The 61,169-nt window shown below is 38.3% G+C and overlaps 3 protein-coding genes across 3 annotated transcripts in view; 1 reads left to right on the forward strand and 2 right to left on the reverse strand.

The window, feature by feature from the left end:
- LOC121378851 overlaps nt 1-4,017 on the reverse strand; it is an 11,974-nt gene extending 7,957 nt beyond the window's left edge. Inside the window, exon 1 of the mRNA XM_041507197.1 lies at nt 3,730-4,017. The gene's annotated coding sequence lies outside the window, so the exon portion shown is untranslated. The remainder of the gene's footprint in view (nt 1-3,729) is intronic.
- A 5,535-nt stretch (nt 4,018-9,552) lies between these two features.
- Nucleotides 9,553-36,512, forward strand: LOC121386611 (arrestin domain-containing protein 3-like). Its single transcript, XM_041517571.1, has 7 exons — nt 9,553-9,706; nt 17,762-17,908; nt 23,313-23,539; nt 26,596-26,778; nt 27,786-27,974; nt 28,783-29,050; nt 34,064-36,512. The coding sequence occupies exons 1-7, from the start codon at nt 9,589-9,591 to the stop codon at nt 34,222-34,224; spliced, it is 1,293 nt and encodes a 430-aa protein (XP_041373505.1). The 5' UTR covers nt 9,553-9,588; the 3' UTR covers nt 34,225-36,512.
- An 11,420-nt stretch (nt 36,513-47,932) lies between these two features.
- On the reverse strand, nt 47,933-52,644 carry LOC121378860 (5-formyltetrahydrofolate cyclo-ligase-like). The gene is made up of 3 exons (XM_041507210.1): nt 52,516-52,644; nt 49,418-49,673; nt 47,933-48,262 (listed from the first exon to the last, which is right to left on the reverse strand). The coding sequence occupies exons 1-3, from the start codon at nt 52,627-52,629 to the stop codon at nt 48,015-48,017; spliced, it is 618 nt and encodes a 205-aa protein (XP_041363144.1). The 5' UTR covers nt 52,630-52,644; the 3' UTR covers nt 47,933-48,014.
- Nucleotides 52,645-61,169: the final 8,525 nt, after the last annotated feature.

Genomic DNA, 61,169 nt, shown 5'->3' on the forward strand with positions numbered 1-61,169 from the left:
CCGACCAGTGATCCATAACTGGTTCAACAAAGGCCATGGTTTGTGCTATCCTGCCTGTGGGAAGCGCAAATAAAAGATCCCTTGCTGCCTGTCGTAAAAGAGTAGCCTATGTGGCGACAGCGGGTTTCCTCTCCAAATCTGTGTGGTCCTTAACCATATGTCTGACGCCATATAACCGTAAATAAAATGTGTTGAGTGCGTCGTTAAATAAAACATTTCTTTCTTTTTTGTATGGGGCCAGTTAAAAAAGAAACGCAAAGAAACTGATTCGAATGTAACAAAACACACAGCGTCTGTGCTGGCACGAACTACAGATCTGGCAGCAGAAGATATAGAACATGAAATAAGAAGAGCAGATCTGAAGTCTTGACACCAAGACTTACATGATCACATAACGTCCAAAGATTACTGTAATATGATACAAAAGTACATAGTATATTTTGGTAAAATGTTTCTTTTGATTTTTTTGCAGATTAATTTTTCTTTCGATATTTAATAGCCTACTTCTGTAGCATGTACAATATCCAAATAAAACGCACATGTGTACGTGTACGTGCACTAACACACACACACTCACACACACACACGCACATTATATTTTACTGAGGCAGAAAATATTAATTTTGAGACTATTGTCCATTTGCATCAAATACATGTAGGAACCGATAAATTGGCATGTAACTTCATAATGAATAAAGACAAAATTTATATAAAAATACATTAATTTATTAAATTTTAAACCCATACCATCTCAAACAAAACTTTTGTGGGAACTTCTTTACATATTACCATCAAACTGCATAGGTTAAATCTTCGTTTTTGATACATGTTTTACGGCAACTGATGGAAAATCTATGGTAATCTGAACGACAAGACAAGACAAGAATTTGTTACACTCAGGCCGTATTCTACAGCATAGGAGGACATGTGTTCAATGGTTGGGCATGATGTTACCGTAATACATGATCAGGGCCGTATCTCTGCACAATGCAGTCCAATGAGTATTTGGCAAAATAGTGGATAATTCCATCAATCTAGTGCATCGTCTATAGGACAGCCACTACTGAGGAAATCCTTTACTGGAAATTCCATCAATATCTATCTAGTGCATCGTCTATAGGACAGCCACTACTGAGGAAATCCTTTGCTAATAATTCCATCAATATCTATCTAGTGCATCGTCTATAGGACAGCCACTACTGAGGAAATCCTTTACTGGAAATTCCATCAATCTAGTGCATCGTCTATAGGACAGCCACTACTGAGGAAATCCTTTGCTGATAATTCCATCAATATCTATCTAGTGCATCGTCTATAGGACAGCCACTACTGAGGAAATCCTTTACTGGAAATTCCATCAATATCTATCTAGTGCATCGTCTATAGGACAGCCACTACTGAGGAAATCCTTTACTGGAAATTCCATCCCTCTTGCATCACCATAAAGATGACTGAAACTCTCATACTAGTTTACTAAAACACGCACAGTTCTACCTTTAGTCTTTTTGTACTGCGTTATATTTTACTTCAGAGACAATGATGCAAGTTAAGCTGTATACCATGGCTGTTCTAGCATTTTGTCTTCACCCCTGTATTAAAAATGAGATTTAATCTATATATAATTTAATTGTAATTTGTAAAAACAACCAACCTATTTTATTTATAATGGATTTCTTTGTCATTTTTTGTAATTTCAGTTGGTATGGGTTTAAAACTTAATATCATGTTTTTATATGAAATTTAGCTTTATTCATTTATTTATTAAGTTAAGATTTTGACACAAATGGTCAGCACATGGTTATTATTATTTTTTTAAACATTCTAGTTTTGAATTTGGCTGCACAGTTAAATTTCAATGTGATAATTGGAGGACTAATTGAATTTGAGAAGGGCCAGTAAGATTTTTCTTCAACTGTTCATTTTCAACCCTGTATATATTTATTGTGTACGAAGCCAAAACAAAACTGTCTATGAGTTGTGCTATGGATCGAGCAAGAGGCAAATACTCTGTTGGCAATGAAGAGAGATGTGTGTGTGTGTGTGTGCGTGTGTGTGTGTGTCATGATCATGTGCCTTCCTCCCCAGCTATTCTATAGTGGACTTATCTGAACAGCATTGGGTGACTGTTATATCTTATCACCAGCCTCGGTGGCGTCGTGATTGCGCCATTGGACATACGGCTGGTAGGTACAGGGTTCGCAACCCGGTACCGGCTCCCACCCAAAGTGAGTTTTATTGACTCAGTGGGTAGATGTCCAGGACAGCGTGCTTGAACCTTAATTGGATATAAGCACGAAAATAAGTTGAAATGAAATAAAAAATTGCTGATCATGAGAATGTTTGGGGGTTTTCAGTGCTTTGTCTATTTATGTAACCGGAACATTTTGTTCAATATCACGTCGAGATTCGCTACACGCAAGTTTTAGAGATCGCTACATAATTGTAAGACATTAAACAGTAGTTGTTAATTAATTTTCAAATGACTAGAAATATCGCTAATGAACATTTTGAAATGTTCCCTAGTAAACAATTCAAACTGACTGTATTACAAGTTGGTCAACCCCTAGATTATTTTTCTATACTTTTTCTTTTACTACTCAAATTTTAAAAAGTTAGTTTTCTTTAAAGTGATTGACCCTAGTTTTTAAACACTAAGACATATTGTTCTACATTAAAGTAGTTTTTGATAATTTAAATTAGATAGAAGTACTTACATTTTATTATTTAGAATATTCATTTTTGTACACCTGAAGTGGTTCTGGTCATCCAGGTTTTTGTAATACCCAAAATGCATTTTTCATAATTTTCAAAAACACATGCAGGTCTGTCTGAGAAGTAATGGTTATATTGAGAATAGCTCTAGTTATTTTTAGACAATATTTCTCCATTTAAATATCACAAATTTTAGCTTAATTCTCTCGGTTATAAGTTTATCCAAATGTGTTGTAGGTTTGTTGATTAACTAAACGGGCTGAAACTTGGGTTTGCGCCTTTAACATCTCCACTAAAGCACATTGATTAATTTTACCATTGGTTACTGAATGTCAACATTTGATAATTCTGACATAGTTTTTTTTTTGATGTTTTGTTTGTTTTTCATTTGCAGCTAGGGATCCAGACAGAACAGCACATACCATGGTCTACTAATAAATGAAATTATTTGGCTGTAACTTTTTATGGACATTAGCTGAGTCACCTTCAGCCCTACCCCTTATTGATATTGACATGTGGGGTACACCACATATCAGTATCAACATGGGGTGATATGTGGGGTACACCACATATCAATATCAACATGGGATAGGGCTGGAGGGGACTCGACCTACATGGACACATAATTAAAAAAATAATTATTACATTTTAAAACAAACACTAATAATCTAGTCCGAACGGACGTACAGTGTGGTTCTTTTAAAAGCAAAGCATCGATTTTAATGTGCGTCCTGTCCTGCACTACTTTAAATGTTAATCAAAATTTTAATTTAAAAAAAATTATGAAATGTGAATTTTGATAAATATGTTTTAAAATGAAAGTGCCATTAAGTGTGAATGTTGTTTAAATGCACTCCTCGTAATATCAACGTACTGTAAATAACCTGCTTCAAAGGACAGAGGTCAAGGACGAATTCTACATGAAAGGCGTTTGCAGTCGCCGAAACTAGACTTGCGAGTCGCACTAAAGCTCCTACAACAGCGATTTTTACGAATTTTTATTCTATTAGTACGTACCTTTTTAATGAAACTCTTATTATCCAACAATCACATAAAATAGTGACGGTAATCTGTACACAACTCTGTGAAATAGAGTGTGATCTACCATCCCTTTCGAGTCGTGTTTCTCGGCCAACAGGATCTAGATTTAGGTCAAGGAACTTTGCAATGAGTTAAGCCAAAGTTCATGGGTCAAAGGTTAAGGATGTTGAAACAAGTACATATTGATTTTCAGGAGAGGTACGTAAGCATGACTTTATGCGGTTTATGTTTAATATTTCAGTTTACAAACATAATAATAATTAATATTGGCGTTAGGTCCGTACGCGGGGGAGGTGGGTGACGGGTGCAAACGCACCACCCCCCCCACCCCCCACCCCATTTTTTTTTTTTTTTTTTTTTTTTGTAAATATAATTTCAGTTTGGTTTGATGTTAGAAGAAAACTAAAAGTTTTTGGAAATAACACAAAAAATACTATTTTTGTGTGCAGTTTAGAAAACAATCGGCTTAGAAATAAATAGCTTACATAGTAAATTCCATAGCCTAGTATATAAAAAAAGGCATTCATAAATTGCATACAAAAATAGTTTGGTATTTTTAAAATTAATTTTCTTCCCCCAAAAAAAACCTTTTACTTTTTTTCTCTTATATCAAACCAACCTGAAATTATTTAAAAAATAAAAAAAAATGTAGGATAGGACGAACTATTTTTCCCTTTATTCGTTTTTTCTTTTCTTGATTTTTTTTGTTTTTTTTTTTTTTTTTTTTTTTTGCCATTGTGCCATCACAAGTAATTCGCACTCACCCACATTTATACTACATGTATAATCATAAACAACTTTACTCACTGCATCTGCACAAGCAGGATCCTAGTTTTGCATAATAAATATAAATATTTCATGCATAGACATAATTTTAAATGTGTTAATAATATTATGTAAAGATAAATATTCATATATAGAGTTTCACACACAATATGATGTGCTGGTATTCATCTTTGGACAATCAGATTGCACTGATTACACAATCGTTCTTCTACTGGAGTAAAGGTATTTGTGTATCGTCCAGTCTCAGCTTTCAGTTTGTGGTTGCTGAGACGTAGTTCACTAAATTGTTTGCGATGTTTTGGATGTATGCAATGTAGCTGTATATTCTCTTTATATGATCTATACGTTCTCAACCTGTTACTAGATCCATCTCTTTTGGCTGGAGCAATAATATTTCCCCTAAAAAGGTCTAAATGTTTAGCTTCAGTCGCACTTATAAGACGAGTTAGATCATTTACAATATTTCTTTCGGGATTCAAATTATCAATACAGCAATAAAGTTTATGTAGCCAACCAGTGTTTCTCTGTAGACCTACACAGTTAGTGCATTCAGAAAAAAACATATTGTAATATTACATTGTCACGGGGATCCTATAATACCCGTAACTGAATAAAACACGATTATCCAAATCTCTCTCCTAACTGTATATCTATTAGATCTCTCTGTAACAGGCAATTATACCCGCTGGCTCGTCTAGGTATGATCAGAGATAAGATCTTATATAAAGTATATATTATTATAGCATGTTTAGTTCACTAGAAAACACAACAAAAACACAATACACTTTGGAATCTGTATTAACCTACGCTGACAAATGTACTGCCGCAGTAGTTAATTAACAACAACAAATAATAACAACCCAGAACCGATCACTTAATTAGTTAATCTCTAGGTGTCTAGTTTACACAATATGCTAATCACTTCACCGTGACACAACACCCACACGTGTGATAATTGAGAAACGCTTCCAGAAGAACTTAATTAATAAAGGAATTACAACTCTATTCCTAATTGGTTAATTTTTAATTAACCCTTACTACTCATTCAATAACGTGTGATAATTGAGAAACGCTGCCAGGGGAACTTAATTAATAAAGGAATTACAACTCTATTCCTAACTGGTTAATTTTTAATTAACCCTTAACTACTCATTCAATAACGTGTGATAATTGAGAAACGCTGCCAGGGGAACTTAATTAATAAAGGAATTACAACTCTATTCCTAACTGGTTAATTTTTAATTAACCCTTACTACTCACTCAATAACGTGTGATAACTGAGAAACGCTACCAGGGGAACTTAATTAATAAAGGAATTACAACTCTATTCCTAACTGGTTAATTTTTAATTAACCCTTAACTAGTCATTCAATAACCTTGTAACACAGAATTAATACTGGTACCTATCACAATAAAGACAATAACCTACAGTTTACCTAGGTCCTCTAGGATGACTGGCTAAGCCTTCCTATGTTTCTCCCCGATATCTCTAAAACCCTAGCTATTTATTTTAAAAAGCCGAATATCGCCTGGGGGTACATCGCGGCACCTCACGTATCATGTAAATTTTCCACAGCCACCACGCCGGCATATTTTTCTTAGATCGCCCAGACTGGATGTCGCCATTCCGCGAGCAATCCCCTGGTCATAAACAGCACTACCGGAGTTATTACGTAACTACTGGCCACATGGCCTCCACACCTGCGCTGGGTGTGTATTAGAAAAGCTCGACGACCGTCGCGCAAAGGTATGACGTAACAAGTTGCACATCTGGGCTTAAGTGCATAATGGAACTGCACACGGCCCTCTAAAACAATTAATATCGCCACAGGCGAAAACAAATTAAGAGCATGTTCCGTCACATACACAGTTAGTCGTTTGCATGTGAGAGTTAAAATATACCATTCTTTTTAATACAGATAATAAAAGTGGGTATAGATCAAGCTCAGCTTTAGATGCCCAGTTATGGGCACGATTGCTTAATTATTGTAGTGGTAACTTGCGGAATTCTAATAGCACTCTCTCTGGCAAAAAGGTTTCCAGGACATTTTAATGATATGAACTGGGCACCCCAGACACCACTGGCATATGAAAGGACAGTTTCAATAAGATAATTAAATAATTGATATGAAATATCTACTGATATATTGGTGTCCAAGAGTTCGTTCTGTAGTTTATAAAAACAGCCCAGTCCTTTTTTTCAAAGAGATTTGGAGCATTCTTTAAAATTACCATTTTGAATGAAGTCCACTCCTAGATATGTATATTTTGATACTATTAGTACTTTATTGCCAGAAAGATGCCATATATGATTATTTGTTGTGTTTTGGCCACCCAAAATAAAAATAAATAGTTTTTGTCTGGATTAGTGGTAAGTATGTTATTTTTGCAGTATGCATCCAGTTGCATGGTTAAGGCGTAACTGTAATCCTTGCGGTGTTTACGATAGAAGCAGGAGGTCATCTGCAAATGACTTAGGTGCACTGTGTATAATGATACCGTATCACCAATATATATTCTTCAAAATCATTAATGAACATGTTGAACAATGTTGGGGATAAAATACAACCCTGTCGAATACCAGTATTTGACTGGAATGGTTGTGGTGTTCCTTTATTAGTTTAAACAATGTGTGGCATTGGCACACAGAGATTTTATAATTTTCAGAACATTACCTGTAATTTCCATACGAGCAATCTTATGAAATAGGCTAGTTTACTTATATCCACGGAATCAAATGCTCGTTGCATGCATATACTTGTTTCTTTTTACACTTATCTTTATCAATAGTGGTTTTTAATGTAAATATATATGATCTGTTGTTCTGAATGCCTGTCTGAATCCAGCTTGACAGATATCAACTTGGTCATTTATTTATTTATTTTTGTTGTATTTTACAATTCGTTTATCTATTAGTTTGCACCAATACAACTACTGAGAGCAATACCACGGTAGTTACTTGGGTCTGTTTTGTCACCTTTTTATGGAACAATTATTGAAAGGGCCCACTGTGCAGGAAAATAGCCCCATTGAAACGTTTGACCTCATGATCCAATATTAAAGGAAAGAGGCACTTAATAAGCTCATTACTTATAATATTGTCCTCCCCTTGTGACATTTTTAGTTTTAAATCTTCAACCAGGCTAGGATTCCAGGTACTGTTATTGGTGAATTAATCACTTGGTTATCTTGGAAATTAGTGGCCATGTAAACTGCATCATTAGAGGTGTTTTGTTGTTGTTGTTATTTGTAAAACACTTTTACTTTTCATCTTACATCAAACAAAACTGAAAATATTTACAAAAAACATTTTTGTAGGATGGAATGGACTATAAGTTACCGGAGTGGAGGGGGAGGGGCGCACGGGGGCAATGCCTCCCCTATCGGACCTTTTATCTTTCTTTTTTTTCTTTACTGTATTAAATTTGATAAAATCCTCGCTGTATGGATTTTGGTGCGGATAAGCAACGATCTCGCACTAACTGCAGCCAGTGAACGTTTCGCTAACGTTCGCGAACTAATTGATTGGTTCCCGACGTTGCCATTTGGTTTAACGTGAAGCTCATAAACCAGTCCAGCTGTCTATTTTGGCTTCAGATCTCAGACGTAAGTTCTAAATTTGGATTTCAAATTCTGCCCACCTCAAACTCAAAACCCCACCTTTTCGCACATGCGTTGTTAGTCATTTTCAATATTTATTAAAAGCCTGTACATGCACACAAAAAATATGTTTCTGAATAGGGCCTCCACGAGTCCAAAATATGGGACTCGAGTACTCGAGGGTCAAACTCGACCCGGACCCGAGTACCCGAAACTTAGGGTAGATGATGATGAGATTAAAGAATAAAGTTAAATAGAATTATGCATTTTAATTCCAGGGCTGAACATGGATGCCAAATCATGTCATTGTATTGCATTTAGAAACCGGTTGATGTATTTAGTGTTATGATGGATGGACGGCCAGTTTAAAAAAAGAAACTAGCGCATGATCTTATAATTATTGTGTCACTTATATCGTTGATTATCTAATCCTGAAATTATTGTCCTACATTGTCCAGTGTATTATAGTTGATTCCACCGTGTACGGGTACTCCAGTCCTGTGAACGAACTCGAGTCTTGCTAGACTCGACCCGTGCCCAAGTACTCAAGTACTTGTGGAGACCCTATTTCTAAAATATGAACAGGGACGAACACTTTGATTAATATATTTATAAAAGGAAAAAAAATCACTTTGTCAATAGAAGGAACCCAAGAGAAGTCACTTCACTTCTTTTCCCCATGATCGCTAAAAACAACTAATGTCAACACAGATAGGCAATGTAAGATAAAAGATATAAGATAAACTTTACTGAATCTAAACATTCCACATTTGGAACGGGATGCAAAACTGTAATACTTGTACAAGCATGGCACCAGACAAACAGTGAATAGTTTGTGAAATATCTATTTTCTAATGAGCTAGGGTCTATAATTCATTAAACTTATTTACAATTCTTTCGTCTACTATTCAATACAGTCGGGGCACAACAATGCAGCATATACCTTTTACAAATCTAATATAATACCTGAAAAAGAATTAAACAGGAGGGGACAAAAATCATTTTTAAAAATGTAATGCTTTGACACGTACCGAATATTAATTCATCGTGAGTCAAGTGGATTCGATAATTTTAAGGAATAAACAAAAACGACTGGTAAAATTAATGGTTTTATGGGTTTTAAAATTTTTGTCCGATCTTTATTGTTAATGAACATGTTCCCAAACTGTGAAGCAAAACCTCACTAAGATATAGCTAATGAACGACAAGCAGGCGACAACAAATCGGACTGCACAATCAAACCATATACATCATCATAATAATATGTAAGCACGGTAAAAAAACACATTTTGTATTGTATGATACCGGAGAATCGGCCGAAATGTTCCGAATGGAAATTAAACCCCTAATCGAGATATCTCGCATATTTCCGGAAAGAGGCGAAAATATAAAAACTTCCGCTTTGATGTTCAGTGTTCTTGTTCTATTTTGTGCTATTTTATTTAAAACATGGGCAAGTTAAACATATTTGTAATAGTTTTAGCTAATCCTCAAGCGGTATATTTGGCTGGTCAGGTTGTGCAGGGACATGTCACGGTCGAACTTAATGAGGAAATGAAAATGAGAGGTGAAGCTTCAAAACATGATAGAGCGCACTGCTGCCCTGTGATGAACTTGTACTTCGTTATTTTTTGTAAATAATTTCAGTTTGGTTTGACATAAGAAGAAAGGTAAAAGTGTTTTGGAAATCACAAAAATACTATTTATATGTGCAATTTACAAAGCAATCGGCTAAGAAATAAGTTGTAGTAAATTTGGGTACAGGCTAAAACGGAACCGTGCCAAAACGGAACCATTTTTGTTGGCGAAAACGGAACCGATCATGGCTAAAACGGCACCATATATAAATATATATAACTTATCTTATTTTTAATTTCAGTATTAGGGTTAGGGTTCAGAGCGATGAATAGGGGTTGGGGGGGGGGGGGGGGGGGGGGAATTCGGAAGTCTTTCCATGTAAATACGTAAATTAAGAGCGCCAAGTGCATTACTACCCCATCCCCCCTCCCCTGCCCCCTCTATGTCTGAATTTCTTTTGATTTTTGTTTTACATTGGTACACTTCACTCTTTGTACATACTTTGATGCCTAATATAATATTATATACCGACCTCAGTAGCGCTGTGGTTAAGTCATCAGTCTCCAGGCTGGTAGGTACTGGGTTCGGATTCCAGGCGAGACATGTGATTTTTAATTCAAGTAAAGACTCCAAATCTGAATGAGTGCTCAGTCGAGACATGGGTAGGTTTAAATCACTTGCTCCGACCAGTGATCCATAACTAGTTCAACAAAGGCCATGGTTTGTGCTATCCTCCCTGTGGGAATCGCAAATGAAAGATCTCTTGCTGCCTATCATAAAAGAGTTGCATATGTGGCAACAGCAGGTTTTCTCTAAAAACTGTGTCAGAATGACCATATGTTTGACGTCTAATAGCCAATAACACACAAACAACAAATTCATCAGTTAAGTCTGTTTCATTCCCAAACAAATTTTAATAAGACTATAAGACTTAAGTGTTAAACATTCTTTACAAACTTGTCAGAATGTGATTACTCAATCACGACAGTGGATTACGCAATGCCACGTTGATATTTAATCTTCACTCAATTTTATTACAAAGCAGGCATACATGGGCTCCCATTTTTATGTGTGTGGGGTTAAAGGGGGAGGCTGATTTTTTGCATGAATTAAATGAAAATGGGGGCATTCTGTGTCAAATGAATCATTTCTAGGACTCACACTCAGATTTCAAACAAATTTGGTACACGTACGGTTGTCAGTGAGAAAACATCTGAACTAAAATTTTAGAAATGTAGATCAAAAGGCTGTAACATTTTTACTAATCAAGATAGATGAAAAAAAATTCAAATGATTTTTTAAAGGGACAGACCCTAGTTTTTAAACAGTTAGGCATATTTTCCACCTAGACCCTAGTTTTAACCCGTAAAATTGGACACTACATAACCATGGATTCCATAACCATTACTTATCACATGCACATGCATTTTTAAAAACACCATGATGACCAGAAATGCTTCGGTTGTACGGAAGTGGATAATCTAAAAAATAAAATATACGTAATGTTTGATTTCAGTGAAAATAAACGGCTCTAATAGTGAAAAATATGCCTTAGTGTTTAAAAACTAGGGTCGTCCATTTAAAGGTACTTTCACATTATTTCTCTAAATATGGATTATAAATGGAAATTAAATTAATTTGGAATACCAAGCCTCGCAACTGGATCACTCAAAATGTTTAATTGAACCATGATTGAGGGAATCCCATGACAACCATTGAGCAGCTTCATTTTAAAAAATTGGAACTCTTTTATGAGGAGTCTAAAACATACGACAAAATAGAGTATTGATAAGAGTTTTTAGACTATATATATATATATATACAGTGGACTCTGTGTAATCTGGATCTCTGCGTAAACCGGTCCATTTTTAAAGGGACACACCCTAGTTACGTTTATTTGTTAACCATTACGGCATTGTTTTTCGCTATTAACCCCCATTTTTCACAAATAAAATTGCACTTTACTTACATTTTATTATTTAGAATACACATTTCCATTCACCTGAAGTGCTTTTTGGTAATCCTGATGTTTGTAAAACCACGAAATGCATTTTTTTGCATTTTTTCACAAGACGTGTTGTCGAGAAAAAACCGTTAAGCAAGCGAGGTCCAATCTATTTTTAGAGGGGATATTTCCATTTCAATGTCACAGACGTTGGTATATCACGTGATCGTTATCATTTTGGTTCAGTTTGTTTTCTCGTGCACGGTTCGCGCAATCAACATCCGATTTGTTGTTGTTCATTTGTGAGATTTTTCTTCACAGTTCGTGAACATTTTCAGTAACAATAAAGTTCAGACAAGTAAGTGTCTCAATACAAAATGTTACAAACCCTTAAAACCAATAATTTTGCTAAGTCTTACGACATCTGGAGAGGGGATACAACCAGGACAGAACAGTTGGAACATGTCCAGGAGAGGTGAAACGAACGCACCCCAAGTCTGTGAAATTTGTCGTGACGTAGGCATTGTTGTGCTTCGAGCGACATCTACCGGTGACATCAGAATACTAACTTTCAAAATTATTTCAAGCAACTGGGACATGGGGATTCCCATGGTATTTATCGATATAAAACCTGCATTTTCACTCCATTTGATAAAAACGTGATCTAAGTGTGTTACAGGTTTGTAGATTAACCAAATTATAATTTATTTTCGCTGGATGGAACTAGGGTGTGCGGCTTTAAAGCCCCGTCCAGCTACCGTTTATCTCTTAGGTATAAATCTCTGCCTAATCCGTACTCTGTCTATTCCGGACTCCGGATCAAAAATCAAGAACGAAAGAACCGTTCATGCATTAATTACCCTGTCTACACCGGATTGGGATTTGGCTGAACGATGGGCTGCTTAATTAGTTGAACAATGATCGTCACTTGCCGAATAATCAGGACGCCATCGCAAGATCAAATACAAAATGTAATCACACTCGTGTGAAGTTTACTCTTATTGCGGTAGGCCGTTAGATCTGGATTTTGTATTCAAATAATTTTGTACATATGAATAAATAATGTTTTAGGAAATAAAATGAAATTTAACCTAGTGCAAATATTAGAACTACCAGAAACACGTTTAATATGCAGCCACTACTATTTTATGCAGAAAAATATATTTGATATGTAATTACAATCGTTAAAAAGTCTTTTTTAGTGGATAACATCTTAAAAATTGCAGCAAACTCAGGAATGTCCCTTTAGGTATATTTTTTATGTCTGTGAAATAATCGATTGCAAATCTGGCTTGTATGACTGTATTTCCTAACCATCCATTGGGTTCAAATGTCATTGTTGATCGCGAGTTGTTGATCATTCAAGAACCATAACTCTGGATGAACTCTTTCTAAACCGGTTCTCTATGTAAACTGGACTATTTCAACGGTGCGAAGTGAGTCCGGTTTAGACAGAGACCACTGTATATATATATACGACAGCCATGTAATGTACCCTTGAATTTTATATAGCTACCGTACACATAACCATTGCAGGCATATGTGCAGGCATTTTAGCAAGAGGGTTCTAGACTGAGGCGAGCAAAGTTTACAGGGGAAGGGGAGTGTGTCGAGACACGCTTGCCCGGAAAATTATTTAAAAAGAGTAAGGAAAATTTGCTTAAACAGGGTGTTGAGCAAGTGATTTTTTTTTCTCTTATACATTTATATATTTTTTTTTTTGGGAGGGGGGGAGGAGGGGGAGCGAAGGTTATTTTGTTTTTTAATGTGTTTGTTGTTGTTTTTAGTTTGTGTATTGTCCGTAGTTAGGTTAGTGTGTATTTATGCTCTCTTTCAGATAATCTCAGTAGCTGATAATTTGTGATTTTTATTTATTTTTATTCCTTATCAATATTACGCTATTCATATACGGTAGATGTCTATGAAAAATGTACTAGTACACAAAAGGGTCTGCAAGATTCATATTCAATCCCTCCTCCCCTGTACAGACCACACAATGTTCGTACTAAGTATGTATATTCCTCCTGTGGTTCTGTAATATGGATCAATCAAATATTTGTTTACCGCCTATATATATATTTCTGCTGTATATTTAGTCATCCCTCATTAGCGGAGGCCATATACACGGCCGTTGTATATATAGCCACTTCGTATATAAACACTCTAGTTTACAGTATTCTTTAAAGGTCCACAATCATGGCACATTATTAATACACAGTATATAAAACAAATACATAAACATTACAGTATTAAAAATAAAAAACAAAAACACCATCCCAGTTATTAATAAAGTGACTTTTTTAAAACGCTTGGGGGAAAAAACCCACTGCTCAGTCGATTTGACCCACATCAGACCTGTGACATGGCATCAGGTGTTCTGTTAGTAGGTTAACATGCCGACAGCAGAGAATGATTGTTCAGAAAACAGCTGATTCTTAACACACTAGTTTGGACATTTTGGTCTTAACACATTTGTACATCTTCTCTAATGGTACCTCGATTGGTGAGGAAGTGGTATATAAGCACGTTAACCTAGTTATCTACCTACCTGTGAAAAGCAGGACACAAATTCAGTCCCGACTTTTGAAAGTGGGATATTAACATTTGACTGATAAAAATATGTGTTCAGATCAGAACGCATTTAAAACAACAAGCAGAATAAATAACATTATTTTATTGATTACTATCACATAAAATAGGGATTTGAATTTATTGTCTTAAACAGATCAGTATGATGCAATGCAGGTATGAACACATACAAATAATAATATGATTTATCTTGCTACCTATACACCCATTACTACAATATTTGTTAAGTATTCAAAGCGGCGCGATTATTTCATAACACTTTCTGCAGTGTCCTAATTAGTCCCGTCATTGTTAAAGGGTGACCACTAGCAGACAGTAGGTATGATCGCATGCCGGTGTAGACAGTATAGGGGCAAGATCGTGCGCCGGTGTAGACAGAGCTAATTACTACATGAAAGGTTCTTTTGTTCTTGAATTTGCATCTGAAGTCCGGAATAGAAGGCATCCAGTGTCGACAGATTTTTTGGTTCCTAATAAATGAACGGTAGCTGAACGGGACTTTAAAACGATGCCGGTTTACACATACCCAATAATTTACGTGAACGGGCGATTGGCATGCTTGATGCTGGCATGTCGACAGAAGACGTTGCAAGGCATGTTGGGAGTTCTAGTCGAGCGATACAAAATCTTCGCGTAAGATATCGAACAACAGGAAGCACCAACGACCTGTGGACGTCTGCGTGTTACAACGCGTGGTCAAGACCGCTATATTATGAACACGCATTTGCGCAATCGATTCCAAACTGCCATTGCCACTGCTACTGCTGCTAACACACCTGGGCTTCATAATAACCGAATCAGTGGGCAAACTGTTCGTAATCGTCTGCGGGATAACGGTTTACATGCACGACGTCCTTACGTCGGATGCATTTTAACGCAACGTCATCGTCTTAATTGGGCACGTGTACACACTCGTTGGATACGGTGACGCTGGAATACCGTTCTTTTTTCGGATGAATCCAGATTTTCTTTACAACGTGGTGATGGCAGGGTGCGCGTCTACCGTAGGAGAAATGAACGCTATGCTGACTTGTGTTCTTGAACGAGATCGTTTCGGGGGTGGGGGTTGTGTCATGGTCTGGGCAGCCATTGCCCATGGTTATCGTTCACCACTAGTCGTCATTGATGGCAATTTAAATGCTCAACGTTACTGCGATGACATTCTCGCTCATCATGTCATTCCTGTGTTCCATAACAACGCCAACATCTCGATTTTTCAGCATGATAATGCCACCTCTCATACAGCTAGAGACACTGTAAATTTTCTTAGGACAAATAACACTGATTTTATTGATGACTGGCCCGCTAAAAGTCCTGATCTCAACCCCATCGAGCATGTCTGGGATAGTCTGGACAGACGATTGAGGCGTCGTCCCAACCCACCCGCTAACGTCAACGAACTTCATCAAGCGCTCATTCAGGAATGGAACAATATTCCACAGGCAGATATCAACACTTTAGTCAATTCTATGCACCTGCGATGCACTGCAGTAGTAAATTCAAGAGGTGGTCATACCCGTTATTAAGTGGGTGGGGTTTTTTTTTAACCCCTACCACACTTGGTCAAAATTTCTCCCAGTTTCTGTTAACCTATGGCCATGATTTTTGCACCAAACGATGCATCATGGAACACTTTTTAAACGCATATATAACAATTATTCCCCCGTTTTGTTTTCATCAAGTTATGTTCAAGCAAAGTTAGCGGAAGTTTCTTATTTTGTTTAGTATATTTGTTGTATCTGTGAAAATGTCCTCTTGAAATTGAATTTGAAAGAAGAGTCGTACCACTATATTATACACTGCCACCCATGCTCTGGTACCCTCCCCGCCTCCTCCCCCCTCACCCTTTTGAGCTCTAAAACAGAACAAAACAAAACAGATGTCATATTTATCGACCACCGTAAATAATTTTAGTAATTCCCAGGGATGAAGTGGTCACTGCAGATCTTATCCCATCGTGATGATTCTTTCCATTACACACGGGTTCTGCTTAAGAAACACTTCCATGCAAATCCTGTGATTGCCGGTTTGTTTAAAGTTAGGAAAAACTGCTGCGTTGATACATCCAAACACTAAACAATTGTTCACCATATTTTACATTTGAAAACTATCACCAAAAGAATATACCATCCATACAATTCAATTCAATATAATAAAATTTCCGCGTTTTAAAAATACACGTGTTCCACCTTCCCAGTAAAACGTTACTTGGCTGTTCAAGTTGACAGGCGTTTTGGCAAGTGACGGGGGGGAAATGCGACTTTGTATTGCGAATATATTAAAAACAGGTAAATGTTTTAAAATTTATTTTATTGATACTTCATATATATTGTAAAAGGTATATGTTCCTATCCTAAGCCAGCTGTAATAATTACCAATGGGATTATGGCATATTTTGCATAATAATGAATTTGACAAAGTGAAAAATTAAGGCAGTGTTTAGTTTATTCTGTGTACGACTAACAATAATTTTACCTGTACATGCACATGCAGGCCTAACTAGTTGGGATTGTCACTGTTTAAAATGCTTCTGTTGCTAAAATAAATTAATGTATCAGCTTATTAGGCCTATCATTTAGTACATGTTTTTATGATTTTTAATAATTTATTTTCATTGTTTTTGTTTTGATTTACCATTCTTCGCAGAGGTTGGTCAAGCATTCTCATTACACATGCAAGCTTGGCAAATTGTTTTAACACTGGTTATTCGGGGGGTGCCTGTCACGTGACTCGATGAATAATGTCTTGTACACCTCTTCGCTCCAAATATTTTTTCCTGCATTATGGACCGTCGATATAATTCAATTATTTTTACAAAATATCAATAAGTGGGTCATGGTTGTTATGTAGATGGTTAAATAAAGTACTTTTAGCGACAAATCAAGTATATTTTCAGATAATACTTTGTTAGGTGATTAATTAAGTCAACCATCTGTGACTGAGTGCCTTTAAAGGTCTTGAATAGACAAAATATATTGTACACCAAACTATGGAAGGTAACCCCCAAAAGGTTAGTTTGACATGACCGTTGACCGTGACCCCCAAAATATATTGTCACCTATTTTAAAAAACCCCAACTTTACTGGATGTACATGTACCTAGTATATATACTATACATGTATTGTAGAAGATTGCTTGAAAATAGCATTTAAGAGATAATATTTGAAGAAAGTTTTTGTTTGCAACCCTTATTTTTGCAAAAAATCGGTTACATTTTATTTTTTAGTAGAAATGTTATATAAATTAAGCATGCAGACAATTTCATTTTTGTATCATCCTGAGCACCAGCGATTCAAAACAGAATGATGTCAAATAATGGTATTATATTGCGAGTCACAGTGGTAGGACCCACCTGTCTTGTACCAAGGAATTGTACCTAGCTTTGTGATGTTCAATGCCATGAAGATGCGAGGACATGTTAGACAAGTCAAGATCTATTAAGAGCTTCTTATGGACTGTTTTGGGGATTGCATGTAGATGTAATAATATCACATTTTTGGTTTGTTACAGGGATTCGTCTCAAGTTTAAAGGACATGCTCGTGTTCATTGGTCGGAAACGCACAGTACAGGGTCTGGAAAGAATAGACGTACCCACACAAAACATTACAGTGCATCTGAGGACTATTTTGACAGCGAAATTCTCCTCTTTGGCAGATGTAAGGCTTAGTTTAGAATTTGATTACTTAATAATTATAAAGATATGAAAATTCTGTATTCTCGCTGGGTGAAAATTAAACAAGGGCTTGCTGCACGACCCCCCCCACCCCACCCCTCACCCCACCCCTCCCACATCCTTACCCCAGAAAAAAAATAGAAGAGAAAAAGAAGAAAAGAAAAAGTAAAGGAAAACCAAAACCCCTTATTTTAAAGTTATCCTCTAAAGTGGGATAACATTTCTCTGTTTTTATTTCTTCAGCAGTGTTTATATTATTTGGCACCCAAGATAACTGATTTTAATGATGAGTACCACCACTTCCGTTGTTTTTATAAGCAGTGAAAGAAATTTTTATAAAAAATTGCTGAATAAACTAATGACAATAAGTAAAAATCATCAGTTATGACCAATTAAATCTGCACTTGAGGACAAAATATCAGACGAGATTGGTGGACATAAATTACAGAATTACCATTTTGATCACATGACTAATTTCGTGCCAAATAAGTGGTTTTTCTGTAGGAAATTGCCAAAACTATAAAAATAAATTGTTTTCATTGCTCAAATGAAATATAACTTTTATTGTTTGTATCAAACATACAAATGGATACAGGTATGAGACACAATAGAGGCTGTTAAAAATTATGTTAAATTAAAAACTGTTGTAAGCTACTGAAGTTTTTTGTCAGTTAATTTTTCGTACACACCACAGCTTGTTTCCTTTGATGTCCAGAGTGCAGACTAATCAATTTTTTCAGTGGGTGAAAAAAGTGTTCATTTTGAAATAATGGAGCTGGTTGCTGTCAAATATAGTCGGATTCTGGAAATTAAAGATGGACGGATAAAAATAGGGGTTGGAGGAGGGGGATAAAAAAATGTAATAGCGGGCAACGGGCAACTCTATTAATGTGCCCCTATCCACGAAGGTTCAGGCACACCCACTACGGATTTAGCCTCTGACTTCGCCAGTGACCAACTCCGGAGCAGGAGGGGGGGATTGAGTTTGAGGTGGGCGGAATTTGGAAAAAAGGCATTTAGTAAAGTCAAACGCAAGCGCGGACCGAAAAGCAGACACTAAGCAAACTTCAAGTAACACCGAGTGGGAGCCGTGCTCTGATTGGCTAAAGTTGGATTCCTCGGTAAAAGTTGGCAAGTACTTGAGTCTACCTATGTTAACTGCGTATAAACATGTCTGGACTACAAAGTTAAGTCGAAAAGTAGTTTTGACTGCTCGACCGAAAAGGTTTTAAGGTGATTTGAGCAATTTAGACGGACTGCCGAAAATAAAAGGTTACCGACTGTTTACAAAAAAAATAAACAAAGTTTTTTGAGATGACGGCCTAAAAATTAAAGTCTAGTAAAGTCCATACTCACGGAGGCGAAGGAGGTTGGCAAAGGGGAGGACGTCATGGAGAGCCTATGAAGTTCGACGCGTCGAAATGCGGGATGGCTGGCCGGCATGAGGATGCTGCTATCGCCTTGGCTAGTGAGCGATACTCTTCCCCTGCTATGATCTTGATGATTCGATGGAGGGTCGGGTTATCCATTTCAGGGAGTAGCAGTCCTTGGTTGTATGTCCCTTTCCGGCGAACAGTGAAACAGAGTCCACGACCATCCCGCATTGTGACGCTGTGGACGCAGAAGTCTCCCTCTGTCGGGCTTGCTGGTAATGGTCTAAAAGCCGCGTGCTTCGGTTGCGTGAAGAGCTGCCTGACGTCCTCAATGTTGATCTTAATTAACTGGGAGTAGCGAGTTGACAGTTTGCCGGCCTTGAGTGACCATTCCCCAGTGTCCGTAGCAGGATTCGGCGGTTGTGTCGGAGGGCCTGGCTTGGCTGGTTGGTCGCCTGGTGAGGTGATTGCCTTCCGCTTGGCAACGACCACAGGTCGGGCCTGGGTCTCGACTGCGGCACTCTTCCGAGGTGGAGGTGGCATCGTAGGAGTCCCGGGAGCTGAAGTCTCTGGAGTTAAGGGGGGCGATTCCATCACCGCTTGGTTAAGTTCCGCCCCTGGCGAGTCGACGGCTGGGTCCGGCTGAGCTGGATCCGCTGGTCTCACTGGTGTTGATCAGTGCTGGGGGTGCACAACGGGAAAGGTCGCCTCCGGCAGTTGAGCTGCCGGTTTTGTCCTCTCCCAGTCCGCCGCCGGCAGTTGAGCTGCCGGTTTTGTCCTCCCCCGGTCCGCCCCTGGTGCGTCCGTCTTCCTCCTCCTTCTCTTCCTGGTTGGCTTCCATGGCCCGGTGTACGTGACGCGGTATTCCATTAATATTCCGTAGCTAGCAATGAGCCCCCCCAGGTGGGGGGGGGGGGTAACTCAAGAGAGCAGGCACACACGTCTAGCTTCATCGCTTGCGAACTCGGAGCAAAATGTAATAGCGGGGCACTGAGAGGACTGTAATTGATGAATGTTTTAGAAGTTAGTGCTAATGCTTCATTAGGGAACTTATGTAACTTGTTTGCTTTCAGGTGCACTTTTAAGGAAGTAAGTTCCAGTTACTTAAAAATAGTCAACAATGTATCTCACTAAGAAATTTAGCTATTTTCACTCATAGTAGAACAAAGTACATGTATCTTAAAAAATATTGTTGAAAAACCTGTATTGAAACAAATTTTGCTGCACATCGAATTAATTTTTTTAATATTTTGCTTTTTTATTGTCTCGAATATTTTGGCAGCTACATGTATAACTTATGAATTACATCAATAGTCTCCCACCATTTTTGCATGGATCAAATTTAGATATTTAAATTTTGTCGCCATTTTTCCTTTTAATTGAAAGGTTGATGTGGCCATTTTAAGAGAATGTTAATTTTTAAAAAAAGAAGGTAATTTATGGGAAGGGAATGATTAATAGTATAATAATACATTTAGGCTATTTGTTTAACAACACTCAGCACATTTTAAACTACGGCTATTTTGTGTCAAATTAACATGCTTATTTAGACCTTTCTGGCCTATAGGACAGTGACAGAGGAAAGATGCTGCCATCATATGGGCTACTTCTAATGGAAGTAAATGTTTTAACGACACACTCAACACATTTTATTTATGGTTATATGGTGTCAAACATATGGTTAAGGACCACACAGATATTGAGAGAAGAAACCTGCTGTCGCCACTTCATGGGCTACTCTTTTTCGATTAGCAGCAAGGGATCTTTTATATGCACCATCCCATAGACAGGATAGCACATACCACTGCCTTTGATGTACCAGTCGTGGTGCACTGGTTGGAGCGAGAAATAGCCCAATGGGTCCACTGATGGGGATCGACCCCAAACCGACTGCACATCGAGTGAGCACTTTACCACTGGCCTACGTTCCACCCCTTTCTTCTAATGAGTAGCAACAAGAGATCTTTTATATACACACATTATATACTCTTCAAAAAAAGAAACGCAAAAGGGTACAAATGGGTTATAACTCCGATTTTATGTTTCCTACCGGTTCATGCTTTGTGAATACAAGGTCATTGCATGTCCCAAACACATTCCCACGATTACATTCGATAAAACGCAGCTACTGTACAATAAAGTTCCAAAATGTGAATATTCGCAAAAATGCAGCCACGTGCAAACCATGTCACCACTGCATGTGCGTTGTCTGCACGTGCAACATGAACACCGACAGTATAAAAGTGCAGGGTGTTCGCTTGCCTGGCCTCTGTATCTGGCCGACAGTTGACAATCCAGGACATGCCACGTCTCAGTGAACCGCAGAGAAACAATGCCATCGGCCGACTAGACGCAGGCGAATCCAGAACGGCCGTTGCCAGGGCATTCCATGTGTCCCCAAGCACCATCTCCAGACTGTGGGACCGTTACCAGCAACATGGATCAACACGTGACCTCCCTAGATCCGGTCGACCACGGGTCACTACCCCCGGGCAGGACCGCTACATCCGGGTACGCCACCTTCGGGAACGATTGACTACTGCCACCTCCACAGCCGCAGCAATACCAGGTTTGAGCAGGATATCCGACCAGACCGTACGGAACCGCCTACGTGAGGTAGGAATTCGTGCCAGACGTCCAGTTCGAGGTGTCATCTTAACACTACAACACCGTCGACTCCGACTGCAGTGGTGCCAGATTCATCGACAATGGCCTCAACTGCGATGGAGACAGGTGTGGTTCAGTGAGGAGTCCCGATTTCTGCTCCGACGTCATAATGGAAGATGTCGCGTGTATAGGCGTCGTGGTGAACGTTATGCGGCAAACTGCGTGCAGGAAGTGGACAGATTCGGCGGGGGTAGTGTCATGGTGTGGGCAGCCATCTCACACACTGGCAGAACTGACCTGGTCCACGTGCAGGGCAACCTGAATGCACAGGGCTACATTGACCAGATCCTCCGGCCACACATCGTTCCAGTTATGGCCAACGCCAACGCAGTGTTCCAACATGACAACGCCAGGCCTCACACAGCACGTCTCACAACGGCTTTCCTACAGAACAACAACATTAATGTCCTTCCTTGGCCATCGATATCACCGGATTTGAACCCAATTGAGCATCTATGGGACGAGTTGGACCGACGCCTCCGACAGCGACAACCACAGCCCCAGACCCTGCCCGAGCTGGCAGCAGCCTTGCAGGCCGAGTGGGCCACCATCCTCCGGGACGTCATCCGTACTCTGGTTGCTTCAATGGGCAGGCGGTGCCAGGCAGTTGTCAACACACGCGGAGGCCACACCCGGTATTGACTCCAGATGACCTTGACCTTGGTGGTGTGTCCTATCATTTACTCACAATGGACTAGAGTGAATTGTGAACAATCCTGCAACATTTGGTAATTATCGGACTCACCATTCAATAATTAAATCAATTCTCCAAATGTTACTACAATGTGGTTTTGCGTTTCTTCTTTTGAAGAGTATATATATATTTTGCCAAGGGCTTTAGATTGCATCAAAGTCAAGGGGATAAATGTTGTTGCTAAAATAATGATGCCCAAATTAAGTACAAACATGCTGACCTCAAAACCACTGAAATGTTAAGTTTAATTACATTAAAATAACATCAGGGCTTCTAGATATGGTAGCCCCACTCCCATGACTAGTGATATTCAAATGGGTCAAATGTTACAGTTAAGTCTATGTTGTACAGATGAATAATCCTGCCCCCACCCCAACCCCCCAAAGTTCTGTCTCCCTCTTTAGGTGGTATATCTGATTATTACTATTATTTAGTAAAATTGTATTAATAAAGTAAAGTAGGGCTAGTAAATTTTTTAAATCACTGATTCCATGGCTAGTGGATTTTATAAAAATTCTAGAAGCCCTGTAACGTGAAATGCATTTCAGAATATTGACAACTCTCCAGCAGTTGCTTAGATACCAAATAAAATGTGCTGTCTTGTATGTGTACGTGGTCTCTTCATCAATGACATGTAATATATATTCCAACAGGGCCAAAACAAGAGGGTCAAGATTTTTTGCATCCTGTTGGACGACACAGTTATCCATTTGCTTTCCAGCTGCCACCTAATCTCCCATCATCATTTGAAGGTGCACATGGTTTTGTCCGATACCACTTCGATGGAGTAATTGATAAACCATGGAAGTTTGACCACAAGACTAAAGCAGCATTCACAGTAATAAGTCACCTGGATTTGAACCAAGATCCTTCTGCTTTGGTAAGGAGAGTTGCATACTACCAAATCAAATCCCAGACGACAATAGTAACATATGTGGCTAAAACTCTATGTTGGAGGTCAAGCTGCTCAATTCTGAGATAACAGGCACACATGTAGCGTCTATGACTACCTAGTTCCGCACAAAATTCGAAAACTTTTTTTTTTTACATGTTTCAAGCACAAGGATAGTTGACACATTGGAACTAGATGAAATAGAATTGCATATATTTTTTGCCCAGATTAAACCTTTTTTTTTACAACCAACACCTTCACATTTATCACCAATCACAGGACTTGTGGGGTTCATTTCTCTATCAAAAGTTGGGTGTACCTCGAACTTTGACCCAGCCGGAAGTTATTTGGTTTAGTACTACCTATAGGGCATCAAAATAAGTCTTTAATGGTCATTCATGTTAATAGGAGGTTACCACATGTCAACAAATTCAATTAAACAATCGTATTCAGCTAAAACTACACCTAAGTTTCAATCAACTGAATGTTATTTAGATACACATACATGTACCATGTCAAAATTACCAAATGTGTGACATCCAATCAATGTGCTCTAGTGGTATCATTAAACAAAACAAACTTTAACTTTTCCTTTCATGTGACATAAAAATTGTATTTGACAAAAATCCTATGTTCATTAATTAATTTCAGTGTTGTCATTAAGAATAAAAATAGCAGGTGAAAATTAAATTATAGACGCCCATTAATCACGATGCGGAAAAAGACCCGATGGAGAATAATTAATGTTTAGGTAATTTTTATGTGGGTGGAGTGACAAGGGTACTGATTAGGGTCCTTCCCAGAACATTTAAATATCATGTTATTTGCTCAGAGATTCATTTTTAATCATGTTTCACGAATAAATTTCCATTACAGTTGTGTACTATGACCCATCAATGTACAAAATATTTTACAATCTTGATTTATTATTTTTGATTCATTGTATCAAGAATATCAATAAAAGGCCCATGGGCCTAAACGATCACCTGAGTAAATTTTTGACCCCCACCTACCACTCCCATGGAATGCACCATACCCATTTTCCAGGGGAAGGGTGTGTGTGTGTGTGTTTAGGTTTGTGCATGCGTGTTGTGTTGTGTGCGTGTGTGTGTGTGTGTGTCAAAATGACCAAATTCATGATTTTGTTGTTGGAAATGGTCTAGTAGTTGTCCAAGAAATTACAGTATAAATGCATTTTTAAAATATAACACTCTAGTAAACTTCACCCTTCCTCAGGCACAAACAGGCAGGACTTAAGATTGCACCAAAACTGAGGCGGTTAGGGTGTGCCCGAATTAAGTACAATCATTCTAACCTCAAAATCATGGAACGTTAAGCTGAATATGTACTAGCTAATATTAATAACATAATTATTTCGCTAAAAAGATCTTAGTGTGCTCAGAACAGACAAAAAGCCTGTGGTGCCCAAATTAGTGAGATGTAAAGCCTTGACGGGGGACACAGCACCGTGTTCTAGCTGAGTGGAAATAAAAAGAAATACCCCAAAAATGAAAAAACTCCAGAAAAGCAACAACAAAAAAGAGAAGGAAAAAGACTTTGTGAAAAAATCTACCCCTTATTTTGTATCTGGTAAAAAAAAAAAAGGTGGTACAATAAACAAGCTGACAAGCTGACACATCTTTTATGTTGTTAAAACGGAGATATTGTCAGTCTGACATTTATTGAATCACCGGCATTTGTTTTGGTGAACCAATCAGTTTTAAAACTTTTTCAATAAAGATTTCAATATATCTGAAAAATAATAAAGATTTTTTGTAAGTGGTCCCGTAATGTGGGATAACATATTTCTGTTCTTTTTATTTCTATCTTCTTCGAATGAATCGATAGCATGATATCGTTAGCCAATAAAAGTAGTTTTGTTTTGTAAGGACGGCGTATATATTATTTACATGTAGCACCCAGGATAAATTATTTTAATGATGAACACTACCACTCATCTTCTTTTTTTCAGTGTGTAAAAAAAAAGTGTGCATTTTGAAATAGTGGAGCTGGGTGCTGTAAAATATAGTAGGATGCAGGAAAATAAAGAAGGGGTAAAAAATGAAAGCTGAGTGTTAAACACAATAGCGGAGCAGCAAGAACACCGACTGACAACATTCATAAAATAAACAATTTAAAAAAATGATAAAATCATCTTCTGACTTTTACATATATATGAAGACTGTTCAATTATAAATATCATTTCTGGAAGTAGAGGAGAGGATTTTTAAACATGGCTTTGTGCCAAATGGCTGACTGTACTCAATGAAAGGCCAGGAACCATTGTTTATTGGAAGCACGATACCCGGCACCAAATGATTTGATAGCTGGCGACAAATTGACAGGTGCCGTCTATTGATGACATTCCTGAATATGATTTTGGTTAGAAGGCTACATGTGTGAAGTAAGCAAGTAATATAATAAGCACGCATGTATAAACCAAAATAATCTAATCAATCTGAAATGTCGAAATAAATTATTTTTATCCTATATCTTACCCATGATATCCATGTCATAAACCCATGTGATAATTTACTTTATTAACCCGGTTAATAATGGTATGCAAATTTTCAAGGTCTCTAGGTAATGTGTTGCTGTGGATGGGTCATTTGCTTACAAGCCAACGAGACCAGTGTACTTGAGCGTAACGTTTTCAAAGATTTGTTTAAAATGTGTGACGTCAAACTAATCTGTGCTAATCGTGATGACGTCATATTATCGATGGTGGCGACTTTAGTACTGTGATTTACTAAAACATTAATTAAAATGTTATTTTAGAAGTGTTATAGGATAAATAGAATTCGCTACTTGTGTTTTTTAATATGTAAAATATCAACCTCGTCTAGTTAATCAGTATTTATCTCGGCAGAGCCTCAACAAATACCGATTAACATAGACTCGGTTGATATTATAATAAAAATTAAATAATTACATATTAAAAAATACTTGTGACGAATCCCCTGTGTAAAATGGCCAAATGTGCATGTTACAATAACCAATGAAATGCTGGTTTGTTATGACAGAACTGCTTATTTGTGTTGCAGCAACCATTGCAAGGACAGAATTCAAAGACCTTGTGCTGTCTGTGTTGTGCAAGTGGACCAATCAGTGCTGTTTTTAGACTCGACCGACGAGGCTATGTTCCAGGGGAAGCAATCAGTATCAATGCTGAGGTGGACAACAAATCCAACAGACAGATGGATTCCTCCTTTGTCAGTCTCAATCTGGTATATAATTCAAATATGTAAATACAATTCATATCTCAATATTTTGTGATTTTCGTTGTGGTTAAAACAATCAAAATTATTATCAAATTAGCTGTCACAATCAGCTGTCAATTCCTCAAAATGACTGCGACATTCAGCCATTGTTGTCTAGCGAAAATACTTGCTGAAAACCACTTTGAACTCAAAATTCCCAGGTATGTTCCATTGAAAAACTAAACACTAAAGATGCCATACTCTGAATCAATCTATTTCCTGTCTTCTGTTATTATTTCCGAATCCGATGAGTGCTATGTGCAAAACAACAGGAATTATGAATTGGGGAATGCACTGTGTACAGTATGTCGACTGACATGATGTCTTGCTTGCAGTAATCAGAAGGTTAAAGGATAAGGCTGAACAGTGGAGCATTCGAACAAAACTGGTTGTATGTGTGTGTAGTTATTAAACATTGAGACAAAAAATACATTTATATTGGGGTTGTTTTTTTACTTCAATTTTATGTTTTGCATTTCTGCTGGAGAGAGAGCTTCTAGAATTTTTATAAAATCCACTAGCCATGGGATCAATAATTTTTAAAATTTACTAGCCATGATTAAAAATCCACTAGCCCTGGTTTACTTTAAAGTAAATACAATTTTACAAATAGTAATAATCAAATGTGTCACCTAAAGATGGAGACAGAGCTTAAAAACACTGAGATTGGGGAGGCAGGAGTGGGGCCAAGATATTCATATTTACAAAATAGACTTAAATGCAGCATTTGACAACTTTTTGTCACTAGCCATTGGGCATGGTTATAATAGTTATTTACTAGCCCGACATTGAATATCACTAGCCATGGGAGTGGGGCTACCATAATCTAGAAGGCTTGTGGAGCTACAAAATACCAGAGAAGAGTAAAATGAACTTTGAAAGAGTTATAGCTGTGTAATGTAGGAAGCCAGTTGATGAAGTTTGACTGTATGCACATGTTTTTTTGTGAGTTGTTACATGAATTTTTGTTTCAGGTCACTATCTTTCATGCTACTACCAAATCAAGGACCGTGTCACGACAGGTGGCTAAGATTAGTCACGGGCTGATTGAACCGGGGGACACTGATATCTGGGTTGCTAATCGAGACCGCCTCGTCTTACCCCCTCTGCCACCATCATACCTTAGGGGATGCACGATTATTGATATTCAATACATTCTTGAGGTAAGAGTTGTTTTTGTTTCTCCTTTCAGTTGCCTATAACCTTCTGACTACTGCAGGTGAGATATCTCACCCTACATCACACAAGTTGACATGCTGTACACTGTATGTGCATTCTCCAATTCATATTTCCCGCCTTTTCTGACACGGCACTCACCGGGAAATAGGTTAATTGACAGTATGGCAGCTTTAATGTTTCTTTTTTTCAATGGAAAATACCTTGGAATTTTGAGTTGCAACAGTGGGTTTTTTTTTGCAAGTATTTTCACTTGACAACAATAGCAGAATGTCAGGGTCATTTTCAGGAATCGATAGCTGATTGTGACAGCTAATTTGATAATGAATTTGACCATTTTACCAACAATGAAAATCATGAAATATTGGGATATGAATCGTAGTTCGTTTCCCAAAAGTTTTGGTCAGAAAAACTCAGTTATTGGGAATAATGGACATAATGCCTGTAAGTAAATGCAGCTTTTTCGATTTTTGTTTTTGCCTTTTTTTAATCAACATTAACCTTCAGACTACTGGATTAATTTTTTTACAAAAACCAAGTTGAGTGGGTACAAGTTTATAACTTTTACTCACATATTTTCACTTAAATGCTTTATAAATACATAAAATAAAGTTCATGTTTGAATCAGTAAGTATTATTTTTGTGGGTATGTTTCTAATTTTATGATATTTTTGATCAGCATTGTCTTTACTCAGATCTGCTAACAGAGAAGGTGTGTTAATTGAATGAACAGTAATAGATCATATTTCAGTCCAATTCAGTCATTGGTAAATGTATTTGATGTTCATTTTTCAGTTTCACGTTGACCCCTCAGGACCAAGTTTTGACCTTATTGTTCCACTTGAGGTGCTTGTGGGGACTGTTCCACTTTATTCCATTGTGCAACAGAATCCACCGATGTTTCCACCGCAACCAAATCTGCCCTTCTTACCACCACCGATGCCAGCTGAAGTGCCAGGACCTTCGACTGGATTTGAAAAGAGCTATCGCCCTTCAGAAGAGGTTCCCCAGGCTCCATTCCATGCTGCTGGGCCTTCAGTGTCATCAGACATTCCCAATATGCGTAAGTATTGTAGATATGAAAAGTCTATTTCCAAAATGCAATGTTTTGGAGTTATAACAGTGAAGATGTTCTGATATTAGTATAACTCATCAATACAACAATAAAGTTTATGTCAAAACACAATATTTATATGCCCATTGAACAGAATGTTAAAACTGTGTTGCAGCAAAATCATGTATCACAATTAGCATATTCATGACATTAATAGTTACTAATAATACCATGTACTAAGGTGTCATTAAACAAACATTATAATCCTTTATGTGCACATTCTCACAGCACTACAGTTTTAATGTGTCGGTCATGGCACACTGATTGGAAAAAACCCCAATGGTGTTACCCAGGCCCTAATCATGAATTTAAAAAGTGAGAGAAGTGACTTCTCCATTCTCTGGAGAAGGGGAGGGAGTTTGATAAAAATAGGCAAATTGAACATTGATCGGTACATTTTGTTTTGTTTTGTTTTGTTAAGTTCTGCATTCATTTGAAGAGGCTCCGAATTAGACACTCAGCTCGAATCATAATATTTTGTTATCAAATACATCTAGTAATAAAAGTTAGGCAACACTATTAACTATTTTCATTAAAATGCGAACATGTCATTGTTACACTAAAATGAAAATAATAATGAGTCTTTTCTGTAATTACTAAAATGAATTTGGCCGACAACTACACTATGCTTGACTGGTCCGATGAGGTGATGTAGTCTGGTGCCAAAGTAAAACTACAGACTGACAAGGTGTTACGTAAGCTGTGACTCTACACAAGTCTGTGTTTTGACATCGCTTATTAGAATATTATGGTGACTTCGACTTCTCACTACTGCGATTAACTTGATTAAAAGATCCTCCATTTTGCCAGCTAGAATAGGGCCTGCGTTACCAAAGATTTCGATTATACAATTACTCTCATTTGACCCTAGTTGTATTCAGGGCTAACCTATTGTTTCTACGAGATGGTCAACACCATTTTGCTCAACCTATGAGCAGGACACTTTCCTGGGTTCTCGAATGTGCTAGCAGACATGTTGTCTAGGCCATCAGCTTCTCAAGCCATGGAGTAGATGCTACATCCAGAAGTGTTCCGATGGGCCTGTCAGAACCTTGGATGTCACATGTAGACCTGTTCAGTCGTCAGCTCAGGGTGTACGTCTTAGCAGTTCCGGATCCGGAAGCCATAGGTCTTGACGTACTGGCCATCAGTTGGGAAGGACTAGACACATATGCATTCCCTCCACCAGTACTACTTCCCAGAGGGCTACAGCAGTTCCACCAGTTCCGTTGTTGACTGCTCCTCATCCCTCCGATGTGGCGGAATCGTGTCTGGTATGTCGATCTACTACCTCTCGCGGGTCCAGATCCTGTGCTGCTACCCATCTGGAATCGACTGCTGCTTCATCCCACGTCGAGATGTCACCATCCCAATCCACACTTGTTCCAGCTACACGTGTGGATCTTATCTTCGAGGGATTGAAGAAGAAGAGTTCCTCTTCCAAGTCCTCAGAGGCTTTACTGAAATCTCATCAGGCATCAGAGAATGTCCTATGGCTCTGCTGTCATCAATGGTGTATCTGTAACAAGCTCAAGCCTCAGACAATTCGTGTTGAGAAGTTGGCGGAGTTTCTCCTGTATTTCGGAAACATCTTGAAGCTCAAGGGATCGCTGATAGCTGGCTGCATCTCGGTTCTTGATACAGTCCGGGATTCCCCATTGGGTTCAAGTTGGCGCTAGTACCAGATATGCATGCTATGATCCGAGGGTTTAAACAAGAAGACCAGATTCAACAGTTTTGTCCTCCAGCATGGGACCTGAGTCTTGTCCGGTGACAGGACTTTTGTCAGGATAACATTAGCCTTTTTACACAGCACATCGGCAACATGTTTCTACCCTATTGGGGCTGTTTAGTTCAATGTTCTGACAGATGCACCCATAGCATTGTTGCTATTTCTAACTCCAATTGCATGGTCAGTTACCTAACACCAGCATCCCCAGTGGCTACGCTGACCTACTCTGTCAGAACCCTGCAGGTAATGGATGACCTGTTCTTGGTTCTCACAAACCTGGGACTGCATCCTCCATTCATCTGAAGGATGTAACCATCACTGCTGCTGTTACTGACATCACAGGTATGGTCCATTCTGGGCATCCTTAGTGGAGTGGGGCAAACCATGGCCTAATCTTCTACTTTGTCAGAATACTTCCATGTGGAGAAGACGAATGCATCCTCAGAGCATGGAACTTGCCGCCTACTGCTGAATGCTGCATTTGTTTGAGGTCAGGTGAAGTAGAAAAGCAATGGAGAACACTTGGGGATGTTTTCTCTCTTAAGAATACTCAAGGGTTTATAACCACCCTGCCTCCCTGCTACCATTTCTCTGTGTGAAAGAAGGAAGTTACAGTCACATGACCAGAACAGAAAGGAAACTCATTGGAAGAATTGTAGGCCATCCCATTGGCTGTTGAGATGTTCGGACCAGACTAATATCCTCAGGGGTGCATTTGTTTGAGGTCAGGTGAAGAATTCTTAAAAGGAAGCACTCAAAGTTTTCTCCATACTGTATTTTCTTCTGTATTATGCACACTTTTGTTTTCTTAAAATACAGGTTAAAAATGGGGGTGCACATTATACATAACAACAGACAAAATTATCTTCTAAAAATGTCCAGTGATCACCCACAGAAAAAACTTAGTTGATCAGTAGGTTATTGCCAGTGGTCATTACAACGAAACGTCAAAACCCTCATGAAAATCACTTTTCACTTGTGATGGTTGTAATAAATGTAAAATAAATGTATAAACGCATCCATACCTTGCCAAAAGAGTGCATTTATACCCTGACCAAACCAGAATTCTGTCGAAACCGGCCAAGTCCCATATGGCCCCCGAATTTTATAAATTCTAAAATGCGATCCTCTAAACACCAGGGGCCTAATTCACAAAGCTCTCTTACCGGCCTCGGTGGCATCGTGGTTAGGCCATCGGTCTACAGGCTGGTAGGTACTGGGTTCAGATCCCAGTCGAGGCATGGGATTTTTAATCCAGATACAGACTCCAAACCCTGAGTGAGTGCTCCGCAAGGGTCAATGGGTAGGTGTAAACCACTTGCACTGACCAGTGATCCATAACTGGTTCAACAAAGGCCATGGTCTATGCTAACCTGCCTGTGGGAAGCACAAATAAAAGATCAATTGCTGCCAGTCGTAAAAGAGTAGCCTATGTGGCGACAGCGGGTTTCCTCTAAAAAACAGTGTCAGAATTACCATATGTTTGACGTCCAATAGCCGATGATAAGATGAAAAATCAATGTGCTCTAGTGGCGTCGTTAAATAAAACAAACTTCACAAAGCTCTCTTAGGCTCTGTTAGACACCAAAGCATCCTCTTTGCAAGTCCGATCCCAGTCGGTGAGCCCATTGGGCTATTTCTCGTTCCAGCCAGTGCACCACAACTGGTATATCAAATTTGGGCTGTGGTATGTACTACCCTGTCTATGGGATGGTGCATATAAAAGAACCCTTGCTGCTAATCGAAAAGAGTAGTCCATGAAGTGGCGACAGCAAGTTTCCTCTCTCTATATCTATGTGGTCCTTAACCATATGTCTGACGCCATATAACCGTAAATAAAATGTGTTGAGTGCGTCATTAAATAAAACATTTCTTTCTTTCTTTTTCCTTCGCAAGTCTGTTTGCATTGCACTGCGATATCATAAAGTTGCGAGAGTTTAGTGAATTAGGTCCCAGATTCTGTCTAAATCGGATAAATATCAGGTCCCTGGTGAGATCCAGTTTAGATAGCTTTCACTTTATTTATTAAAAAAAATAAAAAAATAAAGTGAAAGTTATAAATTTGTATACCCACCACCCCAACATTGTTTTTTGTCAAAAGTAATCCAGTAGTCAGAAGGTTGAGGTGTGATGAATTATAGGTTCTTGGTAGACCATTGTTCCACCACCCGATTCAGCCAGCGCTCTAAAGTCATAGGATGAATGGTCCTGTCATATAAAGATCCCCTGCTGCTGTTGTCCAGATAATATATTAGACACCAAAACGTAATTGGTATGTGGGCAATCAGTCAATAGAGCATTCACTTGAGGTACTCTGGTTACAGGATCTAATCTCCTTGGTGGATGCATTCTCTGATCAAGTGTTTTCCTATTACAACCAGTGCCCCATGACTGGTGTATCAAAAAAAGGAAGGAAGGAAATGTTTTATTAAACGACGCACTCAACACATTTTATTTATGGTTGTATGGCATCAGACATATGGTTAAGGACCACACAGATATAGAGAAATGAAACCCGCTGTCGCCACTTCATGGGCTATTCTTTTCGATTAGCAGCAAGGGATCTTTTATATGCACCATCCCACAGACAGAATAGTACATACCACAGCCTTTGTTAAACCAGTTGTGGAACACTGGCCAGAACGAGAAATAGCCCAATGGGCCCACCGATGGAGTGGTATATCAAAGACTGTGGTATGCGTTGTCCTGTCCATAGGAAAATGGATAAAAAAACATAACTTGCTGCTAATGGAAAAATGTGGGTTTCCTCTGAAAACTATCAGTTAAAATTACCAAATGTTACACATGTAGTAGACAATGGTTAGTAAATCAATATGCCCTAATTGTGTCGTTAAACAAAACAATGGTTTAGATAGTCATTGAACAAATATTCCTTTCCTTTCATTTCCATTCATTAATTAACTACTGATTCAGTGGCCACTAATTTGTTTCTGCTGAGGTGTTGTTAAACATTCATTCTTCATTGGTTATCACACTCAGTACAGCACATACCATGTATCATGGCCTTTAAACGTCAGTTTTACATTGTATACAATGTCATGTAATATTTTGACATGAAAATTGAAAATTGTTCATCTAAAAAATGAGAAAAAACCCCTGATATTATCTTATTTTTAGTTTGATGAATGAGTGCTGCAAGTCACAATTTTGATAGGATTGTTGAGTCCTAAAAAATAGTAACCTGATTTGTTTGTTCTATGTTTTCACAGCTCCACCGTCCTATTCAGAATGTGTGTTTGGCAAGGTGAACATCAAAGACGAGGGTGACGATGAACACACGCGTGGAAACCTTGATTACGCACCAGTGTACACCTACTACGACTGGGGCCACACACCATCTGCACCGCCGCCGGAACCTCAACATCAGTGAGGCGTCACAGTGGAACACACAAAACGAGAAATTATCCCAGAACTCTATTATTAATGTATTAACCTTCTGAACAAAATTGCAACAGTTACGGTAGTCTTAATTACAGTGGACTGTCTAAAGTGAATTCATGTACAGAGTGCTGGATTAGACAGACATCACCCAAGCTAAAGTCACTGAACTTAGATTCAGTGATTGTACTGGTTTGGATAGAGTCCACAGTAATTAGTTCAAAAAACAACATAATATACCCTTTCAGGGAACATTTTGCTTTCAAAATCTAGATAAAGGATATTTTTAGTCGGTTTATAACTCCAATTGAAAATTTATTAGCAATTACTGTTTAATGTTTTAAAATTGTGTTGCAATCTCTGTTACTGTATTTGCGTGCTTATATCCAAGAGGTTCAGGCAATCTCTAAAACTTACGTAGCGAATCGTGACGCGAACTGAACAAAAATGTCCCTTCCTTTTATATATTGTACATAATGTTATACTACGTGTTCCAGAAATGATTAGATATGTGTGGGGTGAGATGGGAGACAGTTTTGGGTGGTTTTTTATAAATTTATAAATTATATAAAATTATAATCATAGAGTTAATTTGTATAGTTCTATGTTTTTTTACTTACACTTGGAAAATATTGTTAGTGCCTTTGAAGCCATATTTAATCATCATTTCTGGAACAGAATATAATATTTTATATACAAACGGCTTTGTATACTAAATTTACTGGACATTATTGTTAAGTTCAATATTGTATATACATGTACATAAGTATATTTTCATATGGGTATGTACCTTGAAAATTGACCAGGGGTGCACAAAATATCTCACTAGTTCGCCAGCCTAATACCAGTCGAAATTTACCGGTCCGTGGGACGGGATTTAGCTCAGTCGGTTAATTAAGTGCTCGCTTGAGGTGCTTGCGTAGCAGAATCGAACCAACTCTGTGTATCCATTCAACTGATTGGGTTTTTTTTTTGTTCCAACCAATGCAACAACTGGTCAAAGGTCATGGTATGTGCTTTCCTGTTTGTGTGAAAGTGCGTACAAAAGATCAGATGGAAAATGTAATAGGTTTCTTCTGATGACTACTTATCAGAATTACCAAATGTTTAACATCCAGTAGGCGATGATTAATTAACCAATGAGCTCTAGTGGTGTCGTTAAACAAAACAAAATTTAACTTCTACTTGTCTATGAAACAAGAGCACAGTATTGTAGGTAGTACTAAACCAAATAACTTCCGGCTGGGTCAAAGTTATCCGTTATCCCAGAAATGAACAGCTTAACCCCCAAGTTTTTCTGAGGGGTGGTAGTATTTATATCTGTAGCGTTTATTTTGATTGATACGCTACAGGTAGGAGTTTTAGCCACATATGTCACTATTGTCGTCTATGGGATTTGATTTGGTAGTATACACCCTGTATACACAAGCTTCACTTCAAATGATCGTCAAGTGAAATCAAACCATGTTAAGACTTTATTCCAAATTGTAATTTAAAATGGGGGTGAAACAAGAAGTTTGTTTTGTTTAATGACACCACTAGACATAGAACTTAAACGAGGTCATCATATCAGAAACTAATAAGCTTAAGTTGTAGGATCAGCTGAAATAATGTTTTTGACGAATCTTGGTGTTATGTAGCTTACAGACATCTTTAATTTAGTAAAACAAAAATGTCAGTAACATGCATGCTAACTAACTAGTGTTGTTGCTATCCTTTTGGTTTAATCATTAATATGTAACCATTGTTGTACCTTCAGTTAAACTCAGACAAAACAATCGCACAAAAGCTTTTTGGAACAGTCTGTTGTATGTCTCTTTAAATTTAATGTCATGTAATATTAGCATCTTGTGCGACCTCGCTAAATTTCCTGACATTTTATGCTCACTAACATTTCCTGATTTACAGTACCGGTACATACAGAAGATATATGATGATGTACATATTTTGTGACTGTTCGTAACAAACAGTTAAAATTGTAACATGGAATGCTTTCCTTTGTTTGTGACTCAAAAAGAAAAAGAGGTTGGACTGTTGGTTACATCTTTTAAGTCCATCAAATATTTACTTGCATCTGGCTAGCAAACTAGTACTTTCTGCATCCCTGATTGGAATATAAACTGTGAAATTCCAGAGTGGAACACCCATTTTTGGGTTGTATTATTGTATGGCATTGTCCGTCCGTCCGTACATCCGTCTGTTAACTTTTTTTTGTCCTGACTATATCTTGCATACAGGCCCATCAAATCTTACATGTAGGAACAACTTGGGATGGTGGTGTGTCACATACTATTACTAGGTCACTGTGATCTACTTTTCACGGTCTACTGCATATAACAGTAAATCCTTGTCCAGACCATATCTTGCATATAGATGTATACAGGACCATCAAACCTCACATGTAGGAACAACTTGGGATGGCAGTGTGTTGCATTGTATTACTAAGTCACTGTGACCTACTTTTCACTGTCTACTGCACATAACAGTAAATCCTTGTCCAGATCATATCTTGCATACAGATGCATACAGGACTATCAAACCACATGTAGTATGGGATGGTGGTTGGTCCAAAACAAACTGTTCATCCAACCCATTGCAAATATTTCACATAATTAGAATTGAATCATACCCGAAACATATTCATTAATATAGATATGGTTTTCCATCAAACTCTTGATGGGTGTATTATGTACCTCACCGGTACTCTTGTTATTATTTGTAATAAATATTATATAGTTTTACTTTTTGATACATGACTCAATTTGTATTGATTATTGTTATGTTTACCATAGTTTGACACCTGATAGCCGATGTATTTTTCGTGCTGGGGTGTTGTTAAACATTCATTCATTCATTCAATTTATAGTTTCCTTTATAAATGGTACTGGGTACATTGTTTTTAAACACAGTCATCTTGTAATTTTTAGATGGATACCTTTTATGGTTTTTAAGGTATGTGTGATAGAGAGATACAGAGGCGGAAAGGGTAATAGTAAAATAATGTTATTGTGCCTCATCTTTTGTAAAATTTTATATTTTGTTTATACATTGGTGCTTACCATTACTTAATTTATTTTAAAAAAATATTTGGTAATATTTTGGTATAACATTCACTTAATTCTCTAGACTTATTTGTGTTCATAGTATAACAAAACATCAAGAATTTGTCTGTAGAATATAATGGTGTTATGAACTCACAGGCTGGCAAAGTATGAATGAAGTGGTGAATGTAAATGTGAAAAACAGCATTTTAATAAGTAACACATTTTTTTAATGAAAAAGTAAATAAGTGATTACCGAGGTATGTCACTCAGGTATTTAATCGATTAAAGTGGAGGTGGTGGTGGGAGGGGGGTGCTGTCATTATTATTCAGTCTTTATATTCATTTTGAAAAGGATATACTATTAGGGTTTTGGTCATAATTTGATGGGGGTGATAGTGTTACATAAAGGATAATAAACAAGTTACCAGTTATTATCAAATTTATGTCCCGAGTGAAATAATTTTCACTTGTCACAAGCTTTAGTACTGACAAGGTGATTGGTTTGTTGGTGTCAAATCGTCCAATAGTAGTGTACGTTAAACCAATGCATGATATTTTCCTCATTATGAGTGCCAGCTGAGGTAATAACACAGAATACCTGTTCACGTTGATGGAACATTTTATTTGATGGAACATTTATAATGCGGTGACTTTTCCAAATCATTACAAGAATAGCATGGACAAATGTCAGAACCTGACAAACATTCCCGCCAACATACTTCTCAAACTCTGCCCCCACCTTTGCTTTGATGGTATATGGAACGGTCCTTTTGTTTTCATGAACTTCGGTCGCAAACCCAGGTTTCAAGTTCGGTTTAATAGCCTTCAAAATACCGACTTGTATTTATCCACATTTCGGTCTGCATGTATAGTGTCATTAAAATTTTATTACATTTTTGGCAGAGTGCATGTGCAGAAAATATCACCAATTCCCCTAAGGCACCTAGTTGCGATAGTCACACGTGTTCATTGTGTTTAACAGAACAAAACGTCCAATCAGTAATTGACGGAAACAAATATTAAAACGAGACATCACCTCAATTTCAAGCAATTAAAAAGCAGCAGCATGGTCATGCTTGCACCTCTCTAAAATTAAAACCTGGTGATCTTTTAACATTTTGTTTATTGGTTTAAAGTGTTTTGAGAGTTAAATTACAACCTGAACATATGTGTCGCTAGGCTGTCTGATTGTGGTTAATAATTAATAATGCATTCAAAAGTAGATTGGCCAAAACTCTTGAGTATGATATCCCATTCGGAATAGCTCGGGCAAATTTGGTTATCTGGCATTATGCATGGTTTGCAAACACACTCTTAAATATGGATGTTTATAGTGTTTATCATCAATTGCTGTATTATCTGACTGATATTGTAAATTAAAGATTTATGTCATTATGACATCCAGGACACAATAATCTACTTGCCAAAAGACAAGTTTTTGTAAATTTTAATCACCATATAGCAAAATTTTACTTGCTTTTAAGATTTTAAAATTAAAAAAAAAATGATATCACTTATAATGTGACTAGCAATAATGGAAATCCTGTAGCGTTTTAATTCACTGCAACAAGATTTATAAGTGATGACAAATTCTGATGGGTTGGTACATGTATATGTTTGTTAGGATTTTTCTGTTCTTTAGAGTTAAATTATGCATAACTGATTTATTTATTTTTTTGTTCATTCAAAGAACAAACTTACAAGATGTGTGTTCTCTTGCAATCTGTTGTCACAAACATCAAGTCATTGGTCTTGTGCATCTAAAGTGAAGTGTACTGGGGATGTTTTCTGAAAGTAACATCGAACTATCCGAATCCATAAGAGATTTCTCTCATTGTAAGAACCAACTGTGTCCTCGTGCTATCTGTAATCCTCTCCATGTCTCTGAACTGGTGCTGTATGAATGTGATATGCAACTATCCGAATGTCTTCTCTCGTTCTCTTCGTAATTTGCCTTTGATAGACATTTAGCAGTTGAGTATGTCCTCAGTCATAGGATTTCACTTTGATAATATTTCGTGTGTTCAGATGTGGTAATCTGTAAGCTTCTTTTCTTCATAAACATAGTTGAAATGTTTTTCTGGTGCCTTTTCCAAGATAACATTTAAAAAAAATATTATTTATTTTCTTCAAAACATAATAAACAGAAAAACACATGATTGTATAAATATAAATATATACACATTTTCATCTTATTTATATGTACATACCCTGAGAAATTACCTTCCTGATATATTTATAGCAGTATAATCATCCTGTAATTCTCTGTGCTTTTCACTTCAGAATGATATGGATTTCCCCACGCATCATCTTAATTATGTCCATAATTATGGTTATCAGTTTCAAAATTGCCCCACCCCAATGTGCCCCTGATATAAAAAATAACCTATGATTATTTATGATTTTTCCCTATCCGATGGTAGAATAGAAATTGTCTAATTTTTTCAACCATTGAGTTTAATGGTTATTGTGACTGATGCCCTGAAATGAAAGAATATATCATTATCGGGAGCTAATTTGTGTTCAATATTTTAGCAGGTTGTAGGCCTGGTAACAGTATTTCTAGTGGAAATTATTTGTGTCAATATGCTTGCCATCTCATTTAGGCTGTAACATTAATCATTAATGCCTATGGGTGTGTATCAAGTAAATAATACCCAGACCTTGTTATTTTTGTTTAGTTTTTTATTTGTTATGCATTTTTTAATCCAAAATATTTTTTGTGGATTTTTTTTTGGACGTATTTGTTACAATTTTCTTTAAAATGTATGACAGCAGGTTAGAGCTCAAATTTTTGAAGAACTTTTTAACGGACTTTTTATACAAATGTACCTTGAAAAACATTTATATCATGACCACTGTTATTTTAAGATAAAAGCTCATGAATATATATATATATATATATATACACACAAACATGTATATAAACGGTTGTTTAGGTGGTTTTAAATCCTATTGTCTAATTTGCTATGTATTTTTTTATATACATACAACTAATTTCTTTTTATTCTCATATGTGACCTTTTTCAACTTATATTCATGCTTCTATCCAATTACGGTTCAAGCATGCTGTCCTGGGCATACACCTCAGCTATCTGGGCTGTCTGTCCAGGACAGTGGGTTAGTTGTTAGTTGATTAGTAGTTAGTGAGAAAGAAGAGGGTGTAGTGGCCTTACACCTACCCATTGAGCCCGCAAGAACTCGCTCTGGGTTGGAGCCAGTACCGGGCTGCGAACCCTGTACCTACCAGCCTGTAGTCTGATGGCTTAACCACTGCACCACCGAGGCACATGAAGCACAGGACAACAAGCTACATGTAGTGACAAGACACTAGTTTATTAAAGAACTTTCTAACAAGACTTTTTTTATATGCCCTGAAGAAAAATTGCAATGTGTCAACCTTCAATTTAAAATAAACACTAAAATTTATTTTTAATGGTTTTTTAACTATTAATTTTAAATATCTATAATTGTAATCCTATTACCTAGCTAGGTTGTGATTCCACTTCCAAATATAAATACCAAAAATTATACATATATACTGATGGAAAGAAATAAAGGAACACGCGAGTAGTAACATCAAATGTTGTCTATAACCAAAATCCTCGTCCACAAGTATGAGGAAACTAACCGTGTTACTGGACGTCAACCCCACAGTACTGACATACAGTGACACAATACATCTCAGTATTTTATACACACTCCACAAGTATCGGGAAACTAACCGTGTTACTGGACATCATCCCCACAGTATTGACATGCAGTGACACAATACATCTGTGTATTTTATACACACTCCACAAGTATGAGGAAATTAACCATGTTACTGGACATCAACCCCACAGTACTGACATGCAGTGCCACAATACATCTCTGTATTTTATACACACTTAACTACTCCAGTAGTGAATTAATTATATTTGGTCTCAGATACCATGTGTTCCCTTACTTCTTTCCATCAGTTATAAATACAAAACATTATACAAGTCAAGATATTTGTTATTATTTGTTGTTGGGTTTACAGAGTTATTGTTTTTTTTAAAATTGTTTTTGTTTTTGTGTGTGGATGCACACATTTTTGTAAAAGGTTTATTAATTGATATATTAAAAAGTAATAGTTTTCCCATATATTTGATGTAATATATATATATATATATATATATATAAATGTATACATATTGTTATAATTGATGTTATTTAAAATAAATGTGATTTTTTTCTTAAAGTGGCTATAAAATTCTGAAAGTGGCAATTTTTTAAAACCAATGTGCAATGTGGCGACTTTTTTTCTTGAACAAGGCCGACCACAGTGTGTGTGTGTCTTTGTGTGTGGTAATTGCACATATTATGATGAATGATTTTTTAAAATACAATTTTACTGCTATATTCAATAATATATACATGTAATTATGTGTATATTACCAAAGAATAAAAACACACACACACACACACACACACACACACACACACCAAACACACACAGACACATCACACGCACATACACACTCGCACACACATGCACACACACACACACACAAAATACAGATAGAGAGAGAGACGCACACAGAGAAACAGAGACGCACACAGAGAGACAGACCAACACACACCACATACACAGACACACACGTTCATACAGTGAAACCTGCTCAAGCAATCACTTCCAGTAAGCAGACATCTGAGTGTCCTAAATTGTCTAATATATACACAAACAAGCCAGTAAAATACTATTCAGGTTTTTGCTAAATATCATGTTAGTATCTGCCCAAATGGAAGTGAGATCACGTACCATTGCATGGGACGTTCATAAGTTTAGTAAAAATTATATCTTAATGAAAATGAGTGATATTTTATTTATTATCCACCTTTAAATAATGTACATTCTGACATTTATTTCCAATATAACTCAACGAGACATACGCATGGACAGAACTAAGACCAGGAAATATGACAATGATGTTTTTGTACGACACATCCAAACATTCATCAGGTGGATAATAAACCTGGAAACTGATCGGCATGTTTTCCCAAGACTTAGGGAATCAATTTTGGGGGTGGGGTGGGTGTCTTGTCCATATTTGTTGGTGGAGCTTTTCTAATACGGATTTGTCCGTCCATCCGTCAACTTTTCTAATACGGATTTGTCCATCCATCCGTCAACTTTTCTAATACGGATTTGTCCGTCCATCCGTCAACTTTTCTAGTACGGATTTGTCCGTCCATCCGTCAACTTTTCTAATAGGATTTGTCCGTCCATCCGTCAACTTTTCCCTCGAAGTCTTATTTTCTCTTGGGGCGGGACGTAGCCCAGTGGTAAAGCGCTCGCTTGATGCGCGGTCGATTTGGGATCGATCCCCATTGGTGGGCCCCATTGGGATATTTATCGTTCCAACCACTGCACCACGACTGGTATATCAAAGGCCGTGGTATGTGCTGTCCTGTGTGGGATGGTGGATATAAAAGATCCCTTGCTAATGGAAAAATTATAGCGGGTTCCCTCTCTATGACTGTCAAAATGACCATATGTTTGACATAAAAAAAACGATGATTTATTAATCAATTTGCTCTAGTGGTGTCGTTAACCAAAACAAACTTCTTATCTTCTCTTAGTTTTGAATGAATTGTTCTGAAAGTTGGTACAATGATCCTCTGAGGCACACTTCCCCATGCATACTAATTGAAAGATATTTTGGAATTTTTTTTCTCGAGTTTTGATTGGATTGTTCTCAAAATTAATATTCTCAGGGGCAGGGCGGGATGTAGACCAGTGCTAAAGCATTTGCCTGATGCGTTGTCGGTCTAGGATCAATCCCCATCAGTGAACCCATTGGGCTATTCTTATTCCAGCCAGTGCACCGCGACTGGTGCATCAAACTCAAAGGTCGTGGTATGTTCTATCCTGTCTGTGGGACGGTGCATATAAAAGATCCCTTGCTACTAATGGTAAAATGTAGCAGGTTTCCTATCTGGGACTATATGTAAAAATTACCAAATGTTTGACATCCAATCCAATAGCCGATGATTGATAAATCAGCGTGCTCTAGTGGTGTCTTTAAACAAAACAAACTTTCTCAGGGGCAGTCTTCATAAACTAATAGAGAAATATTTTAGTATTCTAAAAAATTAAATTAAAACAATTTAAATACACATTTAATATTACGTGGTATTTACAAATAAATGCATAGGGCTCTTGTGTAAAAGTATTTTCACAAAGTACATGTAGATTTGATTTGATCTGAAAATCTTGAAAAATTACCTTTATTTAGGTACAGTATTGAGGTTTTAGCTTTTACAAAAATCATTCCAGCTTTTCAGGGCCCAAGCTAGGATTTTTTGTTCGGGGGGGTGGTGGGGGGGGGGGGGGGGGGGGGGGGGGGGGGGGGGGGCAACTGAGTAGTTAATAGCCTAAAACTCCTTAAATGGTTAAGAAGAGAATTTTCTTTAAGCTTCTATAATGCTTTCCGGATTTCTTGCCCCGGCCCCCGGTAGCTACGTCCCTGCTTTTTTATTTTTAAAGTGGAATTGTTTTAGAGTGAGTGGGCGTGGTGCTATTACATTGTGGTTGCTCAGAATCTGTAATGTAATGTATACCATTGTTTGACACGAGGTACATGTAGCTGATACATGTTTCCATTGGGTTATTTATCGTTCCAGCCAGTTCACCACGACTGGTATATCAAAGGCTGTGATATGTGCTGTCCTGTTTGTGGGACGGTGTATATAAAAGATCCCTTGCTAGTAATGGAAAACATGTAGCGGGTTTCCTCTCTAAGACTACATGTCAAAATTACCAAATGTTTGACATCCAATAGCTGATGATTAATAAATAAATGTGCTCTAGTGGTGTCGTTAAACAAAACAAACTTTAAACAAACAAACTTTACTGATGCATGTTTCGTGCTGGAGTGTCTGTGAAGCATCCATTTAAAAAAAAATCATTTTTCTGCCATCTAATAACCAGACATTTTACATATACATGTACATGTACTCGGATATAACAACTATACCGGACCTTAAAGTAAACCCATAATTGCCCTTCATATACTGATCGAAACAAACGAGGGATCACGCCAACACTAATAGCAAATAGTTAATTCAACTAAACCCAGCAGGAAGGAAGGAAATGTTTTATTTAACGACTCACTCAACACATTTTATTTACGGTTATATGGCGTCGGACATATGGTTACGGACAACACAGATATTGAGAGAGGAAACCTGCTGTCGCCACTTTATGGGCTACTCTTTTCCATTAGCAGCAAGGGATCTTTTATATGCATCATCCCATAGACAGGATAACACATACCACGGCCTTTAATAAACCCAGCAGGAAGACTAATGTCATGAATGTGTTATTGGCAGTAAAATTACTTTTAATTTGGGCCACCATACCAATCGTTTTTATTGGACTACTATTAATGTATTGGCCCTATTGTAATGTTCAAAATCAAATTCAGTGACATAAAAGCCCCACCTGTTTTGAAACCATTTTCGCCTTTTTCTGACTCGCAGAACTTAAAAAAAGTTGTTGGGGTTTTATTATTATAATTTTTTTTATCACATATGGTGGCCATCTTGGATTTTGGTGTTTTATATGAATGCTGGACAAAATCCACGAGGGCTCCAAGGCTAACTTTAATTAACAGACTCCAGGGGATATCTCACAAAATGTGTTTCTTTTCTCTGCCAGGTATAGATCATCATTAAAATAATATAAAGCTTACTTATGCTGAAATTCGGTCCCACTTGACATCTTTATGTTTTAAAGTTTGGTTTGTTTAACGACACATCTAGAGCACATTGTTTGATTAATCATAGGCTATTAGATGTCAAACATTTGGTAATTTTGACGTATAGTCTAGATAAGAAAGGAAACCCGCTGCATTTTTCTATATAGTAGCAAGGGATCTTTTATATGCACCATCCCACAGATAGAACAGCACATACCACAACTTTTGGTATACCAGTCGTGGTACACTGGCTGCAGCGAGAAATAGCCCAATGGGTCCACTGACGAGAATCGACCCAAGACCGACTGTGCATCAAGCAAGCGCTTTACCACTGGGCTACGTCCCGTTCATCTTTGCATTTTCGCTCCAACCAGTGCACCACGACTGGTATATCAAAGGCCGTGGTATGTGCTCTCCTGTCTATGGGATGGTGCATATAAAAGATCTCTTGCTGCTAATCGAAAAGAGTAGCCCATGAAGTGGTGACAACGGGTTTTTCCCCTCAATATTTGTGTGGTCCTTAATCATGTCTGACGCCATATAACTGTAAATAAAATGTGTTGAGTGTGTCGTTAAATAAAATATTTCCTTCCTTCTTTGCATTTTATACAGATTTTAAATTTGATAAACAATACCAAATGTTTCCTTATTTCTTTCTCATGATTCTAGGACATTCTCCCAGACCCGGACATTTTCCCCCCGACTATTTCTCCCAGGACAATTCTCCCCCCCCTCCCGTAAATTCCTCCCAGTTTTGATATATGACATTATAAAAGTTTTAGATGTAATATAGTTTTATGCAATTAACAAATATTTTATTTTATTTTATATATACATTTATTAGAATGTTTTAATTATTAAATTTACTACTACTACGACTACTACTACTACTACTACTACTACTACTACTACTACTACTACTCTTATTAACATAGAGCTCAACATTCTTGTTTTCAATATTAAAGCTTCTGTAATATATTAAAAACAAATTTCATATTTATATTAAAGCTGTAATATGCGGAATATTACCCTTTTAATAAAGTTGTGTTTTCCCAGTCGGTTGATGTCTTGTCTAGCGATGAGCCATAAACAGCTAACATAACCGATGTATACGTTATAAATATTAATTTATATCGGTATTTCCACAAGCGGTTGAGCAATAAAATGCAGAAAGCAATTTTAGAAATATATATTTTCTAATTCTGTACACGCTGTAATGTATTACTTTATGCTTAAATTTTAAAAATATTCCGCCAATTATAGCTTTGATATTTTGTAATACACTGAGTGTTGTTATTACTAAATAAAATGTGTATAATTCCGGTTGCTGCCACTCAGCTTCCACCAGTCAGGGCAATTCGAAGAGCAATTCGCAGAATTAAACAACAAGCCAGTCACCCCATAGCAGTTCCACGACATGTGAATGACCTCGTTATTCCGGAACGTTATACAAAACAAATGATGGACAACAGTTTCGTCTACATGACAGTGACCCAGGAGAAGAACCACGTATGCTGATATATGCTACTCAACGCAATTTACAGCTTCTATCCAAACCATTCATGCATTATGTGGATCACAGTCATTTCCTTGTTTATGGTCTTCAACCAGATAAACGTCAAGCAACTTGCACAGCATCCCTTCAGATACTGAATGAAGCAGATGCAACTCTTAATCCAGATACTGTATCAACAGATTATGAAAAGACAGCAATAAATGCACTTCGTAGTTTTCTCCGACACCAGTGTACAAGACTGTTTGTACCATTTATCCAAGTGTGTATATCGCAAAGTTCAGGCACATGGATTACAGCAAGATTATGCTACAAACCATGAGTTATCACTGAAGGTGCCAGTTGCCGATATACCAGCTACATTTGAAGCGTTACAAGATGATTCTCTAGAGGATATACAACCTATTCTTGATAATTTTGAAGATGTGTTCACTGGACGAGCTAGACGCCGTGGTCGGAGAGACCCAAGTTTCCCACATTGCATGTGGAACTTCCACGAGAGGGTGAATGAGGGATCGCCACGTACCAACAACCACTGTGAGGGATGGCACCGCAGGATGTCAGCAAATGTTGGTGCACGTCATCTAAACATATGGGTGTTATTGGATGTCTTGAAGAAAGAACAGTCTTTAAACGAAGTTACCCATGACCCAAACACTGGCCGGAAAAGATCCACCACCTCAACGTCGCAAATACAGAGACGTCACCAACAGACTGAGGAATATTGTTAGAGAGTACAACAACCGACCAGTGTTGGAATACTTACGTGGAATTGCCCACAATCTGCAAATGCAGACTCCGGACGACTTGATTAATCGACATTTTGAATGTGTTTATGTGTTTGTTTTGATTGTGTTTAACATAAAATACTTCTTTTAATCTATAATAGTGTTAGTAATTTTTATTAATGACCGGGGTCGGTTTAGGATCCATCCCCGTCGGTGGACCCTTTAAGCTATTTCTCGTTCCAGCCAGTGCACAACGACTGTTATATCAAAGGCCGTGGTATGTACTATCCTGTTTGTGGGATGGTGCATATAAAGTTTCCCTTGCTGCATGTAGCGAGTTTCCTTTGATGACTACGAGTCAGAATTGCCAAATGTTTGACATCCAACAGTTGATGATTAATCAATCAATCCTCTCTGGGACTATATGTAAAAATTACCAAATGTTTGACATCCAATCCAATAGCCGATGATTGATAAATCAGTGTGCTTTAGTAGTGTCTTTAAACAAAACAAACAAACTCTTGGCCCAAGATGTCCCAATTGGAACATCTTGGGACGGTGCTCGGCCCAAAATATCCCAGTTCGGACATCTTGGGCAATTGGGACATTTTGGGCTTCAACAGGGACCTCCACCCAATATAAAATCCTGGCAACGCCAGTGTTTGAAAATGGAAAGTTTAAACACAAATCCTTTTCCTTTCTTTTTATTTTTTAATTTCGTATTTATTTACAAACAAATGGTACAGAATGAATGCATTTTCGCAGACAATTCATGAGGACGAGGCTCTCTGGATCTCTTCTGCTGATGAGTACAAGACTTTGTCTATCTTAACGTCATCGTCCGACACTGGTACCGACTCGCAGATCTGTTCCAGATAAGCCAGTCCAATCGTGAAAGGTTTAAATCCTTTCTCTCTACATTGCCTTAAGTAGTTGTCATAGTAACCACGCCCATGTCCACATCTGGCACCTTCCGAGCTGAAAGCTACTCCTGGCATAAACATGAGGTCAAGGCCGCCTGTAAAATGGTGAAAACAAGAGATTTCATTTCATTTCGTACTTCTATCCAATTAAGGTTCAATATCACTATCCTGGGCACACGCCTCTGCTATCTGGGCTGTCTGTCCAGGACAGTGGGTTAGAGGTTAGTGAGAAAGAAGAGAGTGTAGTGGTCTTACACCTACCCACTGAGTCGTGAAAACTCGCTCTGGGTGGGACCCGGTAGCGGGCTGCAACCCTGTACCTACCAGTCCGATGGCTTAACCACAACACCACAGAGGCCGAGAGAGATGAGAATGACTCGAAATAAGGTGAACATCGAATAATGATAATGCAGAATACTGCATGCACTCGTGTAGAATACTGCATGCACTCGTGTACGTTAGATACTATTTTATCTTACAAGTTGTTTAAAACAAAAAAACGGTATCCAACTTGCTTTCGCTCATTAGATACCTTTTAAAACAACTCGTTATAAGATAAATGCCACGGTATCTAACGGCCACTCATGTAGTAATTACTAATTATTTATTTATTTAATTATTACATATTATATACATACAATGTAGCTATGGATTATAGATCTGCAGACTTCACAAAAGTGATGTTCAGCGAAAAGTCATATTTTCACTACATTTTAGTTACAGTGAAAATATAGAAATCATATTTATATTTTTGTGAACAAGTTCATGAGTCGATTATCTCCCTACTAACTTATTATTGAGGTCAATGTCGCTTCGTCGTTCATTAGTTTTATGATTACCAATGCATTTAGTCGTATTCGGAAAAAAGAAGTAATGTACCCAATTGTACCTATTGAAAATGGATATGATGTGCACTGACGGTCATATATATAAAACTGATCGAGTAAAAAGACAATAATAGTGACACACTGTCCTGTCGTTCAGTGCAAGTTAAAGTTTATCTTCGAGTTCGATTCATGGTTTGTTTGTTTGGTGGGGTTTTTTTTTGGGTTTTTTTGTTTTTTTGGGGGGGGAGGGGGGGGGGGTAATGTTCTTTTTTTAACGATCGCTTTGTCAGGTACGTTTTCACAGCAGTATTATTAAATAATAATCAATTTAATAATTAAATAAAGATAATTTTTATTCATAATTCTTTTTAAAAGTCCATGGTCACGTAATTTTTTTGCAAACGTTCCACCGGACTGACTCACCCGTTTCCAGTGCATCATCTCTGCCCTTGTCATCACTCGGCTGTTTGATGTGCCACTTCGTCTCAGGGAGGTTCCAGAGGTCCTCCATGGAGTTGAGTTTGAGCATCTTCATGACCGGCCCTTTGTAATAGGGCACAAAACACTCCCTGTGAGTGTCCAGTAGGTGCGCCACGATTCGCTCAGTGTTGATTTCGCTCTCCATACTGAGAAACACGGACACCCGCTTACTGGACTCGTACTCCGGGCAGGACAGCGCCTGTAGACAAATATTTGGGGGATTTTGTTTAACGACACCACTAGAGCACAAATTTAACATTCATCGGCTTCTGCGTGTCAAACACTTGTAATTCTGACCAGTAGCCGGGGGTGGGTGGGTGGGGGGCATGGGGGGGGGGGGGGGGTCATGCCTCCACATAGTCCGAGTACTCTGACTGTAGAGGGCTAGACGGACATTTGGACAGATATTCAGCCCTAATGTCCGTCTAGCCCTCGACAGTCAGAGTACTCGGGCTAGCCTCCCCAATCAAACTTTCTTTTAAAAAACTATTAAATTGTATAAAATCATCCATCTATCCATCCATACATACATGTATGCCAACATTTATGCATACATACACCCCCACCCTCCAACCCAATATGGGTTGCCTCTCCCCAATATAAAATCCAGGCTATGCTAGTGATGAGACGAAACGCGCTACATTTTTCCATTAGTAGCAAGGGCTCTTTTTTATTATTCATATGGTTCAACATAACCGAGTTAATAATAATCATATGAAGCACACGTGTAATAACAAGTGTTATTATCCACATGGTTCAAGATATCCAGGGAAATATAACCAGTATGACACATATGTGTCATAATGATTTCACGTGCACATCGAATGACGTCATTTTGGGAAGCGACGTCCTAACGTAATGCGGCGTCTCCAGCCTTAGGTCTCACTGCACAGATGTCATCTTCCATTGAAACTCATGTTAAATTGCCCAACTTCAAACGAAGATTGCCAACAGAACGGGTTCTCGTTGGCACTAACAACATACACCATTGCGAACATACATTATATAAGCATTTATTTTCACTCCAAAATTGAGAACATTTCCGTCTCAGTTTTTTGCTATATGACCGCATGTAACTGTAGTACCGGTCCGAACAGGTGGTTCATTAACTGATTCACTCCGGTTGTCTCTTGCGCTATACACCCATGTCCCAAAAGGTCGATGCACAATTACAAAATAACATGGGCAAAATACAGCCAGACGGCCTACCATTAAACATACATATTGTTTTAATTCTTCACCATTTCCTAGAAGTGAATATGTGAACCATAACATGTGTCACAATTAGGAACTATAGTGGACCGTGATCAATCAACTCTCACCCGGAAGTGATTTGTGTAGTGAGACCTGTGCATTTGAAATATGACGTCATTTCGTCGCCTCCTTCTAGTTGTTGCTGAAACATTTTGAGTTGGGTCTTGTTATTCATGAAGAAAACAACAACAATAATATGGATAATAAAGAAATTATTACACTCGCGTGTGAGTCGTAATGATTTTACGAAACTCGTGTCAGGATTCATGTATTACCCTCGCTCTCGCTCAGGCAATACAAAAATCCTGACACTCATTTCGTAAAATCAGTACGACACACAAGCTCGTATAATAATCTCTATATATGCACCATCCCACAGACAGGAAAAAGTTCAAATTTGTTTTGTTTAACGACACCACTAGACTACACTGAATTATTCATCATCGACTATTGGATGCCAAACATATGGTTTTGTTTTGCTTTGTTTAACACCACTAGTGCACATTGATTTATAAACCATCGACTATTGGATGTCAAACATATGGTAATTTTGACATATAGTCTTAGAAAGGAAACCCGCTAAAAAATTTCATTAGTTGCAAGGGATTTTTTATATGTACCATTTCAAAGACCGGATAGAACACCACGGCCTTTAATATACCAGTCGTAATGCACTGGCTTGAGCGAACGAAATATATCCCAATGGGCCCACCGACAGAGATCGATCCCAGTTCGACCGAGCATCAAGTGGGCGCTTTACCATTGGGCTACGTCCCGCCTCAAACATTTGGTAATTCTGTCTTGGAGAGGAAACCCGATACATTTTTCCATTAGTAGACAGGGATCTTTATATGCACCATAGCACAGACAGGATAGTACATACCACGACCTTTGATATACCAATCGTGGTGCACTGGTTGGAAAGACAAATAGGCCAATGGGCCCACCGATTGGGATCGATCATAGATAGCATTATTCAAAAAGCACTTTTAAAGGCGTAGACCTATGAAGATATGCATGGGGCGACAAACGTATCCATCTGTACTGAAGCTACTGGAAACTATATCATTTCACCACTTTCATAAATAAAATCTAGCAAAATAAATAGCCTTTGATTACGACAAAACAAAACCTCAGGCGCGGATCCAGGAAAGGGTGCTAGGGTGCGCACCCTTCGAAGTCTGAAATCTCTAGTGAGTAGCAAATAAATGCAGCGAATTTGCAACTGCAGTATTAGCCCGAGTACTCTGACTGTAAGAGAGCTAGACGGACATTTGGATGGCTATGCCTGTCTCATAGCCATCCAAATGTCCGTCCAACTCTTACAGTCCGAGTACTCGGGCTAATGCTGTGTTTGGGGACGAGGGGGGGGGGGGGGGGGTGGCGCTGGACAAAGTAAGAGTTATTTGAACAAGCTTTTAGTATTATTATTATCATTATGTAAATTATATATTTACTATTTAACAAAAAAATGGAGCGCGCCTGCTCGAGCATACTTTCCCCAATGAACCCCAAGGGCATGTTCAGCCAGCCGTTTATCGCTAACGCTTGCTAGACTAATTTCTTCGCTACATGTTAAACTGAATGACCACTACGGGAACCAGTCAAAATAGTTTGCAAACGTTTCGCGAAAAACGGCTTGCTGAACTTTAGGCCTGACTGCAACGCGAAATTCATCAGGCGCGACAACTCGTGTAGACTATTCTTGAACGGACTTGAGTGTTCTTGCGTGTAATTTTGAAAACACGTGTTTTTGTCGATAAGTTAGATGTAAATATTGTCCTGACCTTGTCCGTGACGATCTGTGACTGCACGCGTCGATCTTGGTCAGTCAAATTCTGTAGTTTTGTTTTCATATTGGACCGTAACGCCGCCTTCGCCTGTCTTATACAGTTGGCCATGTTTAACCATATAAAATGGCGGTATTTTTAGGCCAATACAAATAAATTAATATTGTTAACCCGTCGCAATGTCTATGTCACACAAGTATACGAGCTATTTACTAAGTAGATGTGTTCTTTTTGTTTTCTAACAGTAGGGATAACTGAATATGGTGTATAAATTGATTTTAAAACGGAAACAGGTGTCTGTGCAGGGGTGTGATGTGTGTGTGTGTGTGTGTGTGGGGGGGGGGGGGGGGGATCCGTCCAAGCAAATTTTCTTCTTTAAAAAAAAAAGAAGAAAAAAGTGGTTTCGCTTAACAGTCTAGACATGCCCCCTACATAATTATAAATTCCCGTACACGAGCCCGAGAAGACAGGGGCGGATCAAGGATTTTGTAAGGGGAGGTTTCAAGGGCGGATCTAATTTTTTAGGAGGGTAGCATCTATGTTTGCAGATTCATATATCACTGATCGCAGTGTGTGTGTGTGTGTGCGCGCGCGTTTCTGTTGGTGGTGTGTGTGTGTGTGTGTGTGTGTGTGTGGGGGGGGGGGGGGGGGGGGCTGAGGTGTTTCCAGTGTGAAGAAAAAGCAAAAAATTAAAGGAATTTTTTTCTGCAATAGAATGTACATTTTATTGATCAGGGGCCAGTTGTTCAAACGTTAGTGTTTAAAGGGACATTCCTGAGTTTGCTGCAATTTGTAAGATGTTATCGACTAGCAGAGACCTTTTAACGATTGTAATTACATATCAAATATATTTTTCTGCATAAAATATTAGTGGCTGTATATTAAACGTGTTTCTGATCTGATATTTGTACTAGGTTAAATTTCATTTTATTTCCTAAAGTATATTTTTTCGTACGTACGAAATTATTTGAAGGAATCTGGGCTTCTTACACATTATTATTAAGACGACCAGAAACACGTTGAATATACAGACACTGATATTCTAAACAAGAAACAATATTTAATATGTAAGTTTAATCGTAGAAATATTTTATTAGTCGGAAACATCTTACAATGCAGCAAACTCAGGAATGTCCCTTTAAGAGAAATTATAAAAATCAGGGCGCAATGTCAGAAAACATAGTAGGCCCTAAGCCTAGTTTTGCACGTAAACGTAAATCTACGACTAAAGCACAGTTCTTGTTACTATTAACAATAAACCAAATATAGTTTTAAATGCACATATTTAGTTTGTTGTTGTTGTTTTTGTCAATAAAATACTCCATCTTCCGTGAAATAGATTCCAAACACATGTACACTTATGACCTGTTTAACTGTTAGTCGCAGACATAAATTTACGATGTTTTGTGCAATTGGTTCCTGATACTAAATGACTATAAAGAAAAATGGGGGAGGGGCATTTATACAAATATATTAAAAGGACAAATACCAGGCTAACATGTTAACAAAATAGTAACCTAGATCAGTGAACCCTGTAGCTCCCATGTTTTGGGTTCGCAGCCCGATAACTGCTCTCACACAGAACGAGTTTTAATGGCTCATTGGGTAGGTGCAAGACCACTAACTGACCCACTGTCCTGGACAGCCAGCGCAGATAACTGAGATATGTGCTAAGGACAGCGTGCTTGAACCTTAATTGGATATAAGCAAAAAGAAAGAAAGAAAGAAGTGTTTTATTTAACGACGCACTCAACACATTTTATTTACGGTTATATGGCGTCAGACATATGGTTAAGGACCACACAGATTTTATTTTTTTTAGAGGAAACCCGCTGTCGCCACATAGGCTACTCTTTTACGACAGGCAGCAAGGGATCTTTTATTTGCGCTTCCCACAGGCAGGATAGCACAAACCATTGCCTTTGTTGAACCCATTATGGATCACTGGTCGGTGCAAGTGGTTTACACCTACCCATTGAGACATGCGGAGCACTCACTCGGGGTTTGGAGTCGGTATCTGGATTAAAAATTCCATGCCTCGACTGGGATCCGAACCCAGTACCTACCAGCCTGTAGACCGATGGCCTGCCACGACGCCACCGAGGCCGGTTGGATATAAGCACGAAAATAAGTTGAAATGAATGAACTATTAGTCATGTTCAATTGTTTAGACCCTACGTTTTTAGCAAATGTTACGTTTAATTCCTATTCAGTCCTTGTTTTCTGTACAGTTGCATGAAAACAAACCCAAACCCCAACAGGTTTTATATACAATTCATCATCTAAAATGCACGAAGTTGACTTATTTCCATTTTACAAAAATCTGTGTATGTTTTGAATGTAGGTTCGTTCTCCTATAAGGGGCGGGATGTAGCCCAGTGGTAAAGCGCTCGCTTAATGCGCGGTCGGTTTGGGATCGATCCCCGTCGGTGGGCCCATTGGGCTATTTCTCGCTCCAGCTAGTGCACCACGACTGGTACATAAACGGCCGTGGTATGTGCTATCCTGTCTATGGGATGGTGCATATAAAAGATCCCTTGCCGCTAATCGAAAAGAGTAGCCCATGAAGTGGCGACAGCGGGTTTCCTCCCTCAATATATGTGTGGTCCTTAACCATATGTTCGACGCCATATAACCGTAAATAAAATGTGTTGAGTGCGTCGTTAAATAAAACATTTCCTTCCTTCCTTCGTTCTCCTATAAATAACTATGGTTATTTACATATGGATACGAGGCTACGTGAAGGCCACTATAGCTTGTTTCAATAAATCAAGGTTATAGATGTTTTGGGATGTAAAATGTATACCAGCTTTGTCTAACTTTTCCTTTAAACATATACGTAAAAATACGTGTAACCATTCCATGTATATTGAATACATTTTTTCCAATCCAAAGTATACAATTACACTCGGAAGTGTAAGAACTTTTGCCGCCATTTTGGGCAAGCACTATTATTGGAGTTGAAGCTAAACATATCTAAGGGGTTTGGTCGATGGCGAGTATTCAATTTATATACACCAGAATGCCGTGTATTTATATACACCAGAAGGCCGTGTATTTTTATACACCAAAAGGCCGTGTATTTATTTATATACACCAGAAGGCCGTGTATTTATTTATATACACCAGAAGGCCGGTATTTATATACACCAGAAGGCCGTGTATTTATTTATATACACCAGAAGGCCGTGTATTTATTTATATACACCAGAAGGCCGTGTATTTATTTATATACACCAGAAGGCCGTGTATTTATATACACCAGAAGGCCGGTATTTATATACACCAGAAGGCCGTGTATTTTTATACACCAGAAGGCCGTGCATTTATATACACCAAAAGGCCGTATATTTATATACACCAGAAGGCCGTGCATTTATATACACCAGAAGGCCGTGTATTTATGTACACCAGTAGGCGCCGTATTTATATACAGTAACAGACCCCTGTTTGTATACACAAGTAGACTGTGAATATTTAAAACTCTGTTTTCACAAATTAATATTATAATATAACGATAAGACGATTAAAACTTGCAGGTGGTGGCAATTGTAAAAGGGCAATACACAAAAACCATAATGAAACAGCTGGCATTAATACGTATACTATATGTTATACAGATGCTTATCTAATGTTATTATACACACCAGTTTAGGTTACACGGTTATACATAAGTAATTATTATTACCCTATTACATGCACGTACAGTCTCCGGTTACTGCGCCTGTGGGTGACTGGTAAGAACCCATTATAATGTTTGAAAATGCAGTGCGGCCTGGAGACGTTTACACAATGATTTACAATGATTACTGTGAAATATTCATGAGATTACAAGATTCGGCGCATCTAACCTAGGAATCTATGAAGCGGAATAATTGTTTCTTTAAAGATATTTCAACAATTTTAAACTATCGAACGATCGACAAAATGAGAGCAAGAGAGAGATAGAAGGGGGAAAGAGGGAAGGAAGAAGAAGGAAATGTTTTATTTAACGGCGCACTCAACACATTTTATTTACGGTTATATGGCGTTAGACATATGGTTAAGGACCACACAGATATGAAGAGAGGAAACCTGCTATCGCCACTTCATGGGCTACTCTTTTTGATTAGCAGCAAGGGTTCTTTTATATGCACCACAACACAGACAGGGTAGTATATACCACGGCCTTTGATATACCAGTCGTGGTGCACTGGCTAGAACGAGAAATAGCCCAATGGGCCCACCGACGGGGATCGATCCTAGATCGACCGCGCATCGAGCGAGGGCTGTGCCCCTGGGCTACGTCCCGCCCCGGGGAGGTGAGAGAGAGAGAGAGAGGGGTGGGTGGAGAGAGAGAAACGAGCAGAGAGATATAAGGAAGAAGACGAGAGAGAGAGAGAGAGAGAGAGAGAGAGAGAGAGAGAGAGAGAGAGAGAGAGAGAGAGAGACGAGGTAGAGAGAGAGACGAGGTAGAGAGGAAGGGCAAGCGAGAGGGGGAGGAGAGAGATAGATACAGAGGGATATAAAGAGTGGATAAGACAGAGAAGGGGAGGGAGACAGACATACAGACAGAGAGATATGGGGGGAGACCAAAAGAGAGAGGAGAGATGGAGGGAGAGCAAGAGAGAGAGAAGAAGAAGAGAGGGACAGAGAAAGAAAGAGACAAAGAGAGGGAACAGTAGCAAGATGTCTGTTATATGCATTGTACCACAGACAGGACAGTACATATCACCTTCTGTCATGTACAAGTCGTGGAATCAGTGACTGAAATGCGATAAACGCAATGAGACAATCGAGAGGGTTGAACCTACAACTTATCGCGCCAAGCAGGGCAGCTGCGCTCTAATACCGAACTACGTGCCTCTTCTAACTAGGATTTTGAAAGCGAAAGAGAAAACCTATTAGCGCCATTAAGTGGAGCTGGCGTGTATCCGAGTTCACCACACACAATTCCATCATCTATACAATGGAAATATTATCGAGCAATCAAACGCCGCCCTCTTGATCTGATAAACCGCATAATGCAGTCTTTAAACACCACACAGAGGCCAGAATTGTTTACTTCTAGGTGCCGTGAGAAACACGTATCGTACCTTACTCACGAACCAGTTTCGAGTAGGCTGCACTGCGTTCAGGTAAAAGCATCATAAGTATCAGAACTTAGTAGGCTGCACTGTGTTCAGGTGAAACCATCATAAGTATCAGAACTTAGTAGGCTGCACTGTGTTCAGGTGAACCATCAGAAGTATCAGAACTTAGTAGGCTGCACTGCGTCCAGGTGAAACCACCAGAAGTATCAGAAGTTAGTATTCTGCACTGCGTTCAGGTGAAACCATCAGAAGTATTGAAAGTTACTAGGCTGCACTGTGTTCAGGTGAAACCATCAGAAGTATCAGAAGTTAGTAGGCTGCACTGCGTTCAGGTGAAACCATCAGAAGTATCAGAAGTTAGTAGGCTGCACTGTTTTCAGGTGAAACCATCAGAAGTATGAGAAGTTAGTAGGCTGCACTGTGTTGAGGTGAAACCATCAGAAGTATCAGAAGTTAGTAGGCTGCACTGCGTCCAGGTGAAACCACCGGAAGTATCATAAGTTAGTAGGCTGCACTGTGTTCAGGTGAAACCATCAGAAGTATGAGAAGTTAGTAGGCTGCACTGTGTTGAGGTGAAACCATCAGAAGTATCAGAAGTTAGTAGGCTGCACTGCGTCCAGGTGAAACCACCGGAAGTATCATAAGTTAGTAGGCTGCACTGTGTTCAGGTGAAACCATCAGAAGTATCAGAAGTTAGTAGGCTGCATTGCATTGAGGTGAAACCATCAGAAGTATCAGAACTTAGTAGGCTGCACTGCGTTCAGGTGAAACCATAAGTATCAGAAGTTAGTAGGCTGTACTGCGTTCAGGTGAAACCATAAGTATCAGAAGTTAGTAGGCTGCACTGTGTTCAGGTGAAAGCATCAGAAGTATCAGAAGTTAGTAGGCTGCACTGTGTTCTGGATGCGGCGATACCATCAGGATGATCCAGGGTTTGGTAGGCTGCACTGCGTTCTGATAAAACCATAAGAAGACTCAGGATTCAGAATTACGCACTTGGTATCAGAATGCAGGTTTGTCTAAACTTAGTCATTCATTTCTTTATTTGTTCGTTTGTTCGTCCGTGCGTCAAATTTCCATTTATTTCGAGCAATATCCTTTCTGCTCCTGCTTTTGGCCTCTATATAATATGACAACTCCTTCTGAAATACCGTTCATTATAATTAAGCTGATACCCCCCCCAAACAAAAACACACACAAAAACCCCCAAAAAACCCCAACAACAACAAACAAACCAAAAAAACACCATTTTTCTGGCACAGTGGCTTATAACACTAATATTACACATCTGTAAGATATTGCTCATGTCATAACAATCACTCACTATCTAACTAGTGTAATATTGGCGTGGCGTAGATCACTTGCTGACCCAATTCGTAGAAAAAATAACGTGTAATATGTCTCGACATCTGCTTACTTCTGCATTACGGCTTGTTTACAATTAGTTTGTAATAAATAAAATACTAAACGAGCTTGCCTGTCATACCATTTTTATGAAACTCGTGAACAGTGTTGGTATCTGACTCGTTTTTGCTCGTCAGATACCAAAACTGTTCACTCATTTCATAAAAAAAATGGTATAACAGGTAAGCTCGTTTAGTATTCTATATCAAAGACACCTGAAGGTTTTTAGAAATTATATGGTACACTTTAGAAGATATGACGCATCACTGACTGGAATTGTGTCTGATATTATATTCTATTTTAATTAAAAACTTCTAGTGCTCCCCGTCTTGTGTTGATTTGGGTTTCTTGAATAAGTACTCCTACAGGCAAAGTAGGAATAATCTACCGGCCCGGTAAGTGGCAGTCCTCTTATAGACGTAACATCATCTGACAATGACTTATGGAGCAGCTGTGATACTGTATTATAGACGTAACATCATCTGACAATGACTTATGGAGCAGCTGTGATACTGTATTATAGACGTAACATCATTTGACAATGACTTATGAAGCAGCTGTAATACTGTATTATAGACGTAACATCATCTGACAATGACTTATGGAGCAGCTGTGATACTGTATTATAGACGTAACATCATCTGACAATGACTTATGGAGCAGCTGTGATACTGTATTATAGGCGTAACATCATCTGACAATGACTTATGGAGCAGCTGTGATACTGTATTATAGGCGTAACATCATCTGATAATGACTTATGGAGCAGCTGTAATACTGTATTATAGACGTAACATCATCTGACAATGACTTATGGAGCAGCTGTAATACTGTATTATAGACGTAACATCATCTGACAATGATTTATGGAGCAGCTGTGATACCGTTAAAACATAGTTTTGACCTTGTCTTGTGGAGAGATACGATTTTGAATATGTTAATGATTGTGTCGCTCAGTTTTGTTCTTTTTTTCATTCAGGCCCCATTGGGCTATTTCTCGTTCTAGCCAATGCACCACAACTGGTGTAACAAAGGCCGTGGTATGATCTATCCTGTTTGTGGTATGGTGAATATAAAAGATCCCTTTCCGCAAATCGAAAAGAGTAGCCCACGAAGTGGCGACAGCGGGTTTCCTCTCTGAATATCTGTGTGGTCATTAGCCGTATGTCGGACGTCATATAACCGTAAATGTGTTGAATGCGTCGTTAAATAAAAAATGAAAAAAAAATGTATTGCTTTAGCAGTACTCTCAGAATGCTAGTAGTCTAGCCCAGTAATAGGAAGCTCGGTCGTGGTATGACGCGTCTGAAATAAATACTGTAGCAGTAGGGATATCCATTAATTAGGCCCAAAACACACAGGATCCTGGTATGGGTCTGCGTCTGGGTCTGGCGAGTGTGGCAAAGACACCATGTCTGGTACACAGGTACTCCCAATTAATAACGTTATAATTACGTTATATATGTCACTATAATATTCGTACTTGGGGTTTGTGTTTGCGGGTGCCTGTGGTCTGGTGTATTTTGACGTCTGGGTCTGTAACTGTTACGTGTTATCAATATATATTAATACGTTCATATCTTTAGATAAATTTACTTCTATACACATCAGCAATAAGTATGAGAAATCCACATTGATTAATATATACCTTTTCTGTTGGTTATTATTAGCAAAATGAATGAGTAAGGTTCGAACATTGTGCAGCTGTCAGTCTGGCAATGTGAAAATATAGCGCATGTTCTATGACGTCTGTTGTCAGATCTGTAGTTGACGTCATCACAGACGCGGTGTGTTTTGTCACATTCGATTCAATGCGTTTCATTTTGAATTGGTACCATACTCGCCAGACCCAGACCCAGACCCAGACCCAGACCCGGTGTTTTGGGGCATTAGGGGGCGGGGCGTAGCCCAGTAGTAAAGCGCTCGCTTGATGCGCAGTCGGTTCAGGATCGACCCCGGTGGGCCCATTGAACTATTTCTCGTCCCAACCAGTGCACCACGACTGGAATATGAAAGGCCGTGGTATGTAATATCCTGTCTGTGGGAGGTTGTATATAAATGATCCCTTGCTACTAATGCAAAAAAAATGTAGCGGGATTCCTCTCTAAGACTATAGGCATACGTTAAAATTACCAAATGTTTGACACCCAGTAGCCGATGATTAATAAATCATTG

This window comes from Gigantopelta aegis, chromosome 2, assembly GCF_016097555.1.
Source record: "Gigantopelta aegis isolate Gae_Host chromosome 2, Gae_host_genome, whole genome shotgun sequence".
NCBI lineage: Eukaryota > Metazoa > Mollusca > Gastropoda > Neomphalida > Peltospiridae > Gigantopelta > Gigantopelta aegis.

What these genes read in the sequence shown, in the direction of transcription:
- LOC121386611 (XM_041517571.1), top strand. Translation starts at nt 9,589, where the DNA reads ATGGGCAAGTTAAACATATTTGTAATAGTTTTAGCTAATCCTCAAGCG. An exon ending in AATTCTCCTCTTTGGCAGAT is followed by an intron (nt 17,909 to 23,312) that starts GTAAGGCTTAGT and finishes ATATTCCAACAG; the next exon opens with GGCCAAAACAAGAGGGTCAA. An exon ending in ATCAGACATTCCCAATATGC is followed by an intron (nt 29,051 to 34,063) that starts GTAAGTATTGTA and finishes ATGTTTTCACAG; the next exon opens with CTCCACCGTCCTATTCAGAA.
- LOC121378860 (XM_041507210.1), bottom strand. Translation starts at nt 52,629, where the DNA reads ATGGCCAACTGTATAAGACAGGCGAAGGCGGCGTTACGGTCCAATATG. An exon ending in CACAGATCGTCACGGACAAG is followed by an intron (nt 49,674 to 52,515) that starts GTCAGGACAATA and finishes ATTTGTCTACAG; the next exon opens with GCGCTGTCCTGCCCGGAGTA. An exon ending in AGATGATGCACTGGAAACGG is followed by an intron (nt 48,263 to 49,417) that starts GTGAGTCAGTCC and finishes ACCATTTTACAG; the next exon opens with GCGGCCTTGACCTCATGTTT.